Genomic DNA, 72089 nt, shown 5'->3' on the forward strand with positions numbered 1-72089 from the left:
TGGTTCAGGCATCTGGACACCACACTGCTCCCAAAGAACTATACTTCGAAACTTAAGTTGCTCAGGGAGTCCATGTTGCAGTAAAACATCAGGTTCTACTGTTTTTAAACATTAGAAGCTAGTCGTCCATAATCAAGGATGTCATACCAGGCTTGGTTGATCTTGTTTGACTACTCACCGGGTGACGCGAGGTGAATGACATAACCCTCCCCGATGTACACAGCCCAGTGCTGGTATGTTAATCTGAAGACTTCAATCAGGTCCCCAGCCTTTGGATTCTTGACATAATAAATAAATTAGTATTAGTAGTGGACTTTGTGTATCATGGTAGTTTAGCAAAAAAATAGAATATTTAAAGTGAAAAAAAACTTTTGTTTTACCTCTTCGTCTGCCATTTGGAGCAGTGTCTGTACTCCTGTGGTGCAGGCTTCAAAGAGATTAGTGGTACAGAGCTGGACATCTTGGAGCTTAAAAGGGGAGAGATCTTCTAGATTTTTCTAAAGAAAACCGTTCTGGTTTTACCTGTCTAGACTCCACCCTTCACCATGCAATGCGTCATCAACTATCCTGCTGCTTTTCATTCCATTATTGGTAGGCCTACAAACTGTCCACTGGACTGACACACCCTCCTGATACACCTGCTCATCACTGTGATGCATAACCTGCACTCTCAATGTGCTACTGTAAAACACCATTCTGTAGTTATGAAATATGAAATCACTCTACCATATTTGCAATCTTCCAGAGTAGATTTGTAGTCCTCCAGAAACATACTGTATGCTTATTTTAACAGAGCGGGGAAGGTGGCCATGGCTCTCTTAAAATAGCTTTGGCACAGGTGTCAAAATAGGTGCTGTGAAACCTTGTTATATTCCCAATAGACCTTGATGTAAAATTCAGTTTCATGTAAAAATACAACATGCAATAAATGTATAAAAAAAAAAAANATCAAAAAAAGGCAGAACGCCAAGGCACTCTTCTTAGATAAAAGGCTTATTATAAAGGCTAGTTCATGTTTGAACTTAAATAATTAAAAATACTGCCACTGCAAACATGAACTAGCCTTTATAATAAAGCGGTTTTATCTAAGAAGAGTGCCTTGGCGTTCTGCCTTTTTTTGATATTTTCTACGTCTTGGCCAAAGAGCACCTTCTAACCACCACCAGTTTTACCACTTGAACGCCGCAGCCCTCCAGCCCTCTACTTTATGCAATAAATTTATGTTGAGACGTGGGTGGGTGGATTATAAGGCGAGTTCAAAACGCTGACCTGACTTTCACTTGTAAATTCTTCTGATGTTGTGCTTAGCTGTGTTGTTTTTATTTGGATGAAGCATATTAAAGGGGATGAATGCTTGGGAAGGTTCAGAATATAGGTCTACTGATAAATAGGAGTACGACCTATAAAAGTATTGTGTTTTTACTAGTTTCTCTAGCACTGATATGTGTGGGTCTCACTGCATTGCATAAGTTATATCACTGGTTGTGTGTGATCTTGAAGCATACTGGGATGTTTGTCTAGTTTGTCATATAGGCTATATACAGTAAGATACCATCAAGGGGCCACAGTTCACATATAGTTGGCCAATTAGAAAGTGTGACAATTCACATTCAAGGGATCACATTTTCCAATTGACCAGTGTGTTCAGTAGAGTAGAGTAGAGTATCATTTATGAATACCAGATAATGACACGAAAATGATGTCATTCATAGATGTCCATATGTAGATCATCTCCCCCAAGTTTGGTGGTCATACCTTATTCCGTTCATGAGTTATGAAGAGGGGGCGGGTCAAAAGAGACACACACACACACACCTCCGGAACCCAGGAATGCCAAAAAGCCCAGTTTGAATAGGGTTAAATGAACTCTTATGTGTTGAATTAAGACATGTAGAATTATGCGCTCACCAAAAAGTATAATTGTAGCTGTTGTCCAATAGCAATGTCAGCTGTCTATCCACCTAACGTCAACACGACACAACTGATGGCCCCACACATTTCAATGAGATTTTTTTTTGTCTATTTTCATGTAAAAATGCCCGGTCAGTGTTAAGACATTCTCTGCATTTATATATGTATTATTGAAAATATAAAATGTGATAAAAGTATAACTTGTAGTTAGGACTTTTGCTTTCTGTGTTTCTAGTTCAACTCTGTTTGGTTAAACCCTGTGAGAACTTTGTCCATGTGTGAGCTCTTGCTGTAATGTATGTGACATCTGTTGGAGAAGATAGGCCATCTCCTCAACGGTTGTCTCAGATAAGTTACCACTTCTCTGAACTATTGTCTTGTCTGTTTCTCCTTTTTGTCAACGGAACTATGACCTTATTTGGTTCTGTTTCTCCTTTTTTGTCAGCTGAACTATCACCTTATTTGGTTAAAGATTCCGTTAGTGTTAAGGGAAAGCATGTGACCACTGTTAGCAGACCGGGGCTTGTTTCGTCTCTGTGATGAACAGGACCCCCATTCTGCTGCAGAATGTTAAAAGCTACCTCTGTCTCCTGTGTGGGTTTTCTTTCAGGTGAATTTTGATAAGGTGATACCGTGAATTTATTCACAGTCAGTCATGCCAATCTTCATTCAACTCAACGTTAAAGTCCTCCAAAAACTCACTAGAATTGTAGAACTAGAATTTTCAAACCTAAAACCTAGTTTTAAACACTTGCCAATACAAGCATTTTACATACATTTTCTTGATCTGATATTGAGTCACAGCCAGTTACTTGGAGGGGTCAAACCTGTGTTGGATGGAATCTGTGGCAGGGTTTTTCACTTATACTTTTAGTTTTTGTGCCATTGTTTCATCTATAACCAGCTATGTTTGAGCAAGTGCTCCATTATAAAATCAAGAAAATATTTATTGAATTGCCATCAATTAAGATTGACTTGACTGACTGGGTGTTTTTAGGCTACTTGAAAATAGACAGAACAATAAGCTTGTTAAAACGTGTAGAGCCCTCAGTTTTGCTGTGTTGATGTCACGGTTTGGCATTTTTTGATATTTTTTAAATAATTGTTTTTATTTTTATATATTTTCGTTTGTTTGTTAAGCACATAATTATACATGTGTTAACGCACAGTTTTGAAGCCCTCCCTGAAAATGTACTATGTTCTTTAAATAGCCACAAAAATAAGGAGAAGAGTTCTGGTTTTACCTGTCTAGACTCCACCCTTCACCATGCAATGCGTCATCAACTATCCTGCTGCTTTTCATTCCATTATTGTCCACTGGACTGACACACCCTCCTGATACACCTGCTCATCACTCTGATGCATAACCTGCACTCTCAATGTGCTACTGTAAAACACCATTCTGTAGTTATGAAATATGAAATCACTCTACCATATTTGCAATCTTCCAGAGTAGATTTGTAGTCCTCCAGAAACATACTGTATGCTTATTTTAACAGAGCGGGGAAGGTGGCCATGGCTCTCTTAAAATAGCTTTGGCACAGGTGTCAAAATAGGTGCTGTGAAACCTTGTTATATTCCCAATAGACCTTGATGTAAAATTCAGTTTCATGTAAAAATCCAACATGCAATAAATGTATGTTGAGACGTGGGTGGGTGGATTATGAGGCGAGTTCAAAACCCTGACCTGACTTTCACTTGTTAAGTCTTCTGATGTTGTGCTTAGTTGTGTTATTTTTATTTGGATGAAGCATATTAAAGGGGATGAATGCTTGGGAAGGTTCAGAATATAGGTCTATAGATAAATAGGAGTACGACCTATAAAAGTATTGTGTTTTTACTAGTTTCTCCAGCACTGATATGTGTGAACAGTGGCGGACTTAGCAATTTGGGGGCCTAAGGCGAAATTAGCTAGGAGGCCCATCGGCCCACCCAAGTCTGTACGCCCCCCCACCCTTAAAAATAAAATAAAAATAAAATAATAATAATAATAATAATAGGCTTGCTTAGGGAAGATGCTTAGCTCACAGCATCTACACAATTCAAAAACCAAGTTCTCTACAACAGTCAGAAGGCCTTGTGAACATAATGTGCTTGGGCACAGTTTTGCTTTAATTTAGACAGTATTCAATGTTGACATATTCAACATTGCAATCTTCACATGCGCATCAATCAATTACACATGGGCATCATCCATCTCTCTCTCTCTCTCTCTCTCTCTCTCTCTCTCTCTCTCTCTCTCTCTCTCTCTCTCTCTCTCTCTCTCTCTCTCTCTCTCCTCTCTCCTCTCTCTCTCTCTCTCTCTCTCTCTCCACACACACACACACACACACACACACACACACACACACACACACACACCTGCCTCTCTAGCCTGGTGACAAGATGCACCTCTGACGACGCATTTCAAAACAACTAACAGAGGAGTAGCTGCATTTTGCCCAAATGCCAACACCGCCACCACACCCAACTGTGTGTGCACATGACGTATGGTATGCCGAGCAGCAAGCATCTCAAACTGAATACAAAACAAAACACCACGGCGGGTGAAATTCAAAGCAACCAACTGAGGCATAGTAGCAATAGTTCCAATTGCCACACACACACACACACACACACACACACACACACACACACACACACACACACACACACACACACACACACACACACACACACAGTGACTTACTATGAGTAGAGTGCGCATTCTTTTGTCAATCACGTCGGCGTTTCTCCAGGCTGAACTTCCACATCACCTCCTGTTAGCATCCAGAACTAGCCAGCAATATCGCCAAGTAACGCAGTTGATTAGCCAATAAAAACTACAGCATATCTACATGTAGAGCCGTGGGTGACATGCTGTTCTGCGCTTTTCTGAATCTCGCCACATCGCGTCAAGTTACTGAATGTTCCTTGAAAGCTGCATGCTTGTTTAAGCCTTTCCAAAGTTCGATAGCGTGTTTCTGAAATCATTTCAGAGAGATTGAGAAGGTTGTGTGTCTGAAGATACAGTAACCGATGCACTGTCTGCAAGCACTTAAAAGGCTGAGTCCTTTTCAATGGAATAACTTATTCGAGCCAATCCCAGTTCACAGCTAGAGGAAAAGTAATGTCTTTTCAAAACAAAATATCTCACGAGGTATTCTTTCAACAAAACCTGATTGGGTTTATCAGTGCCGCGGTCATTCACAGATCCATCAGTGGGGATAGCCACAGTAGTCGACCTGCTAGTGCTACTGTAGGGCACCGCTTCCTTGTCGGCACGGCTATGGTTCTGGATCCACGGAGATAGTTCAGGCTTCTAACATGTCATGTCGTGGGTTATCCAAAGTTACCGATGTTGGAGTTTTAAAACATTTACGCATAGTGGTATCCATATTCAGGAAAGCACAAAATTTTAATGTCTGCTTGCAATCCTCCTTCCCCACCACCAGCTCCTCTCCTCCACCTCCTGTTGTATCAACAGCCGGATCCAGTGGCACCTCCTCCTCCTCCACCACCAAAACATTCGGGTCCGGTACCGGTGTTCGTACTGGTGTTGTGACGCTAAAAAGAGCTAGTTAATTTCGGAAGGGCATCTCTTTTTTGTTGGGCCTCTTCCTTCTTCTTTTTTTTTTGTATTGCCACATGGATAATGGCGCTTCATATTGTTGCCGATTCGAAGTTCACACGGCTTCGCTCGAGTCACCACCTAGAAATGTCAGTCACCTCGCTTGAGTCGCTTCCGTCTTCAGCACGTTCGCGGAGGGACCCGCTGCGCATATATGGGCAGCAATGCGCACTCACAGTGCGTTCCGAATGCGCCGTAATTACGCATTGTGCGCATTTGAGCTGTGCAGATATGCGCAGGCATGTTGTGTGGGAACGTAGCGAATGTTTTGGAACTCGTCTCGCGCACATGGCATGCATGGATGGAATATTCCATTTTAACACGAAAGAGAGGGGTGTGCACGGGATCTGTATTTGTTTGTAATGTATTGTGTTGCTCTTATTTCCAATTTAAACATACAAAATTCATTATTTATGAAAATTAGCATTTATTTGTGAATTGCTGTCCAAAGGGGCCCCAATTACTATGTGAAATGTTCCGCTCCCAGTCAGAGGGGGCCCCTAAATTTGGGGGGCTAAGGCGGGGCCTAAGGCGGTTGCCTAGCAACGCCTCTATGCCAGAACCGCGCCTGTGTGTGAGTCTCACTGCATTGTGTGATCTTGAAGCATACTGGGATGGCTATATATAGGCTATATACAGTAAGATACCATCAAGGGGCCACAGTTCACATATAGTTGGCCAATTAGAAAGTGTGAGAGTTCACATTCAAGGGATCACACTTTCCAATTGACCAGTGTGTTCAGTAGAGTAGAGTAGGGTATCATTTATTAATACCAGATAATGACACGAAAATGATGTCATTCATAGATGTCCATATGTAGATCATCTCCCCCAAGTTTGGTGGTCATATTCCGTTCATGAGTTATGAAGGCGGGGGGGGCAGGAATGCCAAAAAGCCCAGTCTGAATAGGGTTAAATGAACTCTTATGTGTTGAATTAAGACATGTAGAATTATGCGCTCACCAAAAAGTATAATTGTAGCTGTTGTCCAATAGCAATGTCAGCTGTCTATCCACCTAACGTCAACACGACACAACTGATAGCCCCACACATTTCAATAAGCTTTTTTTGGTCTATTTTCATGTAAAAATGCCCGGTCAGTCATGTCAATCTTCATTCAACTCAACGTTAAAGTCCTCCAAAAACTCACTAGAATTGTAGAACTACAATTTTCAAACCTAAAACCTAGTTTTAAACACTTGCCAATACAAGCATTTTACATACATTTTCTTGATCTGATATTGAGTCACAGCCAGTTACTTGGAGGGGTCAAACCTGTGTTGGATGGAATCTGTGGCAGGGTTTTTCACTTATACTTTTAGTTTTTGTGCCATTGTTTCACCTATAACCAGCTATGTTTGAGCAAGTGCTCCATTATAAAATCAAGAAAATATTCATTGAATTGCCATCAATTAAGATTGACTTGACTGACTGGGTGTTTTTAGGCTACTTGAATATGGACAGACAAATAAGCTTGTTGAAACGTGTGGAGCCCTCAGTTTTGCTGTGTTGATGTCACTGTTTGGCATTTTTTTGATATTTTTTAAATAATTGTTTTTATTTTTAGATATTTTCGTTTGTTAAGCACACAATTATACATGTGTCCACGCACAGTTTTGATGCCCTCTCCTGAAAATGTACTATATTCTTTAAATAGCCAAAAAAATAAAGGGAAGAGTTCTGGTTTTACCTGTCTAGACTCCACCCTTCACCATGCAATGCGTCATCAACTATCCTGCTGCTTTTCATTCCATTATTGTCCACTGGACTGACACACCCTCCTGATACACCTGCTCATCACTCTGATGCATAACCTGCACTCTCAATGTGCTACTGTAAAACACCATTCTGTAGTTATGAAATATGAAATCACTCTACTATATTTGCAATCTTCCAGAGTAGATTTGTAGTCCTCCAGAAACATACTGTATGCTTATTTTAACAGAGAGGGGAATGTGGTCATGGCCCTCTTAAAATAGCTTTGGCACAGGTGTCAAAATAGGTGCTGTGAAACCTTGTTATATTCCCAATAGACCTTGATGTAAAATTCAGTTTCATGTAAAATCCAACATGCAATAAATGTATGTTGAGACGTGAGTGGGTGGATTATGAGGCGAGTTCAAAACCCTGACCTGACATTCACTTGTAAGCTTAAAGTCTTCTGATGTTGTGCTTAGCTGTGTTGTTTTTATTTGGATGAAGCATATTAAAGGGGATGAATGCTTGGGAAGGTTCGGAATATAGGTCTACTGATAAATAGGAGTACGACCTATAAAGGTATTGTGTTTTTACTAGTTTCTCTAGCACTGATATGTGTGGGTCTCACTGCATTGCATAGGCCTATATCACTGGTTGTGTGTGATCTTGAAGCATACTGGGATGTTTGTCTAGTTTGTCATATAGGCTATATACAGTAAGATACCATCAAGGGGCCACAGCTCACATAGTTGGCCAATTAGAAAGTGTGACAGTTCACATTCAAGGGATCACATTTTCCAATTGACCAGTGTGTTCAGTAGAGTAGAGTAGAGTAGGGTATCATTTATTAATACCAGATAATGACACGAAAATGATGTCATTCATAGATGTCCATATGTAGATCATCTCCCCCAAGTTTGGTGGTCATATTCCGTTCATGAGTTATGAAGGTGGGGAGTCAAAAGAGAGACCCCCCCACCCCCCACCCGGAACCCAGGAATGCCAAAAAGCCCAGTCTGAATAGGGTTAAATGAACTCTTATGTGTTGAATTAAGACATGTAGAATTATGCGCTCACCAAAAAGTATAATTGTAGCTGTTGTCCAATAGCAATGTCAGCTGTCTATCCACCTAACGTCAACACGACACAACTGATGGCCCCACACATTTCAATAAGCTTTTTTTTTTGTCTATTTTCATGTAAAAATGCCCGGTCAGTCATGCCAATCTTCATTCAACTCAACGTTAAAGTCCTCCAAAAACTCACTAGAATTGTAGAACTAGAATTTTCAAACCTAAAACCTAGTTTTAAACACTTGCCAATACAAGCATTTTACATACATTTTCTTGATCTGATATTGAGTCACAGCCAGTTACTTGGAGGGGTCAAACCTGTGTTGGATGGAATCTGTGGCAGGGTTTTTCACTTATACTTTTAGTTTTTGTGCCATTGTTTCATCTATAACCAGCTATGTTTGAGCAAGTGCTCCATTATAAAATCAAGAAAATATTTATTGAATTGCCATCAATTAAGATTGACTTGACTGACTGGGTGTTTTTAGGCTACTTGAATATGGACAGACAAATAAGCTTGTTGAAACGTGTGGAGCCCTCAGTTTTGCTGTGTTGATGTCACTGTTTGGCATTTTTTGATATTTTTTAAATAATTGTTTTTATTTTTATATATTTTCGTTTGATTGTTACGCACATAATTACACATGTGTTCACGCACAGTTTTGATGCTCTCCCTGAAAATGTACTATGTTCTTTAAATAGCCACAAAAATAAAGAGAATAGTTCTGGTTTTACCTGTCTAGACTCCACCCTTCACCATGCAATGCGTCATCAACTATTCTGCTGCTTTTCATTCCATTATTGGTAGGCCTACAAACTGTTAACTGGACTGACACACCCTCCTGATACACCTGCTCATCACTGTGATGCATAACCTGTACTCTCAATGTGCTACTGTAAAACACCATTCTGTAGTTATGAAATATGAAATCACTCTACCATATTTGCAATCTTCCAGAGTAGATTTGTAGTCCTCCAGAAACATACTGTATGCGGGGAAGGTGGCCATGGCTCTCTTAAAATAGCTTTGGCACAGGTGTCAAAATAGGTGCTGTGAAACCTTGTTATATTCCCAATAGACCTTGATGTAAAATTCAGTTTCATGTAAAAATACAACATGCAATAAATGTTGAGACGTGGGTGGGTGGATTATGAGGCGAGTTCAAAACCCTGACCTTACTTTCACTTGTAAAGTCTTCTGATGCTGTGCTTAGCTGTGTTGTTTTTATTTGGATGAAGCATATTAAAGGGGATGAATGCTTGGGAAGGTTCAGAATATAGGTCTATAAATAGGAGTACGACCTATAAAAGTATTGTGTTTTTACTAGTTTCTCTAGCACTGATATGTGTGGGTTTCTCGGCATTGCATAGGACTATATCACTGGTTGTGTGTGATCTTGAAGCATACTGGGATGGCTATATATAGGCTATATACAGTAAGATACCATCATTCATAGATGTCCATATGTAGATCATCTCCCCCAAGTTTGGTGGTCATACCTTATTCCGTTCATGAGTTATGAAGAGGGGGCGGGTCAAAAGAGGTCATTACTCAAGCTCATTCACTGGTTATGACTCACAAGACAAAACTACACTAGGGCTGGAACGATTACAGTTTTTCTTGATTGCTTACACACATTTTTCGGAAACATTTCTCGAATTCTCAAAACTCTACACACAAACCTCCAAACCTCACACACAACAGGCAAAACCCCTCACTACCTCTGAAAAATGCACGTCTTGTCTCAAAACAATGTACTCTCTTCTAAAAAGGTCATTTTGTTCTCAAATGACACACACAAGCAGTCATTTTAATACACTCTTATGTGAACCATTGAACACTAATATGCATAAGGTAAAACTCTATACTCAACTTGAAACACAGTAGAAACTTATTTTCTTCAGTGTTCTAAAGAGGGTATTTTTCTGTAGTAAAATACTGAAATATTGTTTTTAGACTCGGAGTACACAGATGTGTATAAATTTTACATATTTTTCTGACATTTAAAAAATTGCACTAATTTATTGTAAAATATTGGGTAACCACATGAAAGTGATGTCTTGTATAACATATTTTTGAGTTCAAAAACTAAACAAATGTGTTTTCTCCTTGCATCCACTCATTTTTCATCAATATGACATGCAATGTGTGTCCTTATGGGGTGATGATTTCAGATTGTAAACCGGTATGAAGAGAGTTTGCCCATGTGATGAGGAAGTGAACTTGGTATGGCAGTTGATTTTAGTATTTTGAATGACAGTGTGTTCAATGCGACAACCAGGGATTTCCTTCATGAAAAGTGTGTGTAATACAGATAATTGTGTGTAGTGGTTTGAAAAGAGTGTGTTTTGAAACTGAAATATGAGTGTAAATTAGGAATTGTGTTTAGTGTTCAGTGACATTGGTTAGGGGAGTTGGGAAATGGATGAGATGTTCCGGGAATTGTGTGTGAAGTACCAGAAATTGTGTGGAAACAATCGAGAAAAACTGTAATTATAAGTTGCCATTGTTTATGAGTTCAAAGGCTCATGAGTTCAAATCAATGTTCTGTCAGGAAACAGGAGATCGGGAGGTAGGAAATCCATAGGGCGTGGAGGACAGAACAGTTTTTACAGTTTTTCTCGTTTGCTTCCACACAATTTCTGTTTCATATGGCTTGCTTTCAATTTGTACGTAATTCATTTTTTGCTGTATCTTCAGGGGTTAACCTGACCAAACTCTCAAAAATGATTTGGGTAAGTTTAGCTACATGATTTTGTCCTGGAATTTCCTGTCGTTTTATTTTTGTGTGGCTGTCATGAGAAATACTGTATGTTAATATCTTTGACATTTCCTCCACTCTGTTTCATTCGGTTATTCCTTGACCATATCGCCCTTCACATAATGATCACCGAGCATCACCAGGTAACAATGGAAGATCAAGTTCCTCGGAGATGGAGTTTATTGTAAACGTAAAATGTACAATAGTGGATTGCTGTCGCTCACCGAAAATGGGAATCAGTAGCATCACCATAAGCACGGCCTGAAGAGTTTCAGGTTATTTATGAAAGCATCACAATTCAGTTTGAAAATCCTTCATGTGAAGTAGACATTGTACCCCGCAAGCTCAAACAAATCACAACAAGTGAAAAATTCACTTTCCGAGCCATGCTCTTGTCCAAGAGATTCTCACAACATTTACAAAGTGTTATAGGTTGTAGGCCCTATATCTAATAATCTAATATAATACCATATCATGAGATAACATAATAATTTCACATCATGAAATGACATAATATTTGCATGTAATTTTGTGATACTGAGCCTAAATATTTATTTGCGAATGGCTCATATATTTGTGAAGTATACCATACCATGAGATAACATGATAATTTAATATAATGAAATTACATGATTTTTGCATGTACTTTCGTGATGCTGAGCCTAAATATGTATTCATGTGAGTGGCAGCAGTTACCTATATTGTGGCATATACATATACTGTGGCAACAGTTACATTTTTGTAAGAATAAACAAACAAAAAGATCAGCGAAGAAAAAAGGATTGAGGGATGAGTCTTTGATTTTTACATCATTATAACAAAGTATTTTGCCTTCATTGTTGTGCAGGAAACCATCCAGATAGTTCCAGGCAGTTGGCCCTGGTTCTGCTGGGAGAATCTGGTTCTGGGAAGAGTGCAAGTGGGAACAGCATCCTGTTAAAAAAACTTTCGAATCAAAGCCCAGTTCCAAAGCTATGACCACTGTGTGTGAATGCCAGTCAATGTGTATGTATGGTACTAATGTTGCAGTCATTGACACGCCAGACTTCTTTGACGAGGACCTTTCCCAGTCAGAGGAGCAACTAAGTAAATGCAAAGAAATGCGGGGTGACTTGTATGTGTACTTGCTGGTCATTCAGATTGGCCGCTTCACTGAGGGAGAGAGGGACATCTTGAGGAGGTTAGAGGAGGCACTGGACCCTGAATTAAGCAACAGAACCATAATTCTATTCACACACGGAGATGATCTGAAACCTCGGAAGATTGATGATTATATCAGAAACACAAATCAGCACCTTCAGAAACTCGTTACAGACTGTGGTCACAGATATCAGGTGTTCAATAACGAGGGGAAGAGGAAAATAGAAAAGGCTAAAAGGTTAATGGAAAAGATTGCTGAACTAGTTGAAAAAACAAATAATATAAGAATATTTCCAGAACTTAATGTAGACAAGAAAAAATGAAATCGAGGTTATGACCTATGTCACTGTCTTGGTTCTAGTAAATCCTTAACAATGTAGGCCTATGGCAGTGAAATATTTGCCTGTTCATGAGGAACTTATCAATGGGTTCTCTCTATATAGTCAGTGTGTAATAACACTATGAGAAGTCTTTAAGATAATGTTGGGATGGGCTGGATGTGTGTAAAATTGTACACAATGTTCTGTAACTAGCCAAAACTGTTGAGATTTGTCATTGTCTTTCATATAAGCCATGCTTAATAGAAATAAAATAAACAGCATGATACACTGGAGACTTGATGCATTTACATGACACAAAACAAACACCAAATAAACAAATAAAAAATACACAGAAAAGCAAATTTGTGAATAAGTAATTACACACCTACACACAATTACACTGATATTATGTTAAGACACACAATGATCACTGAAAAAACAAATAATATAAGAATATTTCCAGAACTTAATGTAGACAAGAAAAAATGAAATCGAGGTTATGACCTATGTCACTGTCTTGGTTCTAGGCCCTGAACAATGTGCATAGCAGTTAAATCTCTGCTTGATGATGAGGGCCTACTCAATGGATTCTTCACATGGTCAATGTATGATCACACTATGGGAAGTCTTTAGGCTAATGTTTAGGCTAATGTTGGGTTGTGTGTGAAATAAAATTGTACATGATATGGTTCTGTAACTAGCCTATAAACTTTTGAAATGTGTTATTCATATATGCTTTGTAGGAATAAACGAAAATTCATGATACACTGGAGCCTTAATGCATATACATGACACAAAACCAGACCTAAATAAACAAACAAATACACAAACAAACAATCAAATATCAAAGTAAGTAACAAGTACGTACAGTAAGTACAAGTACATGAAGTATTGGTAATGTAATACTATGAAGTGCCATTGCTATCTTTCACTGACCCCTGCTGGTCAAATATAGTATGTGCATACAGGGTAGCGAGGTTGGGTTAAGTCAGTGGTTCTCAACCTCTTTTGGCCCGGGACCAGGGACCTCATTTTGACATCCCAAATGTTTACGTAACCGGGAAAAAAAAGACTGAGCAAACTTGTAGGCTTTTAAACCTGTTGATACTTCTGAAAAGTTATAAGATTTTATGTGGCTTTTCAATTAGAATATGAATTAATTCATGTTGTATTAATTGATAAATATTTCAGTATAAATGAGTAGTCCTATGCTTTTTAAACACCTTGACATTTCGGGTGACCCCATATGGGGCGCCGAGCCCAAGGTTGAGAACCACTGTGTTAAGAAGTAGAGTATTTTTCAGAAGAGATTTGCACCCTCCTATCAGTGGCCCTGGGTACAGTTACTTCAAATACCCCACACACACACATACCTACGCACACACACACACTCACACACGCACACACACAAACACACACGCACGCGCACACACACACAATACACACACCACACACAGATGCTATGTTAAGTGACCTTTGGTGTTTTGAAATGCGCTATATTATTAAATATGACAGTGTAAGGTAGCTAGTTGCCCCTATCTAACTCCTCACCTTTGTGTATGCATTGACGTGTCAGTATGAGTGTATGATCTAAAATGTATCTGTGATCCTAGGGCCAATTCAAGCATTTGTCTTTCAGCAGACGACTAGCCCAGGCGTTCGAGCTCTTTCTCCCAACTTGCTCCTCTCCCAAGTTCAAGGTTTCAGGGTAAAAACCCCACGTACAGTTCATGAAATCTGAAAGTTCCAAGTAGTTCTCGAGCGGTTCGAGCAGGCTCCTTAGCCCACCGTCAAAACAGTCACAATTCTCCAGCAAGTTAGCTCCGAATGCGCTAATTGCTCCTGCTCATCCATCTCGAGTTTGTATTACAAACTTTGTATCAAACTGCGGTAGCTCAAATCGATGGTCAATCCCCCGGGAAATGCGATTCGTGGTGATGCGCATGCGCAGTATTGAAAAGGAGCTCATCTCGACTGGGAGCTCGTATCGACAGAACACCTGTGCCACACCAGGCCTGCGAGCCTAACTTCTCTGATGTGACTCGTGTTGTGAGTATATATGTGTGTCTAATTGTGTGTGTGTGTGTGTGTCTACAGGGAGGTCATCGGGGGTGTGTGTGGTGCCGTATCCTCTGTGTCACCTGGCCACAGTCCTGACGCTGCTGTTGCTGCACCTCCTCTTCACCTCCCCAACCTGATGCAGAGCTGGACACCTCCTTTACACCACACACACACACACACACACACACACACACACACACACACACACACACACACACACACACCACGCATCACACCTCCTCTTTACTCCTCCTCCTCTTCACCTCCCCAACCTGATGCAGAGCTGTCCACCTCCTTTATACTCCCCTTACACACACACACACACACACACACACACACACACATACACACACACACAACCTGNTGCAGAGCTGGACACCTCCTTTACACCACACACACACACACACACACACACCCCTCCAACCTGATGCAGAGCTGGACACCTCCTTTACACCACACACACACACACACACACACACACACCCCTCCAACCTGATGCAGAGCTGGCCACCTCCTTAATACTCCCCTTACACACACACACACACACCTCCTCTTTACTCCTCCTCCTCCTCACCTCCCCAACCTGATGCAGAGCTGGCCACCTCCTTAATACTCCCCTTACACACACACACACACACACACACACACACACACACACACACACACACACACACACACCTCCTCTTTACTCCTCCACCTCCCCTTCACCTCCCCAACCTGATGCAGCGCGATCATGATTTATCTATTTACCTCCTCCGCACTGCTCTTACTCCTCCTCCTCACCCGCCTGACCTGATGTAGCCATTCCCACCTCCTCCCTACTCCTCTTGCACCTCCCTGGCCTGATGCAGCCATTCCCACCTCCTCCCTACTCCTCCTCACCCGCCTGACCTGATGCAGCCATTCCCACCTCCTCCCTACTCCTCTTGCACCTCCCTGGCCTGATGCAGCCACACCCACCTCCTCTTTACTTCCTCATACACCTCCTCCTCCTCCTCCTCTTCACCCCTCCAACCTGATGCAGTGCTGATCTCCTCCTCTTCCCCCCCATCTCCTCTCTTCCCCCTCCTTGTCTCCTCTTCCTCCTGGTCTCCTTCCTCCGCTTGAAGGAGAACTTTGCTGCAAAATGAAAATGGTTACTTTAGAGGTCATTCTGCGTTGGTATATTTAGCGAGGGTCGATCCGAAGCTAGTAGTTTCATGGCATTTTGAAATGTACCATTTTGAACATTTGGGTGGAAAACACTGGCTTATACTAAAGCCACCATGTGAAGCTAGAAGACATCTTTTTTTAACCTGTTCTAACACTGTTATGCCTAGGCTAGTTCATATAACTGGGCTCTAAATTAACACCAGCCAACTGGGCAAATGCTGGTTAAATGTCAGTTTGGCTAGTAGAAAAGTAAAGACCAATTTGCTAACAATTCTTTCACCCATTACTAAGTGTGTGTTTGGCTAGATTAACATTTACTGGCCATTTTGGCTGGTGACGCCGGCCGTGAGGTTTGAGGCCTGTGAGAAGCGTAGCAAGCCCGGTCTTGAGAAACACGGACGATATTGCGCCCACCCGCGTTTCGCTCCCTTCTGATTGACTCTCATTTCACAGCACACAAGACTGACAGTATTTTAAATGCTGTAGACAGCGTAGGCCTACCTGAAGACCCCTGGTTGGTTTTATCATATTTTGGATGAGACTGCTTTGTGCCTTGACTCGAAAAAACTGGCATTATTGAACCATTAAGACAATGACTCCCCCCAACACTTTTGTGTATTTATTTAGGGCCTATCAATGTTTATAGTCTTTCCTGCACCTGCACCCGTTATAGTAGGCCTAATGGTTCATATAGCCTAACTGGGTTCTAAATTAACACCAGCCAACTGGGCAAATGCTGGTGAAATGTCATTTTGGCTAGTAGAAAAGTAAAGACCAACTTACATACCATTTACTAGATTAACATTCACTGGCCATTTTGGCTGGTGAAGGGGGGTAGTTTAGGCCCTACAGCCCTGTGAATACTAATAATGTCTGGTAATTTGGAATTTAGTTAATATATTTGAAATCCCATGATACCTTTTCAGATCCACATGTTAGGCTTATTGATAAATTGCCCTGACAGGTTATGAGGAGCACTGGGGGGCGTTGGGCAAAAATGGTTGAGAACCACAAGCATAGATGGACGTTCGCTTGTCGGACTTGTTGTCGTTATTTTAAAGGGCAGCCTATTCATTCATCCAATCTAAGAAGACAGGCAATATACATACACATACCTAACCCTATATCAATGTAAAGTCACTCGTTCATTCGTACACTAATTAATCAATTTGATTGAAAAAAAAAAAAAAAAAAAGTACAACCGCCTTCCCTTCCTCACACACACTAACAACATTGCTATGACATTGGTCATTACAATTTTGAGGACAATCATAGGCTTCACACACAAAGGGGTTAAGGGAGGGAGGGAGGGAGGGTGGTGAGTGAATGCAGGGCATGGTCTGTTGGGAGATTGAGCTATTGGGAGATTGTTATGCGCAATTTACATATATACAGTATTTTTAAATACACAGATCTTTACCTTTGTTTGTGCCTTTGGTTTATAGACATTTTCCGATTCTATCAAAAAACACAGGTAAGGCAAAAGTGGAGATTTTGAAAAGTTCCAATATGCAACCTTGCCTCCCCCACTTGTGCTTGTGGCCTCGCCCCGCCTCCTCGCCCCTCCTCCATGGAGAAATCCATAAAGTTTCCCAGCTGTCAGCCTAGCCACAACAACTTTTGGGGGACTGTTTTTCATTCACCATCCCAATTGCAAATGAGAAGGACTTTACAAATATAATGCTGTTGTCAGTGATGTCATCATGACATATTACTTCCTGGTACGAGGAAACAAGCACAAGTGGAGGAGGCAAGGTTGCATATTGTAGTGCACTCATAGGTTTGGAATTGTGAGGATATATCGAGCCAGAAACTTAATGGGGCATCTCTTGTTTCAATATCAATGGCGGCTTGCCATTGAGGAGTCACAGGTCAGATGATAGACTACATTGAATCTAAAGAGATGAACAGAAAACATTCTTGAAGGAATTTGTTGGTTTTATTACATTTGTGTATGTTTTCACAGTATAAAATACAGTATTTGAAAAACAAACAAAAAAACAGTCAAACAATCAAAGGTTAATGCACATGCACGTAGGCACTGAAACGATATTTATTCTCAAGACCTGAACTTCAGGCATGAAGGTGAATATAAAGAGGGGATTTGATGTCAGCAAGTACACAGCCTGGCCAAAAAAAGAAATCACAGTACAAAAAAAAAAAAAAAAAGGTTGCTCACTAATATGTTGTTGGGATGCCTTTAGCTTCTGATCATGCCACATTTTGCGTTGCATTGTTACAATGAACTTCTGCAATGTCTGAACTGGAATTATTCCCATATAGCCTTGGACATTGTGCAAAGCCACAATTGATTGTTCTTTACCAAAACTGCCTCCACAATCGCATAATCAGTGAGAACACATCATTAAGGGAATTCTAAATTATTTTTTAAAATGTTCTGGTAGTCTTAAATCTACTAAATAGTGAATTGTGTAACGTAAAAAATATCAGCAGAAATCTTGTAACATAAAATACAGCATCAGAATCACTGAATAGCACCACTGCCATCGGCTGGGCATCATGTGCTCCACTATGCAGGCTCCCAGGAGTTCTTCCATTTCGCACCACTGAAAAACAAGCGCAACATGATAAATGCACAATTACTGTTCTAATGAATAATAATATATTTTATTTTAGCAAAGATATTGCTCATGTTGAAAGGGTATGCCACAATTTTGGGGCTTAATACAGTTAAAATCGTTGGCCAGGGTTTATAAAGGTGGTAGTGTTTTATTGTTTATGTTAGGCGTTGTCTTGCTTTAAGACAAGTTAAAAGGGGGAGTATGTAGCTAAGCTAGTGAAAGTCACTGAATCACTGTACCATGTGTGATCCATTGACTCTCACTAGCTTAGATACTTACTCCCTCCTTAAAACAAGACAACGCCTAACATGAAAAATAAGACACTTTACCACCTTTATAAACCCAGGGCAACGATTTTAACCGTATTCAGCCCCAAAATAGTGGCATACCCCTTTAAGAAAATGAGGACTCCAGGCTCTTCTATTAGATGATTTACCTCTTAACTTAACCTTGTTTACTTCTAAACTAGCTTCTTAGCATATGCCCCTGGTCACAGCTATACTGCATGCCAGTTTTAACAGATAGCGTAAAATGTATGGGGGGATGCATCACACACAATAAACTTATAGTCCCGTTTCCTGCGTCTCAAAACAGGCTCCAGCTGGAATTTCATGTTAATTTTGAATTTTTTTTGTTGCATTAATTGCTTGTACAGACGATAATTAAGATTTTCTTTGTCTTCAAATTTCCATCATCCATCTTTGTTGTTTTTTCAGACTTTGTTTGAGGGTAGCCCAAATGTGCAAAACGATGTGATTTTTTTGTTTTGCCTTTTCTTTGAATTTATTTGTACCTGATCCCCCATTATAAACACAAAGTGTCAACTATAGTTGGTCAATGTCAGATATTGTATAATAGTCTCAGTTTTATGACTGTTGAGAGTTTTTAAGGATAAACTATACGTACCATGAAGAACAGGGCAGCCATTTCACCCTCACCTCCTCCTGACCCTGTTGAGACATAGACAACAACAAAAAACAACATGATCAAGTTCAAGATTCAATTGAACATATTTAAAAAGCTCTATTGCCTAATATATTGCCATATTAAAAATTGTCTGTTGATTTAAGACTTGAATGTGTGTGTGTGTGTGTGTGTGTGTGTGTCCAGTACAGTAGAGGTAGCAGATGATAGTCTTAGCCTGTGTTGTTTTGTTGTAAGTGTTGCACTGATTGTTTATTTACTGAAGTAAGCAGAGTCACTAATGTGCTACAAAAGCATGACATTTCTCACTTACATCTTCAACAGTTCTTTTCTTGAGAATTTGTTCAACTGCATGTAGGGCACCGTTTACATCATGGTTGCACTCTGAAATGAAACAACAAAGCCGTATGATAATCTAGAAGTACTCCATTCAGACATCTACATCGTACAATTTACATTGCGCACGCACGCGCACGCACCCACACAATACAAACGATTACCAACTAGAAATGCATTCAGAAAGTGCAGACCTCCGCCAAGGAAGCTATTTGATAGAACATTTGACTATATTGCACTCTGCCTTGTTTCTGAGTTGTTAGAAACTGAAATGTCAAATTCTCCCTAGTGCAAATAAATCACTGGGAGTATTAACAGTGTTGCGGACTTCTATCATTTATTTGAATTAAAATTCTCCCTTATCCCGGAATGGTGAAGAATCTTTGAAAATATTTCTGGATCCAAATCGTGATGCTGATCATCACCAAAATGTAAATCACTCGTTTTGTCATTTCCAACAACTTTTGTCATTTCAATTCCAACACAAAGAGTCATCAAAATCCGTTCATAACTTTTTGAGTTATCTTGCTGAAAGACAGACAGACAGAGAGACAAACAGACAGACAAGTCAACATGACAGAAAACATCCTTGGCAGAGGTAACTAACTACTGACTACACGTAGTCCTAATATTAAATTCACCTGGTTCCATCACTCTTCGCCTTTTCCTGGGAATCACCTCACTCGTCAGTTCAGAACTTCTTGTCGATATCTCATCCTCGCCCCAGTCATCTGTCCTTTCATCGGCTTTGGATTTCATGTCAGACGAGCCGCTTTCAATAATCCCACCTTCAGACGACAGCAAATCAATTGGAGCCTCCTCCTCTGCCACAGAGGCGTCTTGTTTGCGCTGTAAGGATCTCGCGTCCACAATTGAGACGCTATTATCCAGTTCCTGAGAGGCGTCTTGTTTGCGCTGTAAGGATCTCGTGTCCACAATTGAAAAACTCGTATCCAGTTCCTCAGAGGTGTCCTGAGCGTTTGTGTCCACAATTGAGAGACTAGTATCCAGTTCAGAAGTGTACTGAGCTCTGCTGTTCTCAGAAGTGTCCTGAGGTCTGCTGCTCTTGGTGCTGCTCGATGTGGCTGCGCAGCTCCTGAGCGGAAGACTTCTCCTTGACGACGACGATTTGCATCCTGCCGGGCGACCACGGCGCCGCCTAGCAACAACAGGAGATGCTGCCTGGTGGGGAGGTTCCGGAACAGTGGCACTGGCTCCTGCCTCCTCCTGCACGGCGATGGCTGGTGGCTCAGAGGAGTCGGACACCCTGGAGGTCAGCTCTGCAGGGCATGCGGAGGCCGCTGTCTGGAGGTTCATCTGCGGAGGCTGCTGCAAGAGGGACAGGGCATACACTTTGTAGCAATTTCTGCTTATAAAGCATTGATAACACTTAGTAAATAATGAACAAATGATGAACAAAACATTACCAAGTGTTTGTAAATGACTGGGAAATGTTATTTATTTATGATTTTTTTTATTCTATTATTATTATATTTATTATTTATTTATGAAACATTTACAAATAGTCTCAAATTATCTTTAATTTGGCTCACTTTGGATTTTTACTCAACAGGGTTTTGAATGGCCACCTATGGGTATGTCCAAATACGTGTTTGGTTTCAAAATGTGCCATTTGGTTTCAAAATGTGCAACTCACCAAGTGTTAGTTGGTATTCACTGGTATCCCATAACAATTTCTGTAGTGAAACATGGCTTTTGTCGTGTTTTATGTAGCATTTTGGAAATGTTTTTTTTGTTGTTGTTCCAGTTCACAAAATGGCAAATTAAAAAAATCATGACAGAATCTATATTTCGCCTTCAAACTTGTTAGGGAATGCCAGTGAACACCCCTAACCACTAAGTGAGATGCATATGCATACTTTCAAAAACAAATGTTTAAGGTGTTTTTAACATATCTGGACAAAATCTAAATTAGCCAAACTTCCTGACGAAGGCTTCATGCCGAAACGCGTCAAAGTCTTTTAATCATGCTATGCCCAACAAAAATTTGAATTACAAAGAAGATGAGTGCGTTGGTATTCCTCAACTTTTTAAAATAGTGCAGTTGTCCGTTAATTATTTACGTTTAAGTCTTTATAAGCAGACATTATTATTAAGTGTTACCAGGGACGGTTGCTCTCCTGCCGCTGCAGCCGCCGTGTGGTAGCGGAGGAGGAGTTCTTCGTTGGTGCTGTTGAGGAGGTCGTCAAACCGAATAGAGGGCCGGGCGCCTGACGGGTTGGTGTTACCGGCACCGGAGGACTCCAGGCATTCTATTGGTTTTTGGTCAGGAGGAAAAAAAAGAGAGAAGATCTCATGTGCCATAATTGTGTGTGTATGCGTGTGTGTGTGTGTGTGTGTGTGTGTGTGTGTGTGTGTGTGTGTGTGTGTGTGTATGCGTGCGTGTTTGTAATTATTGTCAACGTCTCATAGGCTTATAGGTTTAATTTAACGGCACATTGGAGACTAGTCAAACGCAATTTCAAACTTCTGCGCTAACCCTGTTACATTCGATTTTGGACAATAAAGTACACTTGCCTTGACTAAAGGGAGCCTAATCATTTCATTGTCTACAAGTCAATTTATGCTAGTGTCACATCCTACAATAATGAAGTTTTATTAAGGAAGTTCTTAATCCAACAGACATTGCCTTTGTTCCATTACTCATCTCTGCAAGACAAGATGGTCAGACAAGATACTTACGCATTTTAAACATTTGCCAAGTAGGAAAGTCTCTAAGATGCACCCTTATTTTTCTACATTTTGCACGTGGTCCATCTTGTGTTTGGAGGACCTGAGCCGAACTTGTGATGTGTTGTGGGGGTGAAAAGGGGATGAAGGTCTCCCTACCGGAGGGCCAGCCGTGACCTAGAGGTTAGGAAGGTATATGGTGGGCTTAAGATCAGAGGGTTGCAAAGGGTTCGAATCCCACCATTAGCTCTCCCTAGTACACCCCAAAGAGGGTTGATTAATAAAGAGGATTCAAACCCCGCCCACCCAATGCAAAAGAGCGTGCTCAAATGGGCCTCTCTCAAAACCTAGGACAGTGCACTTCCAAGTGCATCAGCCTAATTAGTCACCCCCAGTGATTGCACTAGGTTTTGAGAAAGGCCCTGTGTCTCCCAAGTGGAGTTGTCCCCGCCTTCTTCTTCTCTTTTTGAGCTTTTACACCACAAGTGCGCTACCACCATCTACAGCGCTAAGGGGACTCCATTTATTCTCAACCTTAAGACTCCGAACCAAAGGTCTCCTAAAGGGGCACACATGGATACCGGAAAAGAACTAGAATGAAGCATCTCTCTCGATAAGATCTCTAGTATACCGGCTCTATCCATGGCTGACGTGCCCTTGTGCAGGGCCCCTAACCAGGCATAGGCGGATTTTTGCATTGAGCAAGGTCGGGCAATTGCCCAGGGCCTCGTCGTCACATTACGGTATTCCTGTTTCCATCATCTATTGGAGGGCATCAAACTGGGTTTTTTTGTCCAGGAAAACAGATTTCTAAAACCGCCCCTGGCTCCAGGGACTGTAACCAATGCCCTGTATGTAAATAACTAAGTCACTTTGGATTAAAAAGTGTCAGCTAAGTGTAATGTAACATACCAGGAGGTCTGCCACGCTGCTGAGGCGGGGGCGGGGTAGCCTGGTCGGACACCGGAGAAGGAGGGGAGAAATCTGGATCCTGCTCTATGCTGTCCTCCTCCTCCTCCTCTTCGTCTTCTTCATCATCATCTTCCTCCTCCTCATCCTCACTATGGTGCTGTTCTGCTGCTGGGGTAGTGGCATAGAGGTAGAACATTAGAGCAGAGGTGACGATGCAATGTGCCACAGCCAGGCCTGGAATTTCATCATTTTAGGGGCAAGGCCACTTGGCCTTTTGAGTTGTCAATTTTTTAAGGGCACCAAGGCCAACGGCAGATAAATGAAAACATGACACTGAATGTGCGTGAACGGTGGGGTACCCATGTTTGTGAGAGCAAAAAAAAGGAGGACATGTATTTGGACGGGGGGTTGACGGTCCTCCCCCAAGAAAATTTGCGTTTGTTAGATGCAATTTCATGCATTTTAATCAATTATGTGTCCGGCTTAATGCTAAATCTCAAAACTTAGTCAGAGAGGGCATCAAGGCCACTGTGGCCTTGTGGCAGATATTTTTTTCAAGGGCACAAGGCCAAAGTGGGAGGGCACCAAGGCCATGGCCCTCATGAAATTCCTGCCCTAGCGACAGCACTAGAGAACGGCAAGGCAAGTGCCAAAATGGCTGCCAGGATTGGTGTAAAAAAAGGGCTGGGGTAAGGTAAGGTAACATTATTGATACCCGCAGGTAGATATGTAGTAGTAGTAGTAGTAGTAGTAGTACTTTATTTTCCCCCTGGGGCAATTTTGTTTGCAGTACAGACGATGGCACATGAGACACAGACAGGTATAACAAAGCAACAGACAACAACAACAACAAAATAAAACAGACAGAAAAGACCGATGTTTTTCAAGTAAACAGTAGATAGTGGGGTCGTAGGCATGTGCATTTTTTCTCAGTCATTTCAAATTTGTGTTAAAGTTTGGTTTTCACTCCCAAGTTGAAGTTTATGGTCTATAGAACAATTTGGGTTCGAGTGTCAAACACACAGATAACAAAATGGCCTGCGGGGGGCGCTCTAAAATATATAAACTGCTATAACTTTTTATTAATTTAACCAAATTTAACATATGAGGTATGCATGGATTCAGCATTAAGAGGAGGAGCTGGTGGACTAAGTATTTGGTTACCAGATTAAAGACACACTATGTCATAAACACACTTTTAGCCCATGGACAGCAAAATTCAGGGGGTTTTTTAAGATAAAGGGTGGAAATGCCCTCCAAGTTGCAATGAAACATCATTTATTGTTACAAGTTATTGTAAATAAAGCCTGGTATATCATTCAACTTGATTTGATCAGAATATCCCTGAAGCACAAAGATACCTAGGATACCTATACGCAAATATGGCTGCATAAAGCCTATGTGATATTTAGGACCCAACTTGCAACTTTGAGTTTATGAATTTAGGATCATGAGTATCAACTTTTTTCGATGAAGCCATATTCTATTCACACATAAAATCACAAAAAAAAGTTATATCTGGAAGAAAATAAATCAATAATAATAACAATAATAATAATAATAATAATAATAATAATAATAAGACTGCATTTCCGGAGAGACAATGCTATTGGTATGCTTGCGGATTATGCACACACACACACACACAGAGCTGTTGTATACACACAGAGAAACACGAGGGAAAGAGATAGGTGTGTGTGTGTGTGTGTGTGTGTGTGTGTGTGTGTGTGTGTGTGTGTGTGTGTGTGTGTGTGTGTGTGCGCGAGAGAGAGAAAGTTCTACAAGGCTGCATGCGTGTGTGTGTGTGTGTCTGACTGAAGATTCTAAAAGGTGACAGTTTGGCAGTCAATAGCTGAGTAATATGTGCAGCCTTATTTTTACGCTGTCATATCTGCAAAAGTTTTGCCAGTTGACATGATATTGACACACAAATGGCACAAACCTGCTCTTCATGTCAAAGCTGAGATCACTTTTCTTGGCCAAATGGTTCAGTCAAAAAATGAACATATTCTTCAGGCCTATGCGCTGAGCTGTTCACACATTTTTTTGTAAGTGAATGGGGTCACATCATAGGGATTTTAAAACTGCTCTCTTTGAAACATTTTTAAGAGTTGGCTTAGATCTTCACACAGTTTGTATTCAGAGTCAATGCCTCTCTGACAATGCCTTTACCTAGTTGATACCTAGTTAAAAACCCCAGGACAGGTCACCTCTCACTCTAACTGCCACAGTTTGTGACATTATCATCTTGACCATTCTACCATTCATTTCAATGAGGGGGAAAACAGAGAGAAAACTGAGGAAAAACAAGTCTGGTGAACGAATGAAAGGGGATAGGCCAGCGAAAAATACTCCACCCTGAGATCTTTTCGAGCCGTTCGTTTTGGCACTCGAACCGTGTCTCTATCTCGAACGCTGAAACGATTCAAAGCCGCCGTACTAATGAATGGCGATTCCCATATGCCGAGGTGAATGGGAAAATTTAGAATAATAATAACTGTTGATGAACAATTAATATGCTTTCCCGCAAGCATACTAAATAAACTGTTGGAGAACAATTAGTATGCTTGCTGGGGGCAAGCAGAGGCCTTTGGCAAGCATACTAAATAATACTATAAGACTATTTCATACATGGTAGACACAATCATCTGCTCTGGGAACTGTCCATTTGTTACCAGCGTAGTTGACAGGAATGAAAACCGTTCTTATTATCTGCATTTGCCAGAAATGCCTGCCAATCTGGTAACAAATGAACAGTTCCCAGATTTGGACTACACTACCAAAGATGCAGTTGCCAATAGACGTTTTCCAACTAGAGGTGAAGTGCAGCTGTACTAGTAGCCTACTTGTACAAATAGACCTGCCAGATCTCGGTGCAAGTGCATGAAGGCAGAGTTAAAGTCCACACGTCTGTGCAAGTGCACATACAATTTCTAAGACTGACCACTGACTGTTTTTGCATCTGTTCTCTGTCATAGTTATTGTAGAGTGGAGTATTGGAATAAATGTTAGCCCTATGGTCTTCTGTTTACTTTTTGAATGCAGGAAATGTTCCCCATAGTACATCATCATTATTATTATTATTATTGATTTACTTTCTTCCAGATATAAAGTGTTTAAGTTGTGAATAAAATGATGGCTTGATTGAAAAAAAAAAGCTGGTACTCATGATCCTAAATTCATAAACTCAAAGTTGCAAGTTGGGTGCTAAATATCACATAGGCTTTATGCAGCTATATTTGTGTATATGTATCCTAAGTATCTGTGTGCTTCAGGGATATTCTGAACAAATCAAGTTAAGTGATAACCCAGGCTTTATTTACAATAAATTGTAACAATAAATTATGTTTCATTGCAACTTGGAGGGCATTTCCACCCTTTATCTTAAAAAAGCCCGGATTTAGCTGTCCATTGGCTAAAAGTGTGTTTATTACATAGTGTGTCTTTAATCTGGTAACCAACTATTTAGCTCACCGGTTTCTCCTCTTTGGGCTGAATCCATACATACCTCATATGTTAAATTTGGTTTAACTAATCAAAAGTTATAGCAGTTTATATATTTTAGAGCGCCCCCCGCAGGCCATTTTGTTATCTGTGTGTTTGACACTCGAACTCAAATTGTTCTATAGACCCTAAACTTCAACTTGGAAGTGAAATCCAAACTTTAACATCAATTTGAAATGACTGAGCCTATTACGACTCCACTAAGAAGCTTACAACAGCACCACACAATACAACAACAGTGACACGAGACAACAGACAGGAGAACAATAATGCAAAACATTGACAAACAGACATACAAATGCTCCTGGTAGAATAAGGGGCAGCCATGGCTCAGTGGTTAGAGCGCTGGTCTTTAGAGCAGAAGGTTGCATGTTCAAATCCCACCCATCCATGGCTAAAGAAAGTGCCCTTGAGCAAGACACCTAACCCCACGTTGCTTCAGGGACTGTAACCAATACCCTTTTAAGTGTAACGGTTAACTGTAAGTCACTTTGGATACAAAAGCGTCAGCTAAGTGTAATATAATGTAATATAAAGTAATAAAATTGCTGTACCTCTATGGGTAGTGGAGGCTCTTCTTGCCCGCAGGTGCATCTGGTGGGGCTTCTGGTCCCCAGTAGTAGGCCTGGGCGATATGGAAAAAAACCTATATCACGATATGGATTACTTTATATCACGATAATGATACATATCACGATATGGCACAATTAGATACGTTTCATTTACTCTCTTTATTTACTCTTTGTTTTTTCATGTCGCAAAACAACCTTTCTTTAAAATTGATCTTTTTATTCTTATTTTTACAGTTACATGAACTTATAGTTTGTATTGTGACAACATGAGATGTAATTAAATGATATTCAATTGTATAAAATTGATAACATTACTATCACGATATAAACGATATAGGAGAAAGGTCACGATATACACTTTTATATCACGATAACGATATATATCGTCATATTGCCCAGCCCTACCCAGTAGCCTCTCCTCCTCCTCCCACTCCTGCTGCCCTCACTGGAGAAGCCAACTGCTCCTGCTGCTCCTGTTGCTGCTCCTCCGTCACACTGCTGCTCAACATCATCTGGTACTCTTCAGTGACCCACGGAAAGGAAAAAACAAAACAAAAAAACAATTAGAGTAGAGTAGAGTAAGTAGAGCCTTGAGTAGGCCCCCCCAACCACGCAAACAACACCCCCCCCCACCCCCACCCCGGAGCTGTGCTCCTATAGTCACGTATACCAAGTCGTAGTGCATTACTAAAAACTCTTTGTTATGTCATAGAATTGTAGTACTATTATGGTACTGCATGATGTACCTCCAGTGGCACGCTGTCATACTACAATACTGTGACACAACACAGGGCCCTTCAGTAATGCACTACGACTTGGTCACTGTGACATTCTGGTAACAGCTATGTCTTAACGGGTTAAAAAACAAATGAAATAAATCAAATGAAATAAAAAGATGATTGGCAGTGTTGTGATGATTCTTACCATGTGGCTGCTCTGCAGGTTCGATATTTATTTGGTTCTCTACTTTCACCATCGACCAATCCAGGGATAGCTCCACGGCCTGAGAAATCATTCAATTCAATTCAAATGATAATGCGAATAAATGCTTTAAAAAAAGGTAGGGTAGCAGTTTTTCAAAATGTGCCTCTCTTTTCTATTTAAAGGGTATCTTTTCAAAGTGAAAGTTACAATGACATTAACAGACCTTGGCTCATTTGAACTGTAGCACAGCAGTGTGAAGCAGTGGCGTAACACAAACACTTGGGGCCCCCCTGCAAGATACTAGAGTAGGCCCCCCCAACCACGCAAACAACACCCCCCCCCCCCCACCCCGAAATGCCACAGACCCCCACCCACACACCACGGCCTCCTCCACTAACTTTTTCAAGTAGAGGTCCATTTTTTTCAGGGCAGCGTGTCCCGGTGCCCACTAGGCTACATATTACCCATGTATATATTCTTTTATTATCATAATATAATGTAGGCCTAATATTTGAGAGCCCCTACACTGATGAGCACCAAGGAAAAAAGGTGAAGACCCAGAAGCACTCCAATTACCTGCTTGTATTATATTATATATTATAGGTCTATATGTATATAAAGGTCTTTGTAGCCTAGTATAGATATTATAGTCTACTATATAAATATATATATCCTAGGCTATGTAGGCTACACACACACACACACACACACACACACACACACACACACACACACAAACAGGCCTATTCATAGGCCTATGAATATAAAAACCAACACTGCAATCATAAATATAGGCTACATCAATCAATCAATAAATAGGTCTAGTAGGCTAGGCTAGTGAAGTTACTTTCTCACTCATCAAATCCATTCACCGTCTAGCAAACCTGAGTTAACACATTTGAATGCCTCTTGAACAGCTCTACGTTTGCGTGACAGCTGTAAGTTTGCGATTTGCAATGAATGTAGGCCTACTGACCGTAATTTCAAGACGCTTTTTACTGATCTGCAAACGTGATGCGAGAGAACAGACTATCCACACCGGCCGTGTTGCAAACACGGACAACTTTCCAGTATCAAGGAAAAAGGTGAAAGGAGTGTAGGGTTTGGGACTCTTGGGAAAGTATAGGAGATAAAGATTCAGTAGGTTAGAATTATTTTGAGTAATCTTTGAATCGCACGTTTATGAAGAAACGTGAGGATATTACGAGGCAGAAGACGTCGCCGAATCAGCTGTGCAGCAACGCACCGGTTGGTAGTTTCTCTTTTTCTGAATACTGCAAAATGTGTTGCTGACTTGTTCTTGAGTCTCCACCCCATAAAACCGGCGTGTGGTCACATTAGGGCTACGCTACGATGTTGTGACTCTGTATCTTAAATTGATAACTTGTGCAATCCCACCCTACGGCGCTCGCGGACAATTAGCGAAATTGAGCGTTTTTTGCGGAGGTTGTGTGCGCGGACCGTTTATTTAACGGATTTTACAATTAAAAGTTAAATCACAGAGAACATGTCAGAGAGCGTTGATTCACACGCAGCGTCCATCAGCTCAGTGTTGACGACACATATGGCCCTGTCTCGCGTAAGGGGGGCCCCGCCTTAAATGTCTTCGGAACTACTCCCCCCCAGCCAGGGGCCCCCACCCGAGCAGGGCCCCCCCGCACCGCGGGGGCTGCGGGGGTATACTTTACGGCCGTGGTGTGAAGCTGCATCAAGTACATCAAGAGTGACCTACGACCTGTGGGTCGCCAAAGATCCACGGGGGGTCGCGAAGCCCTCTTGATTTTAAGGGGTTTCATTTTTACTACTATATATAGCCCATGTTGAATAAATGACAAAGCATTTAACTAATATATGCATAGAAGCAACAACATGTTAGTGCTATTAAACATTTATTCTGTATTTGACCGAAGATAAATTGAGGAATAAAATGACAAAAATGAGTTTTCGCAGGAAACAGAGGGTATCAAGTGAATCCCTCTCGTGCGGGCGCTCGCGCGGTTGGGTTACCAAAGCTTACAATGGTAAAAACATGGGTCCCTGAAGAAAAAGGTTGGGAACCACTGACCTACGCTACCTGAGGGACGGAAGTAATTATTTCTCTATGGAGGGTCGGCGACTAAAGCGGATTCGCCAGGGACCACTTTTCACTTGGGCAGCACTTTTACTCATTTTCTAAACATCCAATAAAAGTACACTTTTGCATCGGCATTCAGGTGTGCGAGTTCCCCTTTCTTGCTCCTATGGAAAGTAGATTGAAGAATGTAAAAAAAAAAAAACCCTTTTCTGATTTACATACCTCTGTTTTCTGTTGAGCAGGTTGCCCGTGGAACAGTGCGTTATCCAACAGCTCCTGTTGTCCCTCCACTTGGTCACTGGGATAACGCTGATGTGCATTTTCAGCATAAAGTCGCTAAGGGTGCACAAAAACATTGTCATAACAATGCATAGCGATACTTGTTTTCACAAGATACTGCATCGATTCATGACAATCAATGATGGAAAAATAATAAAATTGAATTTGCCACTGGTCCATGTTGTTCAGTAGTAGAGAGTGAGCAATATTCCGGTTGTAATGATAGCTCTCTCCCAGATGCTTAAGTGTGTAAATAAAATAAATTGACTAATGAATGCTACACAGCAACTGACAAATACGCTGCATTTTTTTACACATTTACTGAAGTAAATATCACAAAGCATCACAATAGTACATGAATCGCAATGCATCGTGATAAGAATTGCATCGTCGTGGCACGTGTATCGTGACGCGCATTGAATCGTTAACCCTTTGCCAATACCCACCCCTAACAGCCGATCGCGCTCCTCCAGTCTCTGTGTGAGGGTTTCCACTTGTCTCCTTGTAGTCATCAACTCACTCTCCGTGTCCATGTAGATGTGGTCGAATATGGAAACAATTTCCGAGGTTGTTTTCACCATCAGGGTCTCCATCAGGGCCAGTATCTGGGCCCTAAATTGGACGATCCGCGGCGGTGGGTCAGGTTTTGGTGGTTCTGGTTGAATGTTTTCTTGCAGGTCTTGCCGGTTGTTGTGACGCTTGTTTTGATATTGTTTGCACTAAAAGACACATGACAAATGACAAAGAGAACGTCGTTACATTGCTGTAGGAAATAACATGCTGTCAGAAAACTACTTGTAAAGGCGTAAATACACATTAACAAGAAACAAGAGTGCCATGCTGCTTATGGTCCCTGTGTTAAAATGATCATGGTATTCCTGCACACGACCACAGTAACATAAGGGCAAGGGCCAAGCATGTATGTGGGAAAACACAAATCCAGATTTTGGTAAAAGCACATGTTCGTCAATATTACAAGGTGATCTACCGGTAGTAGTCCTAGTGATAGACGCTTGTGTTCTCACTAAATACGTATACAACCTTGCCTTCACGTTGCAGTGCTTGTGGACATGAATGAACATAAAGTTATCATTTGACATCAGGCAACACAGGTATGTGCTTCACAGTTTTCTGCAGTCTATAGAAGTTACCAAGACATGTGACCAAATGGCACAGTAGCACCTTCGCAAATCAAATTCCGTTGCCCGTTAGATACTAGCGCGGGTATGCCAATCCTAGTTGTGTAAACATGGAAACTGCAGACCAAAGAAGTACATTTGGCGTCACCAAATTGGTGAGGGCAATGACGTCACGTCTGGCATCTCTATTGAGATGACATATACATGTTCAACAACTGGTGACTGAGAAAATACATCTTCTTCACGAGCTGCACTATGGGCATGGTTCATGTGGGTCATTCACCATCTACATTGTCATTCCACACCTGCAATCACCTTGCATGGTGATGAAGTCATAGGGGTAAATGTTATCTAGGACAAGACATCTTCCCCTAGGACTAGGGATGCACCGATACCACTTTTTTGAAAACAGATACAAGTACGAGTACATTAATGTGTATTGTGGGTAAGCTTACTTGTACGAGTACCGATAGCTTTTACCACCAAAATACAATGAAATTAAAATAAATGCATGGCCTTGTTTTTTTCCACCTGTGATATTTTTATTGTCCATTTCCATGTAGATTTAAATGTTAGTAAATGTATTTCTTCCATGCTGATTTCAAGTCCACAGAACGTGACAAGATTTTGCATTGTTTTGTGTAATAGCAGTATCATTCCTGGTATCGGTAAGTGCTTGACGAATACGAGTTAGGGATGTTAACCGGTTAACCGATAGTCGGCCAGATCAACGATAACCGGTTAAAATTTTCTGCCACCGGTTAACCGGTTGTAATAATAATAATAATTATAATAACAATTTCCTCCCAAAAAGCCCCCCAAAAAACGATTATTTTGAGGTTTTAGTACTGTAATTCAGCTTTTCCATCTGGCAACAGTGACTGGACATAGCAGGTCCTGTCTGCGCAGTCAAAAAAAAAAGGCTTATGTGAAAAAAACAATAAAAAAAAAAATCAGTGCTCTGCATATCAGACACGCGAAAATTGTATAATTTAAGATTACCTGTTAACCGGTTAACCACCGGTTAATGAGTCTCAGTAGCCGGTTAAGAGTTTTTTCAATTTTCGCCACCCCTAGTACGAGTACGAGTATAACGAGCAGTATCGGTATCGGTGCATCCCTACCTAGGACTTAATGTAGAAGAGTCTACATGGTTTGGATAACAAGGGTGCATTTGCCAGTGTGCATCTTAGACATACTTCATATGATGCTGCAAACAAACAAAAAAATCCAGTCAGTCTCTGACACTTTGCAATGCACACATAGCCTTCTATGTTTTCAGCCCTGCGAAGTGTGGAATGGTCCCAAACTAAGTACATTTATCTTTTTTTGGTTCCTGCCAGTACCAGTTATTTCCCCACATTACTACGCATAGAAGGTAGGGATGGCACAAACCGCACCGAAAACCGAAACCGTACAATTCACACACATACCGAACCGAACCGTGCAATCCATCGCAAACCGCAATTCATGTACTGCCCAGAAAAATATGTAAAACAGAGATTCTAGGAGTGTCTTATCCAGTCTCTCTGATTAAAACATTAGAGTATAAGACCAAATCAGAGGATGGCACAATTAAAATCAGACCATTTTCACATTATAAGCCTATACAAACCATATGTAGGATATTTAGTGATAAGTCCGATTCTATTAGCCAGTGCACCATTTATCATGAACTTAAAAAAAAAGAAACGTAGAGAACCGAAAACCGTGACCTTGACACCGCGATATGAACCGAACCGTGAATTTTGTGAACCGTACCACCCCTAATACAAGGTGGATTTTTTTTACGTGATCCGCAGCCCCTTTACTTTGATATCCGGTTTGAGGGGTCCAGGTAAAACATGGCCATGTAGAACTACATGGGAACTTTGCTGTATAGGGGTGGGGAACCTTTTTCATTCGAGGGGCCACTTCAAATTCATCCGATCCGAGGGCCGTAAAAGTCCTCCGAGGGCCGTACTAAGAACACAAACCAGGATTTCCCCATGCACTTTAGGCTAACATTGAAGGGAGCCACCTTTAAAACAGTCCCCACCTTTTGTAGGTACCCTGAAAATAACTTCTTTGTATTGCAAATGTGTTTTCTAAGATTCCTTTACAAAATATTTAATATTTCATGTGAAGCTGCATAACATAAAAAATGTTTCGGGGGCCGGATTAAACGGCCCTCCAGGCATAGGATCCCCATCCCTGCTGTATACAGTAGTAGCAACATTAGATAGGCTATTCTTTGATACTAGGCAACACTGCGCTGCCCGAGGCCAGACAGAAAAACTCAAAATAGCCCTAAACAGGGCTCTAAATTAACTTTTTTTTCATCACTAGCCAAATGCCAAATAGCCAAACACATACTCAACAATAATATGTCGAAATGGCTGGTAAGTTGGCATTTTCTATCAGCCAAACTGAAATTTCACCACTATTTGGCCGTTTGGCTAGTGTTAATTTAGAGCCCTGGCCCTTAATGTCAGGGCTTCTAACTGTTTTTCCCCCCAATCGGTTCGCTCCTAACAGAAAAGGGTGAAAAGGCCATCTAGTAGGCCTACTCATAACACAACACAAGTCGTTTGTTGTTGTTTTTTTCTTCTTAGGCCTACTTGCAATTAGGCTTGTATCAAAACACGCATACCAGAGCCTCCCATGTAATGGGTACATGGAGCAAATGTGGATTCTTCACAGTAATCTCATCTAAAGTTCTTTGACATGTGCCAGGTCTTCTTTGAGTGGTAGCAGTAGAATTCGAAGACTTGTTGAACAGGTCCGGGTGACGCCTCTCGATATGCCTCTGCAAGTTCCCCCCATGGTTGCCCGCTATTTTGGCTCCACATCCCTCAACGTTGCACTTCGATTTGTTTGTTGCCGGGTCAAAGGCAAAATGCTGGCGATATGGATTCTCAGTATGTCTTCCCATCTACACGAACAGAAAAGTTGCCACAAGTGAGAAAGATAATCGGTTTTGTGTGTAACCAAGAATAGTTAGCCATCTGTGCATTAGGCAAACAGAGGTCTTGGCGCCATTTAGCCAAATGTTCGCTAGGTGGAGTCGACAAATATAGCTAGCAATTGATGTTGTGTTTGGAATGAGCGTTTTAATTAAAGATGGATCGTCATTTACCTCTTGTTTAAGATGCGCAGTGGAGACTTGGTAATCCACCGCTCTCTCAGCGAATGTCTGACGTCACAGGAAATGAGTGAACCTCAGCCGGTAACGTGCGCAGGAAAATAATTACTTTTTTGTTTTAGTTTATTAGGCAACGAAAACTTTGAGGAACGAAATAAAACCGGTATTAACCGGTTACCCTTGTTTTTTAAATAAGCGCTCCTGCCCGGTTTCGTTTCTGTTTCCTGTAAGATACAAAGAAGTTCCCCGTTTTCGTTTTGGTTCCTTGAACTGGTTCAAAGCCCTGCTAAATGTCCGGTGACCATTCCACCAATGAGTGCATTTATGGGATACAATGACTGTTGCATTGACTTAAATACGGATTTGAACACGAATACGCATTGACTTGAATCGTAGACTTGCGTTCAAAAATAGTCACCCACCTTCAGCTGTCTGAAAAGGTCTGGGTGTCTGACGCTCAGATGTTTCATTAAATTGGTGGTGTTCCCCCATTTTGCCGCGATTTTCCTTCCACATGTGTTGCAGATAGGATAGTGATCTTCAACCAGTCGTCCAGTAGCGTCTTTCCTAAACCCAAAAAATCCCCACACTTCTGATCTCCTCCCGGTCGGTCTATCAAGCTCAAACGGCGCAGCCATGTTTCTTCAATGTTGACAAAATGACACGCATGCGTAATACACCACGTGCAAAAAAAGAAGTTGCTGCTACTTCCTTTTCCGGTTCGCAGGAGAAAGGCAAAGACGAGAAGGGAAAATCACAAAAATCGTTGGGGAAAATTGGAGATCTAAATTAATTAAACATCTGATCCCTCTTAAACAGTGCATATGGCAGTTACTGAAAAGGCCATTGCCCTTCTGGAGGCTGGGGCAGCGCTAATATTGCGCCTCAAATCCTACACATAGGCTGAGCGAGCCTATCAGTCCAGGGGACGTTCCTTTGAAAACTCGTTACTTCTCCAAAAGAGTAATTTATTGCGTTACTTTTTTCAAATAAACGAAATAACAGTTAAAAGGAATATTCATCCTGATTCTGTGATTGTTTGCTTAAAGTTACTATCAAAGATCAATGGCTCCACGAGACCCTAACAACTCTGACTCCTCAGTGATGGGGGCGTTTTCAACCACATACCTACCTGGCGAGTATTTTGTTCAGCGTTAACCTTGCCTCCGTTTCCTTCTTCGCTATAGCTGAACACAGGGGGTGGGATAGCACGTAGAGGTGTGCCACCATGCATTTTTGCGAGGTGCTTCTTCAAATTGGAGTTACTCGTTACATATGAGGACAGAACTTTGTTTCCCGGGCACAGTTTACATTGGACATAAACACATTTGCCCTTGACTTCAACTAATGTGAAATTATTCCGGTATTTCCAGTTGGAAAATGTTAACTTGCGGCTTGATGCGCATTGTCTTTCCACCATCTCTGCTTCCATTCCAATGTGCAGCCTCCAGTCCTCCATAGTGCTTGTGTCCCCCCAACCCCACTGTCCCCGCCTCCGTGGAGAAAACAATACATTTTCCCAGCCGTCAGTTGGCATGTTCAGAAAAGGTCATACACGGCATTCATATGATTTTAGAGATTCAGTCTTTTCATGTAGGACTATACATTACATTTCACAGAGGCTGCAGATCAACAGTTATCTTTCGTAAAGGCTAGGTAGCAGCAAGGTATTATAGGACAAAACTGTGCAGCCAGCAAGAATACATACCTGTTGTAGCTCCTCTAGAACTATAGCCTTCACGCGGTCATATTCCCCCTCAATGTGTCTCGAAACTGTTCTCGCCGAGGGCAGAAGGTCCTCGGCTTCTGAAGAGCCATATGCCGCTCCAATTCTGAGATGCTCTTGTGCCTTAAACCTATGACCCTCAACAATAGCAAAAGGGCGCAGGTCCTGACAACACATTCGGGCGATTTTATCGGTTATTCGGCCCTTCACCCCGGCAGGCAGCTTGCGCTTCAGAAATGTGTCGATTTGGGGCTGGCTTTCGCTGTGGCTCTTACATGTGTGCCTATTGAGCCCACTCGTCCCTGCCTCGGGTATATACTTGATACATGTCACACAAGTTTTGCACGCAGCATAAGACGTCTTACTGCCATTGAGTTCCACTCTATGAAACTTCTGAAGCACTTCAGACTTTCCCTGAAGTGGTAAGAGTCTAATAGACGGGTCTTTATTTTTAACTTTTATTTTTAACTCAGCCTTTTCGCCCTGCACATCCATTGTCGTTGCCGGTGTTGTAGTACGTTGTTTCCCCACGCTTGGGTTTTTTGGTGTTTACTTTCCGGCAGCTGCTGGGATAGACCGGAAGTCTCAAAGCACTGTCTGACCAGAGGCTTATGTGTCTGACTTGTAGTTCTATATTGAACCGTTATTTTGACCATGTTCATTTTTCTGCTCGAGGATTGTAGACATGAACAGTGATTGTTTTACACGGTAAAAATAGTAAAAAATAATTTTAATCTATTTTGCCGTTCCCGCTCTTGTCCTGTCCCAATCACGAGATGGATACAATAGGCTCGTTTGCAACCACGCAGCAAAAGATTTGATCAAAACGTGATTTGCTTGGTCATAAAAAGGAGGGGATAACTGCGTCGCAACCAAGCTGGACACATCAGGACGACGAGATTTCAACAGTGGCAAAGAAGGTGGATCTATTGGTCTGTGGGTGGATCTACCTTTTTTGACAGCAGATGTATCAGGGCGCCCTCTCGTGGAATTAAATAATCATGGCGCTAATTCCATGCCGCACTTACCAATAGAGTTCTTCAGTAACGCGGAAGCATGTAGTAGATTGTAGTCTTTCATGTTAGCATTTAAGGACTTCCTGGTTCGTATCGGCTTCCGGCCTCCATTGGGAATGAATAGGGGCCAGTTTCAAATAAGCTCCGAGTGCAAGCACGCGCTTAGCGAACCCCCGCAAACTGTCGAGGGTGTTAAAAATAGGCTGTAGGTATGACATGGTTGATCATTTTGTGTCAAACTTCGACATAAATACGATGTTGCGTCCATATGCTAAACCCGGAAACAATTGGCGACTACAGAAGCGGCGCCTGTATCTAACGTCATGTACGTGCGGAGGGTTGTACCCATGGCAACCAAAGGAAAGCATGTAGTTCGGAAGTTTTAATGATCAGAAAGGGGTTAGCAATATTGAATTATAATCGTCATGATTTAACATGTGAATACACCAACATGATGATACTATCCGTTCCACTAATGAGAAAGGGATGCGGGGACACGCTAATGTTCGTTGTTGCCGTGCAACTTATATTTTTGCCAAACCTGAATCTCTATGGCGTTTTGCAATGTAAAAAAATCGCCATGGAACCGGAAGTCCAAACGCCGCATACAAGTTGACGTCAACGCTGAAGAGCTCCATGTCGGCACATGCTTGTGAAATCCGAGACTCTCTCTGCCTCTCAAAGAGAAATCGGATGGTCTTGAGGTAGAGACACAGGTTACCACTCGGTGAATCATGGTACAACTCTTAGTTAAATTTGTGATGATTTGGCTTCACTTCCATGTAATAATTCAGTTAATTAGTGCTCACTTTAGGCTATTCATTTTGTGTTTTGGGACCAAAGTCGTCATTCAGATAGGACAGTTTTAAAATTACTTAACAGCGCCAACCCATCCTGCGAGGATTGAACCCAGGTGTTCAATATAGCTTTACCATGGTGCGCCAACCACAAAGGCCACTCTGTTTTGTGCACTTTCATACATAAAGGACAAGATAAGTCACTCGCAACGGGTCTGTTTCCACATTAACCATCAGCAACTGAAGACTTCCTTTGTTTCGGTGCAGTTTCGAACCGGGGACCTCATGAATGGAAGTCAGGCGCGCAACCACTACTCTAACCGTCGGGCAGGCGACCCGCGAAATAGTACTGGTTTTGTAACCTACGGCATACACTCCTAACGTGGCGAAGATGGAGCATCTGACAGGGTGGTTTGTTTCTTTTTTTTTTACTGTTGTAAGTGGGTTGTGCGACCATACATATGGATGATACCACTCTGAGTATGCTGCATTTGAGCATGAAATGCATTTCAGCATGTAGAAAATGAAGCACGTTCAACTACACACACATGAATCACATGAGCTATGAACACCAATCACGGCAGATTCCTCACATCATGGAGGAGGTCTTCTGGCCAGCGCAGTAGCTTTTTGTAACTGCGTGGCAGCTTGACAGAACTTTTGTTCCCGCGATGGTTCAACGCCATGTGACACGACTGCCGCGCAGAGGTCACTCCCTTCAACTGCGTCGTGAACGGCAAATTCTAACCATGATGCTTCACGCGGACACACTGAGCATGCTCGCTGCCTAGCAAATTTTCAACTTCGTCAAAAATATGCCATCACGAACGCCCTTAATGTTGACTCCTGTTTCACGTGAATCCCGCGGGAATCACGTGTCTCGCGGGAATTCCCGAAAAATGTCATCCTCTACAGCCTAGCCACAACATTGACAGCAACTTTTGGGGTGATGTTTTTGCAAATGAGAAAATTGCATTGGAATTGTTTTTTTTTTTAAGATATTGAATTCATTTTCTGTCGTCAGTGACATCATGGGATCATACAAGCAGGCAAGGGAGGACAATTATTGTCTATTGTATATGGTCTATTATATATATTGACTATTATAGTCCCTGCTGTGTGGACTCTTGTGTGTATGTGCTTGGGAACTTCTTTAGCAAATCATGATCAGCAATTGTGTTGTCATGCATGCAAAGGGTGAATGTGAGCATACAGGCTTGGTAGGCTACAGCAGTGGTCCCCAAACTTTACGATGTTAAGGTCCACTCCCCGATGTAGGCTACTAGTAGATTCCAGCCAAGGCCCCCCTTAAATGGGTTGTGCCACCACACTATTTTTTCTGTGTAGGCCTACCCGCTTTCACGACCATAGTGTAGGGGTGGGCAATTATTTCGTCCAGAGGGCCACATTGGGCAATTTGCCCATGTCAATAATAAAACAGTGTACGCTGAAGTAACTTGGCAGCAATGATATTCCTGCACATTGTAATTAAATGTATTTAGATGAAGCCTATGTCTTTGGTTAACCTTAAATCCGTAAGACTCTTGTTTTAGGTTGCATTTTAAGAATGTTGAGTAACTGTTTGAATTTGGATTAAAAAGTTGCCTTTCTTGAAAAGTAGAGGTGCTCCGATCACCATTTTTTGGCCCGATCACCGATACCGATCACCAAAAATCTTTATCTGCCGATTACCGATCATTGCCGATCACAAAAATTATTTCCTATTTTTTTAATAGCCTATTAATTATCCTTATTGAATACCATTTCTGCCCATAAACCAATCAATCTTAATTTGCACATGTCTATTATTAGGCTATTATTATTATTATTATTATTATTAGGCTATTATTATTATTATTATTATTATCTTTCAGACTAGTGTTGGTAATACAGTCTACAGTATTAATCAATGTATAAGTTATTGCATAGAATAACTAAACTATTTAAGATTGAATAACATTACATCAAATAGTCTTCCACATACGAGAAAAAAACAACCTGTCGCTTTAAATGAGCAGCCTCGTGAGGAGAGCCCCTCCCCTCTCTGTCACCGTCCACAGTTGCAGTGCTCCACTACCGTTCTGAATCTCTCTCTCAAGTTTTAACCACATCTGTCGCCGTTTGGTGTTTCAGCGACTATCAAACTAATCGACTGACTGCAAATTACAACTTTGAAAACAATAATTGACATGTTTGTGCTGACAACGTGAAGTTGTCGCGTGCTGACCAAGGCAACTACACAGGTTATAACGTAACATGGCTCACTAGCGAGTTCTCAATCGCAAATTACATTGTCAGGTAAACGGCGCATGGATCGGAAAATCAGATCATTGTTGATGCAGATATGGTTATGAATGGTGGAAATGAAGGGGGGAATGGCGAAAAGTTATAGACAAGCAAAGATGCCTTCTTTTGGTGCAGTTGCAGCTGTGCAGAGCCAGCGCCTACATGCAGCGCCAGGTATAAAGGCAAATGGTTGCGTGAGGAATTTAATATCTCTCGATCGGTTTTTTGATCGGCATGTTTTTCCGATCACCGATCAGGCTATTTTTGGCCATTATCGGCCGGTCATGATCGGCAGCCGAGCAATCGGAGCACCTCTATTGAAAAGGCTTTGGGGGCCGCATGTGGCCCCCGAGGCTGAGTTTACCCATATCTAGTGTAGGGCCTGTGAGGCAGTGTCCCACTAGGATATATAAAATATCAGTAGGAAAAGGAATAGCAATACTTAGGGCAGTCATGGGTTGGTTAGGGCGTCAGACTTGTAGCCGAAAGGTTTCCGACTCCCGACCCGCCAGGTTGGTGGGGGAGAGTAATTCACCAGTGCTCTCCACCGTCCTCCTCCAGAAGGTCCCCTGAGCATGGTACCGCCCCACTGCACTGCTCTCTTGGGGCGCCATTGGGGGCTGCCCCCTGGCGAGGCATAAATGCAATTTCGTTGTGTGCAGTGTGCTGTGTTCACTTCTGTGCTGTGTCACAATGACAATGGGAGTTGGGCTTTCACTTATCCTGTCCCCCCCAGCATTTCCTCACGGTCCCCACTTTGAAAACCACTGCACTACAGATTTATACACCCATAAAAAGGATGGGTTGAAAATAACCCAATTCTTACTACCGTGCTGGGTAACTATTGGACCAACCTTGCATTGGGTTGTATTTATACAATGCATTGGGTTATGCATTTCAACCCAACAGGTTGAGTAAAGTAATTAACTCAAATGTGGGGTTATTTCTAACCAAACCGTTATATTGAATGTACTTCATTGTTGAGTCATAAAATTATCCTACATTTGGGTTATACAGCCCCAATATTCTGTTTAAAATTACTTCATTATGAAGTTAAATTTACCCAATAAATGTATCACTTATTATATGTGACACAGACTGCAAAATGTGCACACCAGTTTGTGCAATACTTTGATTTTATTGTCCCATTTTGTTTTCACACTTTTCAAGAAAGGTGATTGTCTGTTATATTGCTCTATTTTATATTGAAATGCAATGTTATCATACAGTCAAAAAAGGCAGGAAGGGTTATTATTTAAAAACATGGAAAAAAAATGGAAAAAATATTGGGTAACAACACACTGGGAAACAGACTTTCAGGCATTGCGCATTATGGGAAACTCATTATTTACTAATATAGAAAAATAATATAGCCTACTTTAAGAATATACACTTTCAAAGTTTACAAAGAAGACCCATGTTAAAAGTAAAGGGCATTATGCCTTTAAGTTGTTTCTATGAGCACATTTTTGACTTGGGAATAGAATGGGGAAAGGTGATACGAGAACCTCAATGTTGATAAAGAGATAAATAAATGTGTTTGTAAGACTGCTTTGTGACAGTACGTAAACACTAGAAACAACCAAATAGCCAAGGTCATTGTAGTGTCACCATGAATTTGCTGTATTGGTGTAAACCAGGGGTGGGGAAGCTATGTCTGGAGGGCCGTTTGCGGGCCTTGAGGCCGTGTTATTCAGCCCCCCGAGACAATTTTAATGTTATGCAGCTTCATATGAAATATGCTATATTTTGTAAATGAATCTTAGAAATTACATTTGCAATACAATGAAAGTTATATTCAGGGACCTATAGAAGTTACAGTATTTCTCAATTGGTTTTGTACATCTCTCGAATCTCTCTCGCAATTTGCAAAACATAATATTCATTCTCACAACAGCTTTAACAAATGGCAAAACACCGTGGATGACCTGCAAAACCAAGTGTCTTGCTCAAAACAGTTTTTGTGTCAATGAACGTGTCAGTGCCAGCAGAATGGTTAGTCATTGTGTCATAGTGTATGGACAAGCTAGTCAAATCGATTTGTCATGTTGTCAATTGACTAGTACACTCTTGAGGATCTTTTCTGAAGCGAAATGTTGTTTAGAATGGATGGGAAATGTTGTAACTTCAACTTTATATTTCATTGATCAGATGAAATTGTACTAGATATACATTCAGAGTATGAACTATTTATTGACAGGTTTTCTCATTGCAAAATAGAAAAAATAGCCAACTCGGTTGAGGAGTCAAAATGCGCCCCCTACCACCCCTTTTCACTTGTCTTGCAGGACCATTATAAAAAATATAGAACTGTAAAGCAAAATAAATAAATAATTTTGAAACAATACACTGATACTGTATAAAGTGTTGTGAAATTCTAAGGAGATATTGTAATTTTGTGTGTAGCGTAATTATGAAGGGCACATGAGGCATAGAATAATGTAATGCAGTATAGTGCCTATTGTTGTATTGCACGCCTGTTTTCTCTTTCCCTTCTACTGCTTTTGATAAGAGAGAGTCAATATTTACCAGCGAGCAATTTACCAATTCAGATCACATTTATAGACAAAAATCCAATGGAAATTATACAGTGCTTAACACATTATGGCAGCTTGGTAAATCATTTTGCATGGTAAGACTTATACTATGACATAGGGCCTAAATGTTTTGGGGTTTGAGATAGTTTTGTGTATTCAGGGACAATGCTTTTTGAGTGATATGACAAAAGCAATGATAATGTACGAAAAAGCTGAGAATTGTACACAACCATCTGCATGGTGATGAAAGCATGCTAAATGCTGAAAATTATGAGAAATGTATTTTATCATGTGCACAGATAACAACAGGAAGTCACAATTGAACAGGAAGTTTTTAGAATGATTATTATGTTGTGAGAAATGTACAAAACCAATTGAGAAATACTGTAAGGTCTGTTTTAAGGTGGCTGCATTCATAGCCTAGAGTGCAGGGGGAAATCCTAGTTTGTGTTAATTGTACGGCCCTCTGGGGACTTTCATGGCCCTCAGAGTAATTTGAAGTGGCCCTTCAAATGAAAAAGGTTCCCCACTCCTGTTGTACACTTACAGTAATACACAGCGTTTCCAAAACCAAATGTGTAGAGCAGTGCAATCTGTGTAGAATTTGCAATAAAATCTTAGCTGGGTGTCTCTTTTAAAGGACTGTGCGCACTGAAGCTGGCATTGCTGCCGCTGCCTCCTGGATACAGAACCAAGCCTCCTGGATACAGAACCAAGCCTCGTCAAAACTCTCTCAGCCTCTGAATGAAAAGAAAAACACACGTGACATTTAGTTACAAAATTATAACATGATGATGACATTGCAAGACACAGGTCATACCGTCTGTGAAATAAATAGATAAATAAGAAAGGGTTAGCTAATAAAGAAAGTGTTGGCTATTAAAAACAAATACCAGAAAACAAAAATGCGTCTGATATGAGGATCCAATTGAATGAGGTCAAATCTAGCAATAAAACTCAATTTGGTATAGGCCTAGGGATGCATTTCTGGTAGCAAACTACTGCAACACAGACAAAACAGTGACTTACCCACTAGTGCTGCACAATGAAGAACGTCTCCTTTCTTTCAGCAACATCCAAGCAAATAGCCTGAAATAAATTATTTTGGCACCACCAACGTTCCTTTAAAATGCGAGCACTCACCATCGAGATTAAGCATCCGTGTCCATTCTTCAGAAATTCTAGGAGTGAATTTTATCCAGTCTCTGCACTCTTCCTTGTGAACCGTCAGTGTATGATACAAACGCGGTTCGGTGAACTCTCTGGTCAGGCTATTATGATACGAATTTTCCTCGGAGGACCTCCTCACGGCATGTTCACGCACTAAGTTTTGAATCGGCCCAAGACAATTTAAGTGATGACGAGTGATAACTTGGACAGCTTCTTTGATAACTTGGACAGCTAGGTGTTATTGTAGAGGTGTTCTCTGCTGTAGCCCATGATGAGTACCATGATGTAGCCTAGTAACATGACGTGCACCGAAGTTAACACCCGCTGGTCAGCAAGTTACGAACACATGCACCTCTCACAAAGAACTCACCTTCTTTTTTTCGGCGGTAGCAGTGGTTTTGTTTGCCACCGCGGTAGTCACTGTAATTTGCCTCAGTGTCTTCTGTTCCACTTGCTGTGTTGCCACACGTTTGTTGTGCTTTGAAGTTCCGAAATGTCGGAGGATGGTAGATTTCCTTCTATGTTCAACGACTAGGTTGCAAGGTGTACAAAATAGTTTGCCCCCGCTTTCGTGGAGGACATTTGGAAACTGCTTAACCCTGTCCTTCGCTGCTATCTTAGTTGGGAGGTGACTCGAGGCAGACATTCTGCTTCTTTTTTCGACGGAGATTGAATCCAAACTAATTTCTTTGAAAGGAAGTTTGTCGACCTCATTGAAGTCAGCGCAACACGTTACGGACATGGATTGGTTCAAAGTTGCGGGAAATCGCGGTGATTGGTTAAAGTTGCGCTGTCGCGCAGAATTCGCGGGAATTCATTGAAGTTGCGAAAAAGTTGCAAATCGCAACATCGCGAATTCTTGGAAGTCCTTATTATTAATAACAATATACGTGGTAGATGGGGTACCCTGATCAAAAAATCCTTTAGGATTTTCTGTTTTTCCTATAGGATTCTGAAAATCCAATAGGATTCATCTAAAATCCAATAGGATTTTTGTTTTTACCCATAAGATTCTATAGGTCTACGAAAATCCTATAGGATTTATATACATTCCAATAGGATTTTCATTGTCTCCTATAAGATTCCAGAGACAGCTGCGAGCGCAGCTAAGTTTGAAATTATTTTGGTTGTCAAGGGAAACAAACCGGACGTTGCAGTCGCATATCAACCGTTTTCAGGTAGCTTGGACTAGAGATGTAGGCTAACTCGGGCTTGATTTAAAAAAAAATAAATAAAAAAAAACGTTCAATTAACTTGCCGAAATGTTTGCCTGTAATACTGTCACTTGAAGGACCTCTTCAACGCGTTTACTAATCGATATCCGACTTCTGAAGTGTTGCCGTAACCTTACCGTTAGCAAGTTTGCTAACGTGTGAAACGTAGCCACCCAGCAAGCAGGTGTCAGGTGAGTTTTTATTTAGTTTTATATTGTATGGTTTGCAATATCACATTGTATGTTGGTCGTGTGTTTATAGTCTGACGCAGTGTAAAATGTAGGTCTATTTCTGCAGTAACGTCCTCAAGTTTCCTGCTGGAGTTGGGGCTGTCAAACCATTCAAGTGGCCCATGATGACTGACTGAAAGGACATTATGGTAAGTTTATCATGATAATCTATTCTTTGTCAAACTTGCTATGCACCACTGCAAGCACACATCACAGCCTTTACCACCTCAGTGTTATCTCTCCATTTTCCCACTAGACATTTGAAGTGAGCAGTGTTGGGCAGTAATGCATTACAAAAGTAATTAATTATTGTAATGCATTACTTTTCGCTGAAATGCAGACAGCAATGTAAGGCATTTCAGGGCAAAAGCTGACATTTTACTTAGTTACCATGCTAAATAACTGAAGTTACAATACATTGCAATGTCCTGGATTTTAGTGGGATTTATCTAGTGTGGTGGGTCAGAAAGAGTCAATTCCTGAACCTGGTAGTTTAGTCTAAATGCTGCCAAAAACACCTCCTGGATGGGAGGTGAAAAAGTCATGACTCATGAGCTTGATTTACACTGTGATAAATTGCCAGATCCATATTTAGGCCTACAGTTCTTTTGGCGAAAGTAACTAAAGTAATGCAAAAGTAGTGTAATGCCTTACATGTCAAATATGGTAATAGTGAAGTGTAAGGGATTATTTTGAAAAGACAGTAACATGTAATCAGTAATGCATTACTGTTTTGAGTAACTTGCCCAACACTGGAAGTAAGATAAAATGATAATGGCCTGGTGTGACGGAGGTCATCTTGCACCTGTTCACCCCCTCGGGGATCGAACGTGCGACCTCGTCAACTACAACGGTTCGGCAATGGGAGACACAGTACGATACCGCTGGGCCAAGAGACTAGTCTCTCAGCCCAACGGCACGAGACTGTATGAAGCTATCGGAGGGAGGTTTACCAACGTTATACGCCAACTCTGTGCTAGTTAGCCTCCGTTACACTGGCATCCATAGTAGCCCTCAACTTATAAGTGCTATGCCACGGGTGCATGTCTATATGTTCCCACAGCCCAATGGTCCCCACTAAGACTTAACATTCATTTTTAGGCCCATTGGTCTCACAGCCCATTGGTCCCGCAGCTTATACCTGCTGGCCCATGTTCCCACATTTCTAAGAATTTATTCAAATTTAGGCCCTATGTCCCATGGCGGGAGGAAGGGCATGTTCTCTTAGTTTACTCGGAAATGTGGCTACATGAAGTTGTTGAACATAGGGCATATTTGAATACTTTCTTTACAATGAGGGGAAATGGGAGCAGCAAGAATAAGCTCTGGGACCGCTGACCCCAGATGCCACGCCATTATCATTTTATAATGTAAGTTATATCACTTTTAATATAAGTGCAACTCCTGAGTTCATATTGCCTTCACTGAATGGGTCCCTCTTGTTTTCACAGTGAATTCACTACAAGTCAAAATCAGATAAACAGACAGGAACATCAGCCTTCTTGGTGCCAGATGGAAATACTTGAGAATAGCAAGAAAAACGGTAAGTCTAAAACTACACATAAGATCATAATTAAGTTAAATGTGACCTGGTGGCATTATTGCATGACTGCTTAACATTCAGAAATGATTGCTATACTGTCACTCATCATCTAGAATACATCTTGGAGTTAAAACTTAAGAGTCTATGGGCTTTAAGAAAGAAAAAAAAGAGTGAATGAGGTAATCACAACTCTGCCAAGAGTCTGTTTTGGTGTTCATTAAAATTAGTGTAACTATTCTCTTCCTGTGCTTTGGTTTTGTTTTAGGTTCAAGTAGGCCCGACAACAGAGATCACAGACAACCACAAGAAGTGACCCCAGGAGGGGGACAGACCATATGTTGGCAGTTTTTGGAAGGCAGGTCCTAGCCATGCACTCATATAGCGGAAAACCACCAGTAAAATTCAACAAAAAAAACCTCATAAGTGAGTACCTTTTCACTACAATACCTTGCTTACATAAACAGCAAAGTTCTCAGACAAAAAATAGTTTTTATACAGTACATCCAGCAAGTACTGTCAGCACTTCACTTTTTCCACACATTGTTATGTTACAGCCTTATTCACAATGGATTCAATTCCTTTCTCAGCTTGCCTTTCTTTTACTCAAAATTGTACACACAACACCCCATTATGACAAAAAAAAATTATGTGCAAAAGTACAAACAGGTAGCTTTTCCCATGACACTCAAAACATGTGAATTACTTAGCCTACGGGATGCACTGTAAATGTCTGACAATGTCACAAGATTTCCATCCATGCTACACTCATTGTTTTCAACAACACAAAAAACCCTCTCCCGCACATGCCACAGATTCTCAATAGAGTTTTAAAGTCTGTTCAGTAGGCCTATGTATTTTCTCATGTCTTAATTTTCCATGTGTTGGTCTGCTCTGTATGTTTGTTTGTTTGTTTTTTCAGACTACTTCACAAACAAATTTGATGTGGACACTTCAATGATCAAGCAAGCAATGGCACAGGACTGTTCAGATGAGGCAAAAATGACACCCACACAATGATCAAATAATGAAATAATAAATATATTTCGCATATGACCATTTCATTTGCTGTGTTGTTTTTTTGCTTTATGTTTATGTGAACTATGTTTTAAAATCCTATTATAATAAATCCCACAGAATACAAATCCTATAGGAATAGAAATCCTGTAAGAATAAATCCTATAGGAATATAAATCCTATAAGAATAAATCCTATAGGAATATAAATCCTATAGGAATTATCCCATCAGAATCCTATTGGATTTCTATCAGATTTTGGAACAAATAATCCTATAGGAACATTGAAATCCTAAAGGAATCCTGTAGGATTCTGCCTTCTGGATTCCAATAGGATTCCTGTAGGATTTTGGTTCCAAAATCTGATAGAGATCCTACAGGATTTACCTTACTGGATTCCTTAAGGATTTTTTGATAAGGGTAGGTAGCAGCATTGTAGCAGCATTTGTGGGTACACTGGCGTGGAAATTCATAGAATGTATAGCTTAAGTAGCCTAAAGTGTAATTACCACCTAAACTGTTGACGTAGAGACGGACCGATATGGGTTTTTTATGCCCATACCGATATTTAGTGGTCAGCCGATGGCTGATGTGACCTGCTGATTTTTTGGGCCGATATGCTATTGTACAGTGACGTGCGGTCAACTTTATGGCTGGTGAGGCACTGACTTTTCCAATATCAGATTTTCAAATATATAATACTACAGCTACAGAATAAGTACATTTTAGTAAATTTACCAAATAGGCCTACCGATAAGTTTCATATGTCATAGCTTTCTTAACATAAGGTAAGCTTAGGCCTACATAATAAAACATGCTGCATTTCCGTAGAGAAAATGCTATTAGATCTCTCTCTCTCTCACACACACACACACACACACACACACACACACACACACACACACACACACACACACACACAGGATTCAAACAGTGGTCTCACATAAACCACACAGCACCAATGTGGAGGACAAACAGGAGCATCACGGCAGAGAGAGCAGGAGAGCAGAGCAGTGGAGAGGAGAGAAGAGGAGAGGAGGGGAGGGGAGGGGAGAGAAGAGAGGAGGAGAGGAGAGGAGAAAGGAGGAGAGGGAGGGGGGAGAGGATAGGAGAAGAGAGAAGAGGAGATAAGATGGGAGAGGAGAGGAGAGAAGAGAGGAGAGGGGGGAGATGAAAGGAGAGGAGAGGAGAGGAGGAGGGGAGGGGAGGGGAGGGGAGAGTAGTGGAGAGCGTAAGCTCCTTCACAGCCCACTGCTCTCACACACACACAGGATTCAAACAGTGGTCTCACGTAAACCACACAGCACCAATATTCACAAGCAGGAGCATCACGGCGGATGCTCAATGAAAGACACACACAAAGGATTCAAAACATGGTGTCATATAGCAGTGTTTCTCAACCTTTTTTTAGGCGAGGCACCCTTTCAGGTCATGACAAATTTCAAGGCACCCCAAATCAACAAGCCGTAACATAGCATCGCATCCGATACCACACAAGCTTAGAAAAGTAGCACATTTGGAGACGCCACACGACCTACGTTTGAAGTTGCAGCTGACTGGTGTGACCAATATTTACTTTATTGTGCATAAATGGCAGATGAAAGATTCCACTGACTGGCATTAAATTATCAATCTAGATGAATATGTATTATATTACATAATTTATTTATCAGCAACGATTTCGCGGCACCCCTGAGGGGGGTCCGCGGCACCCCAGGGTGCCCCGGCACCCCTGTTGAGAAACACTGTCATATAGACCGCTGAGCACCACGGCGAACAAACCGGTGTGATAGCTTTTGTGATACGCACCAGATTCTCGTGCAAATGTAGGCCTACATCTACTTGTACGAGGCTACGGCAAGCGATGTGGGACAAAGGTGTGGCAGGAAGCGAATGTCAACATAAACAGAGATTACACAAGCTTCGATATGGTCACCAAATATTTTGGGACTGTCATTTATGTTATGCCTACACTTTGGAATTAGATCAGAGTCTTGTACTTACACGGGTATATTTGACTTACCTCAACGGTACCCTGTACTCGACTTTACAAACAGTTACAGGGCACATGAGAATCCGGTGCATATCACAAAAGCTACCACACCGGACAGAATCACGGCGGATTCTCTCTCTCCCCACGGGTCTCACAAACACAGGCTTCACACACATAGGAAACACTGGTCTTACCTTAACTGGTACATCAGGTCCATGCGCCGCTCTTTCACGGTTCTCATTCACTTTGTCGTTGTGCATGCTAACGTTACTTTAGCCGGTGCTGTCCATCCAAGCCACATCTATTCGAGACGTCCCAAACGTCCTCCAAAGCAATTTGGCATTGAATATGAGTAGCCAGGGATTTGTGTTTCGTGAGGCTCCTTAGTAAATTGTTAAGTCGTAAAATCCCATGCGAATGGTCTTCCACACATTCTCGCCAAACAAGACACAGGGGAAACAAAAAATCTTTTCTGTTGTACCACTCACTTTGAAATGATCGGGTAGTTCTAATTTTCTGACCGGTCACCTGCAGTTAAACCCTTCAGCTCTGTCGGTCCTCCATTCTTTATCAGATATTTTCCCCTTGGAAATCCAACTTTGAGAATGCTCTTAGTTTCGTTATGAAATCCACTTGTAGCAGTCAAAGTGAACAAGCTAGCCAACAACACCGACTGACTGTATTGTGAACTTCAGATTCGCTATGACGTAACTGGCCAGCATGACTCTCAACACCAGAAGGAGTCTGCGGCCAGGCTACTGCTCGCCTCACTACTGTATCTTTCAGTGGGCGTTATGCCAAAGCGTTCAGAGTAAAGAAATGATAATCACCCGTAGAAAATAGTAGAACATTATCAGGAATTGAGGGCACACCATACATACTTCTATTAAGTGTATAAAAACGTTTAATACAATATTACCAGGTTGCATTCACAGAACGAGCAAAATGGCGCATGCGCTCAAGCTTGTTAACGAGGGATTGCGCAATCCGGGGTGAGTTCAGAGTTGCCCCAAATTTAGCGTATTCGGAGCAATTTGACATGAAATGGGCAAATATTACGATTTTGGCCACGGAAATGATTGAAAATGAGTGAAACTGTTTAAATACTGCTCAAATGGTAGTTATGGTGCAGATGCTCGAAAACAATAGCAGTTATTGTTACTTGTCACGATCTGGACTTTGTGTTGTTGTTTTGTGGTCATGTTTCACTGTCTCTCCCCTTGTGATCTGATTCTTGCCCGTTTTGGTTTCCTTGTGTTTTGTTTACGTTTTAGTCCTGTCACCTCTGTCCATGTGCTTTTGTTTTCCTGTCATGTGTTCTGCCCCGCCCCTCGTTTGTGTCACCTGCTCCACTTATCTTTGCCTTGTTTAGCTCTCGTTATTGTTTTCATCTCGTACCTGGCCCTCTTCTGATTTCCTCGTTGTCCATGCCTGCTTGCTGTCATTGCTTTCACCTGTTCTTGTGTGTCATGTGCCTCCTCATTTGTCTGTCTGCCTTCTGTCTGATTGTTGCTTATTATCCCATTGTCTGCCCTTGATCATTCCCTTCTGATTTGTTCCCTCGTTGTTTGCCCACCTGTGCCCTGTTAGGTTCTGCCCTATCGTGTGTTTTCTTGTGATTTCTTTCTGTGTATTTAAGCCGTCGTGTTTCAGTTATTCCTTGTTGCGTCATTGTCTTACCATACCTTGTTCGTGTGAAAATCCCTGAGAAGTCTAGTAAGTGTTTTGTTTCTAAGTTTAAGTTTTCTGTTTTCTAAATTAATGTTTTCCCCCTCGTGGGTTTTTGTTTTGGAATGAATCTTTGTTACATTTGGTCCTTTTGTAGTTCAAATAAACCCCAACCTTTCCCATACCGTCGTTTGTGTGCTGCATTTGGGTTCTCGCTTTGAAACTCTGACAGAATGACGCAACCAACTGAGAACCCAGCAGCACACTTAGCTAAGGCTTCACGCCAGAGGTTTCCATCACTGCGTGTTGGCTACATGCACATCCGAGACTCTATGTGCACTCCCCCCAGAATCTCCTCTGACCCTTTCCTGGGGTCAAGGTTGGCCATTCGGGGCCGATCGAGGAGGAGTGTCTTCTCCAGCTGGGACCCCGAACCATTCCCCTACGAGGACTGGTATGTGTCAGGTTCGGACTCCGACGACGGGTCTGAATGGATGGACGTTCCACCAAGCCCCAGGAGGAGGCGACGCAATCGGCGCCGGAAGGGCTGCCGACCTGTCCCCCTGGAGGAACCTGCAGATGTCACCCCACTAGAGTGCGTGCAGATGTCACCCCACCAGAGTGCGAACACCCAGCTTCAACCCCAGCCTCAGCCCGAGCCTGCCAGCCCGCCGGCCCAACCCGAGACTGCCAGCCCGCCGGCCCAACCCGAGACTGCCAGCCCGCCGGCCCAACCCGAGACTGCCAGCCCGCCGGCCCAACCCGAGACTGCCAGCCCGCCGGCCCAACCCGAGACTGCCAGCTCTGTCTGCCCGCCCGACCAGCCCCAGCCAGAGATCTCTACCTGCTTCCAGCACTTGGAGGACTTTTACGACCTGCTGGAGAGGCTGTCCCCTGTTATCTACACCCTGGGGAACACAAGGAGGCAGCTAGTGGCAGTCAATGTCATCAGGGGTGTGCTGCAAAGAAGGCCATGGCTCCTTCAGTTCGGTCTGACCCCTACGCAGCAGAGAATGGACCAGCTGGAGGAGTCCCTTCAAACCCTGCTGGCTGCGGAGGAGAGGTCAGCCATGACTATTGCTCTGCCTGATCCTGAGCCGGACCTCGCCGCTGCGACACAAGACCCAGAGCCGCAGAGAGGTCCGCTCGACCCAGACCCGCCAAGAGGTCCGCCCGACCCCAAGCCTCCCGGGACTCCCCACGACACCGCTCCTCCCGAGACCCCTGCTCCTGCCGAGCCTCCCGGGACCCCTGCTCCTGCCGAGCCTCCCGGGACCCCTGCTCCTGCCAAGACCCCTGCTCCTGCCGAGACCCCCGAGACCCCCGCTCCTGCCGAGACCCCCGCTCCTGCCGAGACCCCCGAGACCCCCGCTCCTGCCGAGACCCCCGTTCTGGCCGGGACCGCCGAGGACGTCGCTTCGGCCGAGACCCCCACTGCGGCCGGGACCCCCGAGGACGTCGCTTCGGCCGAGACCCCCACTGCGGCCGGGACCCCCGAGGACGTCGCTTCGGTCGAGACCCCCACTGTGGCCGGGACCCCCAAAGCCGTCGCTTCGGCAGGGACCCTCACTGCGGCCGGGACCGCCGAGGACGTCGCTTCGGCCGAGACCCCTGCTGCACCCAGGACCCCCAGCACGGCCGAGACCCCCGCCGCAGTCGAGACCCCCAGTGCGGCCAAGACCCCCTCCGTTCCTGTGGCCGCCTCCTCCGTTCCTGCTGGTGCCGCCCTCACTTCTGTGAGCACTGCCCCTTCTCTTGCTGTCGGCGCCTCCCGAGTTCCAGTCGGCGCCGCTCCAGCTCCAGCTCCAGTCGGCGCCTCTCCAGCTCCAGAGCCAGTCGGCGCCTCTCCAGAGCCAGTCGGCGCCTCTCCAGAGCCAGTCGGCGCCTCTCCAGAGCCAGTCGGCGCCTCCCCAGCTCCAGTCGGCGAAGCCCCAGCTCCAGTCGGCGCCGCCCCTGATCCTGCTCTCGCCTCCCAGCGTGTTCCTGCTCCGCCCCCTGTGGCCCAGTCTGCTCCCTCTACCCACCTTAACTCAGAGTCTACCAAAACCATCCTTGTTCCCGTGCCAGTCACCATTCCGGTGACCGTGCCTGTCACTGTCCTAGTATCTGTCCCGGTTTGTGTCCAAGTGCCCATTCCTGTGTCCGTTCCGACCCCCGTCCATCTACCTGTCTACGTCTTTTTTTCTCGCTCCCCCATGCCTGTGCTCACCAATGTTACTGTGACTATGCCCTTCCCCATCTTCATCTCTGTCCCCACTCCTGTCACTGTCCCAGTCACCGTGCCCGTCAAAGTCCATGTGTTTGTTCCTGTGACTGTTCCCCACACTGCAACGTCTACCCCTGAACCTTTGTCGGCCTCTGCCCGTCCCGTGTCTGTGTCGGCCTGCCCCTCTGAGTCCTCCTGCTCTCCTGTCTCTGCCCATTGCCGAGAATCTGCCCATTGCCGAGAATCTGCCCATTGCCAAGAGGCACCTGTGCCTACCCCTTGCCCTAGGCCTGTCCTATGCCCTCGTTTTCATGCCCCTGCTGCGACCCGACGTGCCCCCCCTGACCTTACTGGACTTTGTTTGGGCCGTCTGGGAGCCGTCCCTTGAGGGGGGGGTACTGTCACGATCTGGACTTTGTGTTGTTGTTTTGTGGTCATGTTTCACTGTCTCTCCCCTTGTGATCTGATTCTTGCCCGTTTTGGTTTCCTTGTGTTTTGTTTACGTTTTAGTCCTGTCACCTCTGTCCATGTGCTTTTGTTTTCCTGTCATGTGTTCTGCCCCGCCCCTTTGTTTGTGTCACCTGCTCCACTTGTCTTTGCCTTGTTTAGCTCTCGTTATTGTTTTCATCTCGTACCTGGCCCTCTTCTGATTTCCTCGTTGTCCATGCCTGCTTGCTGTCATTGCTTTCACCTGTTCTTGTGTGTCATGTGCCTCCTCATTTGTCTGTCTGCCTTCTGTCTGATTGTTGCTTATTATCCCATTGTCTGCCCTTGATCATTCGCTTCTGATTTGTTCCCTCGTTGTCTGCCCACCTGTGCCCTGTTACGTTCTGCCCTATCTTGTGTTTTCTTGTAATTTCTTTCTGTGTATTTAAGCCGTCGTGTTTCAGTTATTCCTTGTTGCGTCATTGTCTTACCATACCTTGTTCGTCTGAAAATCTCTGAGAAGTCTAGTGGTAACACTTTACTTTACGGATCGCTAATAAGGTGTTAATTTCATAGTAATTTCTCAGTAATTTCAGTCTAATTTTATGGTAATAACTGCTTGTTATTAGTAATAACAGCAAAATAACCATATGGTTTCCAGCGCAATTACACTATAATTTCTCATTAATAACAGCAAAAATAACCATACAGTTTCCAGTGCAATTATGCTGTAGTTTCTAGTTAATAGTAGGCTAATGGAAACAGCTACTCTGTCATCATAGTAGTTAGGTGGTAGGTATGCCAGTAACTAAACGGTATCAGCCAAAGTAGTTTCATACTAATTAGGCTACATCAGGGCCGTAATGTGCAATATTTCCTCTTCTTATGTTATTGCATAGAAACGACCACCCAAGCATCCTTGTATTATTTCTGCTTAGTTACCTTGTAAACAATTGAGTAGTTATATGGAAATAAGATAGAATCAGGGCCGTAAAATGCATTATCACCTATTCCACACAATTTTATGGAAATTACATATTTTCATGGTCTTAAAATGTCTTATTTCTTATTTCCACTCAATTACTTAGTTATTATCATTTTTAATACAATATAGACTAGCCTACTATGAAGTGATTCAAGTACACAGACAAACACATTGTGTGCAAAACTTTATTTATTTTTCCAATCAGTTATGAGATTCATGTTCACTGATGTGAGGTTGTCAATCTGCCACCATCCAGAGGAAGTCCTGTGAACACAAACAAACAGACAAGTCAACTGCAAGACCGGTTTCACCATGTTTATTTTTTTATGTTATCAATTCACCATCGCTAAATTTGCTTCTGAAATGCAGTACCATGTTAAATGCACGTTGTAAATCTTCCTCAGGCTGACATCGTTGCTGATTTACAAAGGCAAACTCTAGCTAGCACCTAGCTTCAGTCATTGAAAACATGGTGGGCAGAGCTAGCTAGTGTTTTTCATTGTAAAGGTACTTCTGTATGCCGTTTCATTTCCAGAACAAACAGAAACCTAACACTAACTCATAAAACGTGTTTGCATAAGGCTAAAGTAATTCGACGATTGAAGGTGGATGAAATCAACACCAAGACCATTTTAGCTCACCTTGAAAGTTACCCTGGTTGCTGGAGCACTCTGTCGTACGTCTCAAACTTCACCCTTGTGTGTCAGTGTACTCAATTAAACAACGTCAGCGTCTCTGAGCCATACTGCAAGCAGAGCGAGCAGCGTACAACTAGAACGAGTGTGTTTGAAGTACAGAAGTATACTGATTGAGACGCTTCTGTTCTGCAGTAACCAAACTTTCGTTGCCTAGCAACAACAGGACTCGCCGCCACCGCGAGCTAGTTCAACTTCAGTGCAGCAGAGCCAGGCAAGGTAAGCTTCCTGACAACGAACTTTTAATGTAGTTCTAGCTTTAACCTGCTTTCATTTTGTCTCTGAGCATTGAAGGATTTTAACTGTATACATTGCAAACACGTCTTTTCAGCCGTGTTTGTGCTGAAATGGCATAGCATACAGAGGTACATTTACAATGGAAACCACTAGTTCTAGCTAGCTCTGCCCACCATGTTTTCAATGACTGAAGCTAGGTGCTGGCTAGAGTTTCCCTTTGTAAATCAGCAACGATGTCAGCCTGAGGAAGATTTACAACGTGCATTTAACATGGTACTGCATTTCAGAAGCAAATTTAGCGATGGTGAATTGATAACATAAAAAAATAAACGTGGTGAAACCGGTCTTGCAGTTGACTTGTCTGTTAATTTGTGTTCACAGGACTTCCTCTGGATGGTGGCAGATTGACAACCTCACATCAGTGAACATGAATCTCATAACTGATTGGAAAAATAAATAAAGTTTTGCACACAATGTGTTTGTCTGTGTACTTGAATCACTTCATAGTAGGCTAGTCTATATTGTACTAAAAATGATAATAACTAAGTAATTGAGTGGAAATAAGACATTTTAAGACCATGAAAATATGTAATTTCCATAAAATTGAGTGGAATAGGTGATAATGCATTTTACGGCCCTGATTCTATCTTATTTCCATATAACTACTCAATTGTTTACAAGGTAATTAAGCAGAAATAATACAAGGATGCTTGGGTGGTCGTTTCTATGCAATAACATAGGAAGAGGAAATATTGCACATTACGGCCCTGATGTAGCCTAATTAGTATGAAACTACTTTGGCTGATACCGTTTAGTTACTGGCATACCTACCACCTAACTACTATGATGACACAGTAGCTGTTTCCATTAGCCTACTATTAACTAGAAACTACAGCACAATTGCACTGGAAACTGTATGGTTATTTTTGCTGTTATTAATGAGAAATTATAGTGTAATTGCACTGGAAACCATATGGTTATTTTGCTGTTATTACTAATAACAAGCAGTTATTACCATAAAATTAGACTGAAATTACTGAGAAATTACTATTAAATTAACACCTTATTAGTGATCCGTAAAGTAAAGTGTTACCAGTCTAGTAAGTGTTTTGTTTCTAAGTTTAAGTTTTCTGTCTTCTAGATTTATGTTTTCCCCCTCGTGGGTTTTTGTTTTGCAATTAATCTTCGTTACATTTGGTCCTTTTGTAGTGCAAATAAACCCCAACCTTTCCCATACCTTCGTTTGTGTGCTGCATTTGGGTTCTCGCTTTTGAAACTCTGACAGTTACTATTATTCACATTTACTGCAGCTCATCATTCTCACGTGTGGCTGGTGAGGCCGTGCCTCCCCTGCCGTATTGGAGTGCACGTGCTTGCTATCGTATTATCCTTAATTGCCATGCTAAATATCAACCCAGAGGAGGCGCAACACTAGTAAACTTTGCATGATTAATTGAAAATTGAACATTAAAAAAAAATCAACATGAATTAAATAAAAATTAGAGATGTACAGGATCCAAGATCCGGTTCCGGATCCGGTAGGATAATAGGGTTTTTCAGACTATCCGGATGCGGCAGGATCTTAAGCAGCGGATCTGGTATCCTGCAGTTACCTAAAAATCAGGATCTGGTGCATCTCTAGTTTTTACGTAGCCGAGGCTTTTCAGTCAGTCTTTCACAGCACCAATCGCTGCATGGAGTGAAAGCCCTTTGGAAGGGGGCGTTGCAGGCAGTGTGGCAGTAGGCCAATGAGTCTTAAAGATGGCCTCTCAACGTCATTTAATTAATATTGCCGTGTTCCCAATTGTTATTGAATGTGTTACGCGTTGGTCCTGTTTTAAAAAACATTCTGGTTGCTTTGTTTCAAGACGTTTTTGCAAGCTGGCAAGGTGGCTTGTGGAGAAACGAGAGAGTGTTCCGTGTTTCTCGTGGAAATGCGTCTCTGATTGGCTCACTCCTCCTGCTCTCGAAGAAACGCGTCTCTGATTGGCTCAGTCCTCCAGTTCTTGGAGAGAATGTAATGGGAAACAGAGTCGCCACTTCCCCGGGTGGTACTGCACTATAGGGGCGCCAACGGAGGCGTGCAGGCTCCATTCAGGGCTGTGCTCTTTCGACAGCGACCCCTAGGCGAGCTGCAGGCACGGAGCAACCAGAGTGAGCTGGCTTTATGTATGAGGCTTTGTGCTGTGTGTGTACCTGAGAGTAGCAACCAGCTGATAGCTAAGCTAAGCTATGTTTCGGGCCACCAGACGTTGCTTGTTTTGAAAACAAGCAGAAAAAAATTACTCAACATATTTTTAGATAAATGGGTCGATATAAACCTTTGTGGGTAGCGCCTTCTTTCGACGTGACGAAACACAGAAAGCCTTTCGTGATTCGCTCGTTTCTCTGCATTATTTATGTAAATTGGGAAACACCGGGAAACAGCCAGGAGAGTTGACGCACCGCTATGAGAGCCTTGCAAGTGAGTTTAACTTGGGGTGACCGTCCGATCTTCCAAAGGAGTGAGTAAAACTGAGTTTTATCGGAAGTTGGCCTTTAAAAGTAGTTTGCACCAATGTAATAAAAAGGGCCCACGTGTGCGAGTAGGCTATGTGTTTCAACCCTTTCGTGGGATCCAGTATCCGGTTCCGGATCCAGCAGAATCTTAAGCAGTGGTTCCGGTATCTGACAGGATCCTAAAAGTGCATCTCTAATAAAAATAATTACCGGTAAATACAAACTCTGAGTCTTAAACATTCAATATATAATCAACATAAAAATAAATATGAAATAAAAAATATGTTACTGCCAAGTGCCAACACACGAATAGGCTAACGTAGGGCATACTACAGTAGTAGGCTATACTCTATATAGCCTATCTATAAGTTACTTCATGGTAGGCTATAGAGAGATAAACGTAATTTCAATTTCCTTCTATGACCTGTGCATATGAAGAAACTGGCAATAAAACTTGACTTGACTTGATATTAGCAACATAAAAAAAGAATGTAAAAAAGTTTCAAGTTTTACTATCTATTTCACACTTATTTTTTGTTGCTGAGCATCATTATAAGCCAGGAGATGATGCACCAAAGATTTTCTATTCTCTTCTGCATTTAAACCGTCTCTGGATGCACTCTCAGGTGGTTCCAGAGGTTGGTGGTGTTTTTACCTCTGTCCTGTGTAGATCCTAAGCTCACATGTACCTGCAGATCGCCTTACTTGAAGGCTCTCCGTGAAGGACTCCGTGTCCGTATATAATACTGCCATACTGGGTTTTTCTTTTCAGCCATACTACGTACTGGGATGGTTCTATTTCATGCCTCCTGACCGCCAGAGGCGGCACAGCCTGTGAATGATATCCTTCGCGTAGCGTGGGTTCGAGACTTATACCAACAAAGTCATGTATGTATGACGTACCTCATGCTTAAGAAGCCCTGTAGCACGTCATCCTTCCTCGCGTCCATTCTTCTCGCGTCTGATCGAGCATCCACGGATTGAGATACTTACGTGAGTATAAAAATTACGGAGTACTTTGCGGTGGTCTCCCCGCGGTATCACAACAACAACAACGGATTAATACAGATAAGAAGGGAACACCAAGACGGTAAGTTTTTCTTCCCTTTCTTTTTGCAAGGAAAGTGCACGGCGGATCTCCCCGTGATCACTCCTCTACAAACGTGGGAGAATTGTCTCCCCGTGTTCACCTCCACACACACACACACACGGTGGTTTTCCCCTTCGGGCTAAGTGTGTAGCATCCTCGTTAGCTTGGTGGGCTCACCCTGTTGCTAACGGCAGCGTATTGTTAGCATTTCGCTTGTGATACTGTGAAGTAAAATAATTATTGACTACCTTTGATCGTCAATTCTAATTCTGTTACTGTGTCGTGTGTTAGTTCGGGTTTCTTGCGTTAGCTGCTGCGTCGCAATGAATACTTTTTCACTTTCATGCAAAACGTGCCTTGCACCACTTGAGCCAGAGGATGGCCATCTGGAATGCCCGTCGTGCCTGGGCATCGCTCATTTGGGCTCCGCCTTAAAGGATAGTTCCGGCGTAAAATGAAAGTTTCACCATCGATTTCCCATGCCACATAGTGTATCTAATGATGAGCCATTCTGGGCAATGCAGCGCCGTTATGGAGTTAGCTTATTTTAAGCTTTTTGGCGAAAAACGCAGACAATGCATCACGGCGGGGCCAATGTGTAAATATTATTTTCTGATGTTTCCCCGCTATAAACAACCTCAAAAACGCTACACACTTCATCACAAAGGTCTCGTCAATCAAACCGAGGCACAGAGAAGATCATCGGACCACACAGTCTTTCACTGGCCAGTGTTTTCAGAGGTGTCTCACTGTTGCAACTCTCTAGTCTGACCCGGATGCAGGCTACTCAATCAGGTGGCTAGGTAGCCTAGGCTAAACATGGTCCGAGGTTCTTACACCGGCTGCGGCCGTAAAATGAAAAGCTGGAACCCCGACCGTTTTCACCGACTGCCACTGTCTAAACCAGCCATATTACGGGAATGGCTAATAGCATCAGAAGTGGACGAAACTGACATAAAAACCCGGAGGGATCGCGACTACCGTGTGTGCAGGCAGCAGATTTGAAGAGTTGTATGGAGAGTACAGGTAGGCAGACTACTCTTACAACGTAATTGCAACACGGTATAATATAACATGGATTCAACTTTGTAATAACACACCACTGGTGGTGTACTTACATCTGTAAGAGCACTTCTAGCATGACTTTATAAAATACCTCCAGCCCTCCTCCTTTGCGTAATGGTCCACCATCTCACCTCGAATGCCTCAGGTCGCACAATTTCACTTGTCATCCCGCGCTAGTTTGTTTTTACAGTTTATTTATCTCCTGTAGTGGGCTACATTTACTGCACCTGTATGCCTTCCCAAAACAGAGTGCTTACTGGCAAAGACGCGCGGTCTTGCAACCAGTTTCACAGATTCACAGACAGTCAAGATTCATGAGCCAGACACATTTACACATGTTCTCTCTCTTCAAACATACCTCCATAGCCATGCGCCTTTTTGACACAGCATTTATCTTTAGACGGTTTCGTTTAGGTGTTCCATCTCCCTCACTCTTCTTGTAGTCATCATCCTCGAAATGCTCCCTCCACACACGGTAGTCGCGATCCCTCCGGGTTTTTATATGTCAGTTTCGTCCACTTCTGATGCTATTAGCCATTCCCGTAATATGGCTGGTTTAGACAGTGGCAGTCGGTCGGGGTTCCAGCTTTTCATTTTACGGCCGCAGCCGGTGTAAGAACCGCGGACCATGTTTAGCCTAGGCTACCTAGCCACCTGAATGAGTAGCCTGCATCCGGGTCAGACTAGAGAGTTGCAACAGTGAGACACCTCTGAAAACACTGGCCAGTGAAAGACTGTGTGGTCCGATGATCTTCTCTGTGCCTCGGTTTGATTGACGAGACTTTGTGATGAAGTGTGTAGCGTTTTTGAGGTTGTTTATAGCGGGGAAACATCAGAAAATAATATTTACACATTGGCCCCGCCGTGATGCATTGGCTGCGTTTTTCGCCAAAAAGCTTAAAATAAGCTAACTCCATAACGGCGCAGCATTGCCCGGAATGGCTCATCATTAGATACATTATGTGGCATGGGAAATCGATGGTGAAAATTTCATTTTACGCCGGAACTATCCTTTAACGGAGCCCTGTCCGAGCTGTTCAGTCCTCCCGGTCACGGTGAGGGAAGCCAGAATAACGAGCCTTTTAATAAAAAATGACACGCTGCTCCCGGCGCACGAGGCTCAAACCACCAGCGCCGTTCAGGGTGCTAAGCGTGCCCGCTCTGGCCAGCAGACCACTCAACCTGCTAAGAAGAAAAAGCAGCAGGGCACTACCGCAGCGCTCAGCAAGTGGGTGGACGATCTCTCCACAGCCGTGAGCAGAATCGAAACACTGCTGCTACAGCTTCAACTGCTGCAGGCCGGCATGCAGCCAGTGGTGTCCACACCCGAGAGTAACACGGCTTCTGTTCCCACCTTGCTATCCCAGGAGGAGCAAGAGCTGGACGATGGCACTCTCTCTACTGCGGCTACAGATTCGCTCTTCACTTCCATGAGAGACAATGCACCATCCGGCTCTCCTCGTTCAGGAACGTCCTTGGATGATGCCCCTTTGAGTTTCTCTGATGAGGGAGGGGACCGTATGACAGGCGGCTCCCGTTCCTTACTGTCCACAATTCACGCAGCCCTGACACAGCGCGGGCTGCAACCGCTGCAACCTAATTCTGGAGTGAGTGCTTATTTTAGGCAGTCTCCTGCAGACACTTCCTCTCTGATCCCCACATGTGAGGCATTCATGGAGGAATTTCAGCATGGGTAACATGGCCGATGCTGAACTGTTTGGGCTAGACAAGATGCCTTCTGTGGACCCCTGTGTCGCCTCTCTGGTGGTCTCCTCAGATGAAGCGGTGCGGCCTCAGGTGCGCTGCCCAAGTAAGGTCTGCAGGCGTACAGATGACGATCTGGTTAGGGCCTACAACCATGCCGCACGCATCGGTCGGATCGATAATACTATCTCCCACTTACTGCTTGTGACCCAGTCCCTGCTTCTGACAGAGGCAGAACCGGCCTTGCATGAGAATATCGAAGCCATTCTGCATGGCATTGGTTTCATGACCCAGGAGTTGGGTCGTCTCATGGCAGTGCTGGTGCGGGCCCGCCGCCTCTCCCAAGCACCGCTCCCGGATGCATGCAGGGCCACTCTACGAGAGCTCCCCTTCATACCTGGCCAACTTTTCGGGCCAGCTGCAAAGGATGCCTTGGACCGCCGCGCTCTAGTGTCTGAATCACGCAGACAGCAAGTGAGCATGCCCCAGACTGTTCGTTTCCGGGCACCACAGAATCCCGCGCCACGCCGTGACACTCCTTCACGTCAAAGCGCTGCTCCCCCCCGGCGCAGAGAGAATAGGCATGCCCCCAGAGGCCCGGCGCCATTTCGCCGCCAGCCTTACCAGTTCCCTCGCCCTACCCCCGCTTAACGCAGGGGCAAGGCCCAACCGGACGCCCCGCTGAGGAGCCCGGGCCGTCAGTTGGACTGTACTCTGGGACTCAGCTGGCCGCATGGGCCACAATCGTTCACGACCCATGGGTTCTAAAAATAGTGTCAGAGGGGTACAGACTACAGTTCAAGCGCTGGCCCCCTCCAAGGGCCCGGCTAAGGCCCACAATTGTAAAAAGTTTACATCAAGGTATAGCTCTTCAAGCGGAGATAATGGCTCTCCTCAAGAAAGGAGCGTTAGAAGAAGTAGAGTGTTCTCCTCCGTTCGACGGCTTCTGTTCCGTTTACTTCGTTGTTCCAAAAAAAGATGGGGGGTTCCGCCCAATACTGGACCTGCGGGGCCTAAACAAATACCTAAAAGATCTTCCGTTCAAAATGCTGCACACGGCAGACGTTCTGAAGATAATCTCTCCAGCAGAGTGGTTCACAACTCTGGACCTGAAAGATGCTTATTTTCATATCCCAATAGCGCCGGCACACTGGTGCTTCCTCCGTTTTGCCTTCCTGGACCGACTCTACCAGTTCAGAGTCCTCCCATTCGGCCTTTCACTGTCACCAAGAGTATTCTCCAGATGCATACAGGCAGTACTGTCACCTCTCATGGAGTCTGGTATGAAGATTCTACAAACCCCAACTCAGATGAAGTTGGGACGTTTGGTAAACAGTGAATAAAATCAAAATGCTATCATTTTCAAAACATTCAATCTATTCATTAGATGGAGAATAGTGAAAAGACAACATATTAAGTGTTAAAACCGAGAAAAAATATTGTTTTGGGGGACATATGTACTCATTTCTAATTTGATAAATCCAACACGTCTCAAAAGAGTTGGGACGGGGATCAGTGAAATTTAGTAAACATCCAAATAAGATAAAACAACAAAGAAGAACATTTCAAAATGAATTGTACTGACGGACAATATAGGTGTCCAGGTATAAGATCATCACAGAGAGGCTGAGTCACTCAGAATTAAAGATGCAAAGTGAATAATTACCATAGTTATTACATACATTTTTGAATTCCCTTTGATTTACCACGATTGAGTGTATATAAGACATATTTTTGTTAATAAAATCATTGTATAGGTTCATGACATCATGAAATATATATTGGCTATAGTCTCACTCTAATTCCTGGAGTGCTAGAGCTATTGAAAATTGACCATATTAAGAATGCTTAATGCATGAAAATGACACAGGGGTTTAACATTCTCCTAAGCACCTGAGCTCACTTGAAATAGACACAGAAGACATGGGAAACTGTCCTTTGCTTACAGAAGTCAGCAGAAGTTGTAGAAGTCCATTCTTTTTGACAATAATAGAGCATTGCACATCCTGTGCTACAGTGAAAATGGACCATCCAACTTGTGTTAGTGCTAGCTTCAAAAGTCAGCCTCCATGATGGCATGCGGATGCAGTAGTGCATTGGTTAAGATGTTCTCACTCATCTGTAGAGTTAAATACAGTGCTGAATGGTATAAATGGGTTTTAAACAGCATGAAAAGCCACTCATGCATTATATTTTGAAGGGAGATCTTCGATTACTGCCACATAGTAAGGTCAAATTGCATTCTCTACTATGTTTTAACAGTTTGGCTCCATCATAAGGACCAGCATATGATAAAATGGTGGGTTTTTGGTCAAGACCTGTCACACTGTAAGCACTACAGATAGGAAAACATTGCAAAACATGACAAGGAATACACCCACCATTTAAGCTGGTGAAATCATGTCCAAGATAGGAATTAACACTGTTTTTTATATAAAATCATCTCATCGGTTAATGTATTTAACTGTTAAGTGTTGTCTTTTGTTTTGTTTTTAGTCTTCCTCGACATTTGCTGCCATTTATTGTCCCCGTCCCAACTCTTTTGAGACGTGTTGGATTTCTCAAATTAGAAATGAGTACATATGTCCCCCAAAACAATATTTTTTCTCGGTTTTAACACTTCTCCATCTAATGAATAGATTGAGTGTTTTGAAAATGATAGCATTTTGATTTTATTCACTGTTTACCAAACGTCCCAACTTCATCGGAGTTGGGGTTAGTACCATACCTAGACGACTGGCTGGTATGCTCCCCAACAAGGGAGCGAAGCCAGACAGACATTGCAACCCTTCAGAGCCACGTTGCGGAACTTGGACTGACAGCGAACCTAGAAAAGAGCTCGCTAATCCCAAGCCAGTCAGCTCAATTCATTGGCATGATCCTCGACTCACAGTCAATGACAGCCACTCTGACCATGTGCCGTGTGACGGACATCACATCCCTGGTGTCTCGGGTACACTTGGGGCGAAGCTTACGTTTCCGACTCCTGCTGCGCCTCCAGGGTATGCTCAAAGCGGAAGCCCAGATTCTCCCCTTGGGCCTGTTGGAGCTACGGCCTCTGCAGATGTGGATTACTGGCCTCAGCCTCGATGTGGTCCTTCACAAGAATGTCCTGGTCCTCATTACAGAGCAATGCATGTCTGCTCTCAGCCGATGGCGGCAACGGACCTTCTTAACATCAGGTGTGCCTCTGGGTGCAGCACCCACACGCAGGGAGGTTGTGACAACAGATGCCTCACTTACGGGGTGCGGCGATGTGTGGCGTCACACAGCAGTCAGTGACCTGTGGACGGAACAGGAAAGGGCAGAACATATCAACCTCCTCAAACTCAGAGCTGTACATCTGGCTCTGAAGCACTTCATGCCGCGCCTACAGGAGCGCCATGTGCTCATCCGGTCGGACAACATGACAACAGTGTACAACATCAACCACCAAGGGGGAACACGGTCTCCCCCTGCCTACCGTCTGACCCGATGTTTACTGACATGGGCCCTCCCCCAATTAGCATCACTCAGGGCAGTCCACTTACCCGGGAAGCTAAACACTGTGGCGGATTCACTGTCAAGGCAGAAGCTCGACCCAGGAGAATGGTGCTTGAACCCAGGGGTAGTACAACAGATCTGGGACCGCTTGGGCACAGCAGTGGTGGACTTGTTTGCCAGCAAGGAGAATGTGGTTCTCACGCACCCAGGAGAGCGAAGCAGTGGGCCTGGATGCCTTAGCTCAGTGTTTCCCAACCTTTTTTGTCTTGCGTACCCCCTAAGCCTTTTTGTCATACCATGAGTACCCCCTCACTCATGCTCTATATCCCAATGTGACTATGCTCCATACATTTGTTCATTTTCCCAAGTACCCCCTGCTGTGTGCTCGCGTACCCCTAGTGGTACACGTACCCCTGGTTGGGAAACACTGCCTTAGCTCACGATTGGCCAGACGGACTGCTCTATGCCTTTCCTCCAATTCCGCTCCTGCTGGAAGTGCTACTCCGGATCCGCCAGGGCAGACATCGTGTTCTACTAGTAGCACCACGATGGCCAGCGAGACCATGGTTTGCACTCCTCTACTCTCTGCTCATGGGGACCCCATGGCAATTGCCACGCAGGGTGGATCTACTGTCGCAGTTGGAGGGCAGAGTTTGGCACCCCTGCCCAGAACGTCTCCAACTATGGGTGTGGCCGTTGGGTCCGACGACCTACTACTGAACTGTGACCCAGCAGTAATGAATACACTAGAGAATGCAAGGGCTCCCTCAACCAGGTTATTATACGAGAATTGATGGAAACTCTTTACAAAATGGTGCGAAGCCCTAGAGCTCTCCCCCATAATTTTCCCGGTACCTATGGGGTTACAATTCCTACAGACACTCCTGGATGATGGTAAAACCCCATCGACAGTTAAAGTGTATGTCGCGGCAATCTCTGCAAAGCACATTCATGTGGACGGTTCGACTATCGGGTCCCATAGTCTAGTCAGAAACTTTCTCAAAGGTGCCAGGCGTCTTCACTCCTACAGGGCCCCTCGTAGCCCGCAGTGGGACCTACATCGGGTTCTAGACTATCTATGTCAAGCCCCCTTCGAGCCCCTAGCCGAAGCCGAGATTAAATGGGTCTCCTTGAAGACCGTCTTTCTACTAGCTATTGTCTCTGCAAAACGAGTGAGCGAGTTGCATGCACTTTCAGTAAGCCCAGAATGTCCGAGATGGAAGCCAGAATTCTCTGGGGTAACACTATGGCCAAATCCAGCCTTTATGCCAAAAGTCCTGTCCCCAGCATTTGTCAACCAGGCCATTGAGCTGGCCTCGTATGAAGACCGTATAGGCCTATGCCCAGTAAGAGCCTTGAGGCACTATGTGTCTAGGACTGAGGCGATGAGACAGTCGGACCAATTGTTCTTGGCCTATGGGGGCTGTAAAATTGGTTCCCCGATATCAAAACAAAGTCTATCTAACTGGGTATGTGAGGTCATCTCCCTTGCTCACAAAACGGCTGATAGTCTGCCAGTAGACAATGTCATCTGTCATAACACTAGGAGTCTAGCCACTTCATGGGCAGCACTGAGGGGAACCCCACTAGCTGAAATTTGTGCAGCAGCAACATGGGCCAGCCCATCTACATTCACCAGATTTTATAGGGTCAATGTAGCCTCGCATAACAGCCTAGGCCCGGCTATTCTCTCAGGCACACAGCAAAACTGACAATATACTCGTCCTCATGACAGTGCTGGTATATGTCATTCACAGGCTGTGCCGCCTCTGGCGGTCAGGAGGCATGAAATAGAACGCTAGTTACGAATGTAACTGTGGTTCTATGAATGCCGGATGACCGCCAGAGTTCCCAGTCATTCGGACTTCGCATCCGCGAGAAGTTTTCCGAGGAAGGATGACGTAATGCAGGGCTTCTTAAGCATGAGGTGCGTCATACGTACATGACTTTGTTGGTATAAGTCTCGAACCCACGCTACGCGAAGGATATCATTCACAGGCTGTGCCGCCTCTGGCGGTCAGGAGGCATGAAATAGAACCACAGTTACATTCGTAACTAGCGTTTTCCTTCTGTCATCAGACAGCAATTCCTAGACATAGCAAACATTCAAGCTTAACATTTAATAGTGCCTTCAATGTTACTTTATCACTAGACCTATATATGTTAATGAAAAATATATTAATTTTATTTAGATGATATCCAAAACAGCAAAACAGCAGGCAGTAGGCAGAAGCGATTCTAGTGTCAGTGGGGGCCCCAAGCAAAAACCCAAAAGAATGAATATTCGAAACAAATTGGCGCTATTACAGTTTAAAGTTGAGCTGTTTTTTTTACCATGTAGTGGCTTGGGGGCCCCAAGCGGCTGCCTGCCTAGCCTGGTGACAAGATGCGCCTCTGCCAGTAGGCCTACAGCCTAAAATTTGTCTATTGTTATGACACATGCTGATGTAACAAGCTTGAAACACCCAGAGGTATTTTGAAGATTAAAGTTTAATTCTTCAAATAGAGGCTTCACTTAGGCCTAATTCTTGCATATGCTGTGGGAAATCAACACTGGATCTAGCCTATGTTCCTGTAAACCAGTTCAACCAAGTGCAATGAGGGATGGAAAACTGCCCCCTGGCCAATACGATTGTGTACGGACACACAGACAGGGCCATCACACCTGGCTCAACATCCTCCCGCCAGATAGGTAATGAAATGCCAAGTCAAACTTCTCCTTAACAAAACCTTCTTTATTTCATTTTCATTTTCATTTCACACGCACCATGCACACATAAATAAAAAAAATAATAATAAATACGGTACATAAATATTTTCATGGCCAAGGGCCAAAGTGAATCACACAGAAAAAAAAATCTGATAATATAATAAAATAGATAATGTGGTAGATAATATAAGAAAATAAATACTACATTAGCAATTTCACAGGGCACCCATGGAAATCATGGGGCAAAGTTCATGGAAGTGAAAAGTGACTGTGCCAAATACCTGAGAGATATTGAAACACTATTTTTTTTTTAAACACAGATATTGAAACACTTTTTTGTTTGTTTGGTTTAGGTTTTGTTTATAATACAGAGTAACAATCATTCACACCAAATAAATGTACACACAATATACAGACATTTTTACAGTTGTAAATAATAATAATAATAGTAATAATAATGCCATAACAACAAACACATTGGAAACTTTAAAAGTGGTTGTCTCATTTGAACATTTGCATCCTGTAATCTTTGGTGAAAGTGAAACATAAACATTATTGACCATCACATCATTCCTGTACCATGACAGTGAGTGTAAAGTGCCGTTTTGAGGAGAATATTGCACATGAAGGGGGAGGAAGTGAAACACAGAGAGGTGGACAATAGTGAGCAGCCGTGGTCTAATGGTTACGGCAGTGGGTTTAAGATCAGAGGGGTTGCCGGTTCGAATCCTGCCCTTACCTCTCCTTACACACCTACACCTGTACAGGTACATCCGTGGCTGAAGTGCCCTTGAGCATGGCACCTAACACCACATTGCTCCAGGGACTGTAACCCATACCCTGTAAATAATAACTTAAAGCCGCTTTGGATAAAAGCGTCAGCCTAATGTAATACAATGCAATGTAAAAAAAAAAAGAGAGAGGAGGAGCAGGATAAGGAGGGAAGAAGAGGATTGCAAGAGGAGATGAATGGGGAGGATGAGGATGAGTAGGAGAATTTTGATGTAAAATGAAAAGTGGCACTTAAGAAGGTCATGCAGAGTTCATACGTTCAGTGAACATCGATCCTTAAAGTGATACTGTCCCATTTATTGAAATAAGCTCATATTACACCTCCCCTTGAGTTAAATAATTGAGTTCTCATGTACTTTCAACTCTTCTCTGAGTACGGCAGTAGAAATTTTACCTCCAAGCTAGCAGTTAACATTGACTCCTATGAGACCAGTTAGCCACCAGCTGGTCTCATAGGACTCAATGTTAACTGCTTGCATGGAGATAAAATTTGCACTGCCATACTCAGAGAACGGTTGAAAGTACAGGAGAAAGGTAAAACTCAATTATGTAACTCAATGGGAGGTGTAAAATGAGCTTATTTAAAAAAAATGGGACAGTATCACTTATCTGATAGAATGGCAGAATGGTTGGCAGAATGGTTGTTTCCTATAATATCTTTGGGTGTCTTGCTGGAATAACAAACAAAATATCTGTAGTCCTGGCCTAACCCTGGCCTAACGGTAGGGCACTATCCGGTCTCTCTGCTGAGTTACTACGCCGGCGACCTGGGCTTGATTCCGGGCTGGGTCATTTTGCCTGACCTTCCCCATCTCACTCTATGCACTCATTTCTTGCCTCTGCTTCACTGTCCTGTCACAAAACAAAGGCACATGAGCCCTAAAAAATATATTTAAAACAAAAAATCTGTAGTCTAATGCACACTTTACCACCAGGGGCACGCTGTAGTAGCATTGAAAGGTTAACCGTGGTACTACTCTACTATGACATAACAGAGGGCTTTTAGTAATGTACTATGACTGTCATTGCCATTCTACAGCAAATTTATGTATGGAATAGCGGCAGACGAGGTGTCCCGATATCAAGGGAAATAATGGACGAGGCGGAGCGTTCTAAACAGCCCGACGGCGCAGCCGAAGGGCTCTTCGCTTCGCCAAGTCCATTTTCCCATGATATCGGGACACCTCCAAGGCCGCTATTCCGCTTATCACCCAGTTATCAGCATTTAAGTATTAATTGATTAATATGTTGATCTAAGGCTTCGTGAGAAAGTAGATTCACCACTGCGCTTGGTATGTTGCTATGGGCACCACTTCCTAATCTAGTGAGACGCGCCTCTATCGGAGGCATGTAAGGACGCGCGCAGAATGTTGGGGTGACTTGACAACCAAATGCGATAGAATTGACGACTGGGTTTTTGACTTGACAACCAGATGCAATAGAATTAGTAACAGGGTCTTGACTAGACAACTAGATGCGATAGAACTAACGACGCTGTCTTGACTAGACAACCAGATGCGATAGAACTAGTAACGACACTTCGCCAGAAAGTTAGAAAAGAAGCAACTTGGACGCCCGCACGCCCGCATGACATCATAGGTGTCCTGCTACCGGGGAATAAAGGACACCTGCTCAGCCAATCAGAAGATGTTCCATCTGCTCACTGGGTTATAAAACAGTGTTAGAACAGGTTTAAAAAACATGTCTTCTAGCTTCACATGGTGGCTTTAGTATAAGCAATGCCAGTGTTTTCCACCAAAATGTTCAAAATGGTACATTTCAAAATGCCATGAACTACTAGCTTAGGATTGACCCTCACTAAATATACCAGCGCAGAATGACCTCTAAAGTTTTCATTTTCATTTTGCACCAAAGTTCTCCTTCAAATGGAGGAAGGAGACCAGGAGGAAGAGGAGACAAGGAGGGGGAAGAGAGGAGGTGGGGGGAAGAGGAGGAGATCAGCACTGCATCAGGTTGGAGGGGTGAAGAGGAGGAGGAGGAGGTGTATGAGGAAGTAAAGAGGAGGTGGGTGTGGCTGCATCAGGCCAGGGAGGTGCAAGAGGAGTAGGGAGGAGGTGGGAATGGCTGCATCAGGTCAGGCGGGTGAAGAGGAGGAGTAAGAGCAGTGGGGAGGAGGTAAATAGATAAATCATGATCGCGCTGCATCAGGTTGGGGAGGTGAGGAGGAGGAGGAGGAGTAAAGAGGAGGTGTGTGT

At 43.0% G+C, this 72089-nt stretch overlaps 2 protein-coding genes and 1 long non-coding RNA gene across 3 annotated transcripts in view; 1 reads left to right on the forward strand and 2 right to left on the reverse strand.

Annotated features, from left to right (window-relative positions):
- The window catches only part of LOC134440019 (phospholipase A and acyltransferase 4-like), a 3534-nt gene extending 3139 nt beyond the window's left edge, over positions 1–395 (reverse strand). The window contains exons 1-2 of the mRNA XM_063189945.1: positions 381–395; positions 179–278 (exon numbers count right to left, since the gene is read on the reverse strand). Of these exons, the coding sequence (XP_063046015.1) occupies positions 179–278; positions 381–395 (115 nt within the window). The remainder of the gene's footprint in view (positions 1–178; positions 279–380) is intronic.
- A 17255-nt stretch (positions 396–17650) lies between these two features.
- On the reverse strand, positions 17651–37008 carry LOC134440020 (basic-leucine zipper transcription factor A-like). The gene is made up of 13 exons (XM_063189947.1): positions 36497–37008; positions 30972–31244; positions 30469–30582; positions 28173–28251; positions 27708–27768; positions 27231–27301; positions 23173–23340; positions 22273–22437; positions 21694–21842; positions 20211–20898; positions 19547–19617; positions 19216–19259; positions 17651–18294 (listed from the first exon to the last, which is right to left on the reverse strand). Exons 1-13 carry the CDS (start codon positions 36689–36691, stop codon positions 18258–18260), a joined length of 2115 nt encoding a protein of 704 aa, XP_063046017.1. The 5' UTR covers positions 36692–37008; the 3' UTR covers positions 17651–18257.
- Positions 37009–45827: 8819 nt separating this feature from the next.
- On the forward strand, positions 45828–48368 carry LOC134439895 (uncharacterized). The gene is made up of 4 exons (XR_010032891.1): positions 45828–45913; positions 47216–47307; positions 47573–47730; positions 48227–48368. It is a non-coding gene; the product is annotated as an uncharacterized LOC134439895 (long non-coding RNA).
- The last annotated feature ends 23721 nt before the right edge of the window (positions 48369–72089 follow it).

This window comes from Engraulis encrasicolus, chromosome 23, assembly GCF_034702125.1.
Source record: "Engraulis encrasicolus isolate BLACKSEA-1 chromosome 23, IST_EnEncr_1.0, whole genome shotgun sequence".
Taxonomy (NCBI): Eukaryota; Metazoa; Chordata; class Actinopteri; order Clupeiformes; family Engraulidae; genus Engraulis; species Engraulis encrasicolus.

Excerpts from the sequence above, each read along its gene's own strand:
- LOC134440020 (XM_063189947.1), bottom strand. The coding sequence starts at position 36,691 with ATGTGTTGTCAGGACCTGCGCCCTTTTGCTATTGTTGAGGGTCATAGG. Across the intron at positions 31,245-36,496 it reads TTCTAGAGGAGCTACAACAG|TGCAAACAATATCAAAACAA; the intron begins GTATGTATTCTT and ends TGTGTCTTTTAG. Across the intron at positions 19,260-19,546 it reads AGAAAAGAACTGTTGAAGAT|GGTCAGGAGGAGGTGAGGGT; the intron begins GTAAGTGAGAAA and ends ATGTCTCAACAG.